Genomic DNA, 62,832 nt, shown 5'->3' with positions numbered 1-62,832 from the left:
TGCCGGGTACTTCCCATGGCCAGCTGTACGTGGGCTGCTCGAGGGTTGGAAAACCAAGCAATCTTTATGTCTTGGCACCAAGTAAGAAAACCAGAAATGTTGTATACCAAGAGGTTTTGAGAATTGAAAATTGACAAAACGTCATGTAGGAAATGTACTGTGATATTGCTCTAAAATATACATGTTATTTTCATCATATATTTGTATTATTCTTATTCAACCCGGGCGAAGCCGGGTACCTCAGCTAGTTATATATAAACGCGAGTTGGCTGTGTGTGTGTCCACGTTTTATTCAGAGATGGCTGAACGGATCTTCATAAAACTTTCAGAGGTTCATCAGTGAGTGCCTGGGAGTGTTTTAGGCAAAAAAAAAAAATTGAAAAACAAAAGTTCGTTTTTTTGGAGTTTAAAAAAAATTATCGCTCGATAGTGCCTAAGCCTTTTAAAATTAATGACAGTTATATACAAGTACACATTCGCATAAATAAATACAAAACAATCACCAGACATTTGAACACAGAATAAATCAAACAATTCTGGAAGTGTACGAATTTGGTAGTACGGCTTCTTCTTCTTCCTGGTCGGCATCACACTGAACTCAGAAACGTGAGCCACATTCACTCAGAAACATGAGCCACATTCACTCAGAAACGTGAGCCACATTCACTCAGAAACATGAGCCACATTCACTCAGAAACTTGAGCCACATTCACTCAGATACGTGAGCCACTCCCCTTCCTCTCCTGCCCCCCCCTCATCCATACCCTTCCCCCCTCCCCCCTCTCCCCGCCCTTCCACCTACCCCCTCCTCCCCATTCCCACCCCTCCGGACGGACCCAAAGACATGAGTTTAGGTCCTCGGTCATTTTGCGTCCACCCTCCAATTCCACCTCAATGGGCATAATTGATCCCGTGCCCCATTTGACTGACCCACTCATTTGTTACGCTTTGGCTGCCCGCAGCATTTATTACGCTTTTGCTGCCCTTTGTTCGCTCACTAGTCGAGTAACACGAGGTAGGCCTGAGAAGGAGGAGGAGCGCGAGGTCGGGGTGGGGGCGGCGTCAAGGCGGAGCGTCAGAGGCGATGACGGTAAGAGCCACCAGCCAACCAGGGCTCTAACGGCATGGCATGAAAAGGCGTGGAGGGGCGCGTCTGGTAGGTTCTAGAAGGTTCGCGGGGCGTGCCTATATAAGTCATTGCACAAAGCCCTTGAACAGGACTGCACAGGACTCGCAGAGAGAAGGACTGCACAGGACTCGCAGAGAGAAGGACTACACAGGACTCGCAGAGAGAAGGACTGCACAGGACTCGCAGAGAGAAGGACTGCACAGGACTCGCAGAGAGAAGGACTGCACAGGACTCGCAGAGCGAAGGACTGCACAGGACTCGCACGAAAGGACTTGTTGGGAGAGCACTTACATCGGAGGACTCGCAGAGAGATAAAGGACTTGAGGGGGCGAGCGCATTGTGAGCACTTGTTACAGCGAGGAGAGAACTTCGTGCGATAAGCATTTGGTGGCATTGAGCTGTAACTTGCACAGTATAACGTACGCGCCAGAGGAGAGGAAGAAGAGGCGTTGCGTACACGGCTGCAGCCAGACGCGCCGGTGGCGAATATCGGCCTACCTCAGCCACGCGAGTAAACGCGGTAATAACCTGCTAGTGAGTAACCGCCAACCGCCAGAGCCCACACCTACCGTTCGCCCCATATGAACCCTTGTGTGCCGAACGACACGCAGAGAGCTCCTGCCTTCTTTACTTACCATCTGCACGGGACGAGCCGGAGACCGGAGGGAGCTGCACGAGAGCCATCCCGGGACGTGGTAGTGAACATCATCCTGCAGCTGCAAACCCTGTGTGAGTGTGTGTGTGTGACGGGCCCGTTTGTCCTGGGTATTAAGTTAAGACTGTTTTAAGGCTGCACTGTGTCCACTTTTTCTCTGAACCATTGTGAATAGTGTAAATAAATCTTGTTATTCCTTTCTTCCCAATTCGACTGCTTTTGTGATTTATCCATTGACTAAGTGTGGTACGAATAAGATCGCTAGAACCGGGTTCACCATATAAACGGCACGGGATCGCGTGTACGCACCGCTCGGCGTCTCAACACACGTGGTTCATGCGGGGGCTTATTTCCTCGTTTCAGGGCAGCTGCGAGTAATTAGGTAATAGCGATTTCTAGTCCTGAATACCCTATTTCGCGCTGTCCGGGAAGGACGTCATAGGTCCCGGGTCCCGTCGGCCAGTCAAAGACAAGGGGACCAATCCCCCCTTGGTAAGGGGAGAAGGCAGGGCGGCGAGATCCACAAACAATATATATATAAGTATCATACTAATATATATATATATATATATATATATATATATATATATATATTTACATATATTGAATTTTAAAGCAAAAACACTTGAAGCAAAATTTTTAAAGCAAAAGCACGGCACGGATCGCGTGTACGCACTGCTCGGCATCTCAACACGCGTGGTTCGTGCGGGACTTATTTCCTCGTTTCAGGGCAGCGCGAGTAATTAGGTAATAGCGATTCTAGTCCTAATACCCTATTTCGCGCTGTCCGGGAAGGACGTCATAGGTCCCGGGTCCCGTCGGCCAGTCAAAGACAAGGGGACCAATCCCCCTTGGTAAGGGGAGAAGGCAGGCGGCGAGATCCACAACAATATATATATATATATTTACATATATTGAATTTTAAAGCAAAAACACTTGAAGCAAAATTTTTAAAGCAAAAGCACTTAGGTGGAATTTGTTTCGAAAGCTACTAACCTATTGTCCAATGTATATTCCAAGTTTCAGCTAGTTTCAATGTATAGCCCTTGAGATATGAGCGCCAACACATTTTGGGTGGATGGACTGATGGATGGACGGACACCAACGTGATTTCGAGGATTTTCTAAATAAAACTCAATAATGTGAAAACAGGCGTTGCTGAAATTTGGAACATATTACCTCAACGTACAAAGTGTTACATATTTAGGGGAATGTATGTGAATTACTATTCAGGTCTGTGCTTATCAATGTGTAGTCGATTAAGGGTTGTTGTGGTTGGAGGGTCAGGAGCCCTTCTGGAAAAAGAGACCGGAAACGGAAGAAGAAAGACACGAGGTCGGAAGAAGCGACGAAGATTCTTCTTCCTCGCCCCGCTCCGACGAGAGGTGGGATCGACATTGAGCCGTGTGGAAAAGCGGCGTTCCCAAGCCGTCTGGCGAGAGGAGTTACCGGGACGGGTACCTGCCCGGTGGAGACGTCAAGCTGCCGTGGGGGCCGTGCACCGACCCAGCGTCTGGCACCGTTCGCGGCACCGTCTACAAAGACGCGTACGGGTCGCACGTTGGGGCCTAACACGCGTTGCAAGCGGCGTGTGGAATTTGCCTGCTGTACAGTACCCGCTTCGCGTGGCCAAGAGGGGGCTGCAACCTTGGTTCCCGGTACGATACATGCCCGGTGGGAAAACGTCCACCCGGGGTTCGTTCAACCGCCCGAGTGCGGCGAAGCCGACCATCATCTTGGTCAGGAGGGGCCCAGAGACATTGTGAGGGACAGAGACCAAAGGGGGTCGTGAGTACAAAAGGGGACACACGTATGTAAGATGGCCATCTTAATCATCTAGGGGATTGATTGTTGAGTGTGAATTGTGGAGGGTGGATTGCTCGGGGAATATATCCTTGATTGTATCATTGACATTGTATGGTATCATTACCATTGAAATATATCATTGAAAATCAGTTTTCTCTTGGGTGGAATTCCTAGGGATTGCGTTGCGAAAGCGCATATATAATACCACTGTCTGGCGAAGTTCCTCTCACGGTCCGGGGGTCACCGAGACCAGGTAGTCACCGAGGGGACCACGTAACAGAATTGGGGGCTCGTCCGGGATCTAAAATTGTATAAAATAATATTTTTATTAATTAAAATTTATTAATTAAGTATTAATTGGTAAATTTTTGGGGAAAGTGGGGTAAAGTCTTGGGTGAAGGTTAACAGGTGTTAACGATAGGCACCATGGCGTTTGTGGCACAGAACTTTGCGGTAACCCCGAGTGAGGCACAGTTCCGAGCGTTACTAAAGTCGGACCTCTTGAAATTGGCCAAACATTTTAACTTGGAGGTCCGAACTAATTTGAGGAAGGCAGAGTTGCAGACCATGGTGATACAGTCTATGGTGGGATTAGGAACATGGGACGAGTTAGCCTGGCAGTGGCTACCCGAAGAACCAGAAGACGTTGAGCTCCGGAAACTGGAGTTACAATTACGGAGCCAGGAACGGATCAAAGAAGAAGAAAGGAAAGCAGAAAAGGAAAGAGCAGAAGAAGAAAGGAAAGCAGAAAAGGAAAGAGCAGAAGAAGAAAGGAAAGCAGAAAAGGAAAGAGCAGAAGAAGAAAGGAAAGCAGAAGAGAGGAGAGAAGAGAAACAAGCAGAGGAAAGGAGAGTGGAACGAGAACTCCAGGAAAGGTTAGCAGAAGAAGAAAGGAAAGCAGAAAAGGAAAGAGCAGAAGAAGAAAGGAGAGTGGAACGAGAACTCCAGGAAAGGTTAGAAAGGATGAAAACAGAGGAAAGGAAAGCAGAAGCAGAGGAGAGGAGTGCTGCAAGGGAACTCGAAGCAGAGGAGAGAAAAGCGGAAAGGGAATTGAAGGAACGTGACATGACGCATCAGCAAGAAATTAAATTCAAGGAGCTGGAGTTAATGAGAGAACGGGGAGAGGTACCACCCTTGCTGACGGGGTCGACACCTAACCAGAAAACCTGGGATGTGGGCAGACATGTGAGGCTGGTTCCACCGCTCAGTGAAAAGGAAGTCGCGAAATTTTTTCCACACTTTGAGAAAGTGGCTCGACAATTAAACTGGCCGGAGGAGGCCTGGACCATACTAGTGCAAAGTGTGCTGGTGGGAAAAGCTCAAGAGATTTATTCGGCGCTACCAATGGACCAATGTGCAGATTATGAGGTACTGAAGAAGCACATCCTCAAAGCCTATGAGTTGGTTCCGGAAGCTTACAGGCAAAAATTCAGGAATGCCAGGAAGAGGGAGAGTGAGACCCATGTGGAGTTTGCCAGAGTGAAAGAAAACATGTTTGATCGGTGGTGTGAGTCAAAAGGAGTCGGGAAAGACTTCGAAACATTGCGTGACTTGATCCTGGTGGAGGAATTTCAGCAGTGTGTCCACGAGGACATCAAAGTGTACCTGCAGGAAAAGAAAGTACCAAAGTTGTGGGACGCAGCCACCATGGCAGATGATTATGCCTTAACCCACCGAATAGGGGTCCACAAACCTAACTCCTCGCCTAGACTTCAGCAGGGGAGTTATGGAACACCCGGTGCGGAGAACGACCTTACATGGCGGCGGCCTCGAGATGATTATGGGGACAACTATGATACCCCAACTGTTAGAAATCAGAGGGCTACGGGCCCAAGACAAACTTATTTTTCGGGGGGCTCAAGGCCGACCCCGAGGTTCTCCCCCGGGCCTACTTGTGCTTTTTGCCATAAAACTGGACACTTGATGTCCCAATGTTACCTCCGGAAAAGGGAGAACCCGGAACGGAATCAGTCTAGTGCGACTCCGAATGCACTGGCAAGTGTGAGAAATCATTCTTGGAGAGCAGAGCTAGGGGAAGATTCCCCTGTCAAAGGTACGGCGTCCCGGGAGAACCTTGTTCAGGAGGGCTACAAACATTTCATTTCAGAGGGGTTCGTGTCGCTGGATGGCGACCCGAGTAACCAGAAGCCAGTTAGGGTATTGAGGGACACAGGAGCCCACCAATCGTTTATGCTGGAGGGCATTTTGCCATTGTCGGAGAAGACGGCAACTGGGGTTAGTGTGCTTTTACAGGGGGTCGGGGGCTATGTTAAAGCTCCGCTTCATGTCATCCAGTTGAGTTCTGAGTTGGTATCAGGGCCGGTCACCGTAGGCTTACAAGCCACCCTTCCTGTGGAGGGAATCTCTTTTATTATCGGGAATGATTTGGCCGGGGGGCGAGTTTCGGGTAATCCAATAATGGTGGACAAGCCCAGTAAGAAAAATAACACCACTCGGTTAGAGATGGAGATTCCGGGTATCTTTCCATCCTGTGCAGTGACTCGGGCTATGGGTAGAAAGCACGCGGAAGAGAAGGAGGAAGAAAGAGAGGGGGAGTTGGAACCCTTAGAGGTACGGGAAGACAACTCGGAAAAGGGAAATAACCAGGGGAGGGATTCCCAGGAATTTCGAGAAATGGTAGCGTCTGGAACGAAAGGGGACGTGGAGTGCCCGTCGGAGACCGCGGGGAACGAAGTGGAGCAAACCGCGCTGGTCCGAAGGAGACTAGTGGAAGAGCAACACGAAGACTCGGAGATCCAGAGGTTAATTGAGAAAGCCGTTACGGAAGAAGAGGCTACGAAGATACCTGTGGGGTATTTCATGAAGGGGGAAACCCTAATGAGGAAATGGAGGCCACCGGAGGTGCCCGCAGACGATGAGTGGAAAGTTCACTATCAGATTGTGGTGCCACCGCTGTACCGGAAGGAGATATTGAGTTTGGCACATGAGACCCCTTGGGCCGGGCACCTGGGAGTGAACAAGACCTGTGACAGGATATTGGTACATTTTTTCTGGCCGGGATTGCGACGGGATGTGGCGGAGTTCTGCAAGTCCTGTCATTCTTGTCAGCTGGTGGGAAAGCCGAATCAAAAAATCCCACCCGCCCCGTTAAAGCCAATTCCAGCTTTTGAAGAGCCATTCAGCCGAGTCATTGTGGACTGTGTGGGCCCTTTACCCAAAACCAAAGCTGGACATCAATACTTACTGACCATCATGTGCGCATCCACCAGGTTCCCCGAGGCAGTGCCTCTGAGGAAAATAACGGCGGCAGTTATTGCAAAGGCCTTGATTAAATTTTTCACTTTGGTTGGTCTACCTAAGGTCATCCAATCTGATCAGGGTTCCAATTTCATGTCCACGCTTTTCCAGCAAGTGGTACACCTGTTGGGGGTGGAACAAGTAAGATCCAGCGCATACCATCCCGAGAGCCAAGGGGCCCTGGAAAGGTTTCACCAGACTTTAAAGAATATGATTCGAACGTATTGTTTTGAATGTGCCAAGGATTGGGATGAAGGGATACCCCTATTGTTGTTTGCGGCGAGGGAGTCCGTGCAGGATTCCTTGGGATTCAGTCCGTTTGAACTGGTGTTTGGACACGCAGTGCGGGGACCGTTGAAATTGGTGAAAGAACAGTGGTTACTACAGGAGTCCCGGACACCGATGGTGGAGTATGTGTCCACAGTGAAACACCGATTGGCCAAGGCGTGTGATGTGGCACGACGGAACTTGAGAATGGCCCAGGGGAAAATGAAGGAGAGACATGACAAGACCTCGCAGATAAGGAATTTCAGTCCTCAGGACCGGGTGTTAGTATTGCTGCCCGTTCCAGGTCAGCCCCTCCAGGCTAGATATTTCGGTCCTTATGCAGTGGAGGAGAGGGTGAATGAGACAGACTACGTGGTGACCACTCCCGACCGACGGAAAAAGCGACAGTTGTGTCATGTCAACCGACTGAAGAAATATCATGAGAGGGAACCGGTGGAAGACGTAGTTCCTGTCTCACCTGTCGTACCGGTGAAAATGGACGGAAACGCCGGTGTGAAGTTTGATAACTTGGATGACCAGGCCTGCCCCAAATTGACGAACACCGAAGTGTTGAGTCATTTGGATGAGAAGTTAGGTCATTTAACAAGGGAACAGCAAGGACAACTGTCCAGCCTAATGTTCGAATTTAAACATTTGTTCACAGATGTACCTGGTCGTACGGACTTAGTATATCATGATATCGAGGTGGGGGAGGCCACTCCAGTGAAACAACACCCCTATCGGATGAACCCGGTGAAGATTGAGTATCTTCGGAAGGAGATGCAATATATGTTGGACAATGACATCATCGAACCAAGCAACAGTGAATGGAGCTCCCCATGTGTGTTGGTTCCGAAACCCGATGGCAGCTTCCGGTGTTGTACAGATTTAAAACGGGTGAATGCAGTGACCAAGACCGACTCCTATCCGCTCCCGAGGATTGACGACTGTATTGATCGAATAGGCCCAGCTAAATTTGTTACCAAATTTGACTTGCTGAAAGGGTATTGGCAGATCCCTCTTACCGATAGAGCCAAAGAAATCTCAGCTTTGGTCACTCCGAATGGGTTATATCAGTACAAGGTCCTCCCTTTTGGGTTGAAGAACGGGCCGGCTACATTTCAACGACTGATTAATAGGCTCATTGCAGACCTGGAGGGGGTGGAGGCATATCTGGATGATGTAATCATCCACACCATGACCATGGAAGACCACATTAAGCAAATCCATGCATTTTTTCAGACGATGTCCGAGGCAGGTCTGACCATCAACTTAGCCAAGAGTGAGTTTGTAAGAGCACAGGTAGTGTTCCTCGGCCATGTAGTAGGGCAGGGTCAGGTACAACCAGTGACCGCCAAGGTAGAAGCTATCGATCGCTTCCAAGTCCCAAAGGGGAAGAAAGAGCTGATGAGATTCTTAGGTATGGCGGGGTGGTACCGGCGGTTCTGTAAGAATTTTTCGGATGTGGTAGCCCCTTTAACGAGTTTGTTGAGAAAGGAGACCCCATTCGTTTGGGATGGCAAATGTCAGGCGGCCTTTGCCCATGTCAAAGCGATACTAATGAGCTCTCCGGTCCTAACCGCTCCGGACTTTCAAGCACCTTTCAAGTTGGCCGTAGATGCAAGCGATGTGGGGGCTGGAGCGGTCTTGTTACAGGAAGATGAGGATGGGGTGGACCACCCCGTGTGCTACTACTCCAAAAAGTTCAATAAACATCAGGCAAATTATGCCACCGTGGAGAAAGAGACCCTGGCTCTCCTGCTAGGGCTTCAACATTATGAGGTGTATTTAGGAATCACGTCCTTTCCCATAAAGGTCTTTACGGATCACAACCCCTTAACCTTCATTCAAAGAATGAAAAATAAAAATCAGAGGTTGATGAGATGGAGTTTGGCTTTGCAGGGGTTCAACTTGGAAATTGAACATGTATGGGGCCGGGACAATGTCGTGGCGGACGCTTTGTCCAGAGTGAGTTAATCTGGGGGGGTTGTGGTGAAATTTTGTTGCTTTATTTTTAAGTGATAACTGTGCCCGGGGGGAACTGATAATGTGGGGGGGGGGGGGGGGTTGAGTTATCTGGTTTGTTTATCCAAGTTGGCCGGCAAAGAAAGTTTTCGCTGGGTTCAAACTTTCTTTCTTGAAGGGGGGGAATGTATGTGAATTACTATTCAGGTCTGTGCTTATCAATGTGTAGTCGATTAAGGGTTGTTGTGGTTGGAGGGTCAGGAGCCCTTCTGGAAAAAGAGACCGGAAACGGAAGAAGAAAGACACGAGGTCGGAAGAAGCGACGAAGATTCTTCTTCCTCGCCCCGCTCCGACGAGAGGTGGGATCGACATTGAGCCGTGTGGAAAAGCGGCGTTCCCAAGCCGTCTGGCGAGAGGAGTTACCGGGACGGGTACCTGCCCGGTGGAGACGTCAAGCTGCCGTGGGGGCCGTGCACCGACCCAGCGTCTGGCACCGTTCGCGGCACCGTCTACAAAGACGCGTACGGGTCGCACGTTGGGGCCTAACACGCGTTGCAAGCGGCGTGTGGAATTTGCCTGCTGTACAGTACCCGCTTCACGTGGCCAAGAGGGGGCTGCAACCTTGGTTCCCGGTACGATACATGCCCGGTGGGAAAACGTCCACCCGGGGTTCGTTCAACCGCCCGAGTGCGGCGAAGCCGACCATCATCTTGGTCAGGAGGGGCCCAGAGACATTGTGAGGGACAGAGACCAAAGGGGGTCGTGAGTACAAAAGGGGACACACGTATGTAAGATGGCCATCTTAATCATCTAGGGGATTGATTGTTGAGTGTGAATTGTGGAGGGTGGATTGCTCGGGGAATATATCCTTGATTGTATCATTGACATTGTATGGTATCATTACCATTGAAATATATCATTGAAAATCAGTTTTCTCTTGGGTGGAATTCCTAGGGATTGCGTTGCGAAAGCGCATATATAATACCACTGTCTGGCGAAGTTCCTCTCACGGTCCGGGGGTCACCGAGACCAGGTAGTCACCGAGGGGACCACGTAACAAAAGCATTTACTTCTGAAATGTGCAGCCGATTTAGTCCAGTGGAAGCTGAGAAACGTATTTTCAGTCCCCTGCATTTTTTTTCAGTTATTTTCATTAAAGCTGCATAAAGAGAAACGATCCCTCATATAAAGGGAGGGGAACTTTGCTCTTTACTTGATTTATTGAACACAATAAACCCCGTGATCATAACAATGGCCCACAGAAGCTGTACCAGGGATCTTGCTCATATTATGCGACTGGTGGCTGGGACAGATTGCGATATTGAATAGCTCTCAGGGCTGGCATGATGACCTATGTCCTAAAGGTAGACACATTCACCTCCAAGCTGTCTACCCTTATTCAAATCCTGACCCAGCTATAAACTGTCATCCTGGTGTTTCACATCCAGTGGTTCATCAATGTGTGTGCCGTCCCTCGGATGGACGTTAAACTGGCGCCCCGTCTGCTAGCGTTGAAGACCTCAGGTGTTTTTTTTGAATAAACATCTTGGAAGGAAGATTTTAATGTTTTTGGGTGTTCCTTCAGCTCGATTGGCCCCCCTTCCCCCTCCACAAAAACAGCGATTTGATTACCCACGTGACCCTCGACGTCATCTCGAGGATTGTTTTGCCGCGGGTCGTTTTTATAATGAGTTTGACTCTCGGAAAAATCTTCTCAAATTCACTTTTTGACGAGTCCTTAACGAGTTGTGCTGTGGTGCTGCGCACACACGACTCGATTGCCATATAGGTAGGCCACAACGCATTGATACAACAAGAGTCTTTATTCAGAGCTCGCACTTCAGCATTGGACGGGCTCGAACTTGGAGCCCGAAATAAGTCCCGAGGCCACGCCTTGCCCCCGGGCGTGGCTGATCGGTCGAAAGGCGGGGCATGCATTTCAGTTCCCCGCCTGGACGCTCGCGCCACCCACTGGTGCGTGGAATTATTGTCACTTGTGACCGCCACACGCGCCCCCCCAGAATTCCCGCGCACCTGAAGGGTGAGCTTGTGGGGAAGCCGGATGACCCGGCCGAAATGGCCCCTGGCGATGCGTGCAGGGCTGGGGGGTAGCGGGGCTGGGGGGTGCCGGGGGTCTGACCGCCGGGGGGCGGCCTCGACGCGGAGGCAGAGCTGCTTGCGGGGGGTGGTCCAGATCGAGGTGGGCCGGCTTGAGGCGGTCCACTGAGATACGATCCGGGGCACCGCCGATGTCGACGGTGAAATATTTGTCCCCGGTCTCCAGCACGTGGAAGGGCCCGTCGTACGGGGGCTGTAGCGGTGCCCGGTGGGCGTCGTGCCGGACGAAGACGTACTCCGCCGTGCGAAGCTCCGGGGCGACGTGGAAGGACGGGCAACCGTGGTGTGCTGTCGGCACCAGGGAGAACCTCCGGGCGGTCTCCTGCAGGGTGGAGCGCTGTTGCGCCGCGGACCAAGGAGCCGTGGAGTCGGGGATAAATTCGCCCGGTACCCGCAGTGGTTGCCCGAAGACCAGCTCCGCCGAGGACGTGCGTAGGTCGTCCTTGGGCGCCGTCCTGAGGCCCAGCAGGACCCAGGGGAGCCCGTCGGCCCAGCTACCGTCGTGGAGGCTGGCCCGGAGCGCGGCCTTCATCGAGCGATGAAAGCGCTCGCACAGGCCATTGGCCTGGGGTGGTAGGCCGTGGTGCGGTGCAGTTTGACGCCGAGCCCTTGCGCCACCGCGCCCCAGAGCTCCGAGGTGAACTGGGGGCCGCGGTCGGACGAGATGTCCGAGGGGGCACCGAACCGGGCAACCCAAGTGGCGATGAAGGCTTGCGCCACATCAGCCGCAGACGTCGCCGCCAATGGCACGGCCTCCAGCCACCATGTGGTGTGGTCCACCATGGTGAGGAGGTGGGTGAACCCCCGCGAGGGGGGCAGAGGTCCCACCAAGTCGACGGGGACATGGTCGAACCGACGCTCGGGCACCGTAAACGGGGCCAACGGGGCCTGGGTGTGGCGGTGGACCTTTGCGCGCTGGCACGCGAGGCACGTTCTGGCCCAGTCGTGGACGTCCTTCCTGAGGCCATGCCAGACGAACTTCGCCGCGACGAGCTTCTGGGAGGCCTTCGTGCCCGGGTGGGACAGGCCGTGGATGGCGTCGAAAACCGGGCGGGGCCAGCCAGCGGGCACGATGGGGCGAGGCCGGCCGAGGGAGACGACGCAAAGGAGGGCCGCGCCCGCGACGTCGAACGGCACCTCGGTGACGCGGAGGCCCGTGACAGCGGTCCGCAAGGCCTCTGCTATCCGGGCAAGGGTCGGCGGTCTGGTCCTCCGCCATCCGGGCATAGTCGATCCCGAGGTGGACCGCGTGCGCGACGGACCGGGAAAGGCAATCCGCCACCGGGTTGTCTTTACCCGCGACGTGACGGATGTCCGTCGTGTACTCGGACACGGCAGAGAGGTGACACTGCTGCCGTGCCGACCATGGCTCGGCGACCTTGGCCATTGCGAACACAAGGGGCTTGTGGTCGACGAAAGCCGTGAACGGGCGGCCCTCGAGCAGATGGCGGAAGTGTCAGACCGCCAGGTGGAGCCCGAGCAGCTCGCGGTCGAAGGTGCTATAGCGGCGTTCGTGCGGGCGAAGCTGCCGGCTAAAAAACGCCAGCGGCTGCCAAGCACCACGCACCCACTGCTCGTGCACTGCACCCACCGCGTAGTCCGACGCGTCGGTGGTGAGGGCGATCGGTGCATCAGGCGCCGGGTGCGCCAGCATGGTGGTGTTGGCCAGGGCCAACTTTGCGCCCGCAAACACCGCGGCCATCGGCTCCAACCAGGCGATGTCACCCTTGCCCGGCTTGCGCCGGAGGGCCTCGTGCAGGGGGCGGAAGAGCTGGGCGACGTGGGGCACTAAGCGGTGGTAAAAATTTACCATGCCCAGGAACTCCTGGAGCTCCTTGATCGTGCGGGGGCGCGGGAAATCCCTGACCGCCTCCACCTTGGCCGGTAAAGGGACGGCCCCGTGCCTGGTGATGCAGTGCCCCAAGAAGTCGATGGCGGCGATGCCGAAACGGCACTTTGCGGGGTTGATGATCAGGCCATGCTGGCCCAGGCATTCGAAAAGCGTGCGGAGGTGGAGCAGGTGCTCCTCCCGGGACGCGCTCGCGACTAGGATGTCGTCCAGGTAGACATAGATGAAAGGTAAGTCATGCAAGACGCTGTCCATGAGCCGTTGGAACGCCTGGGCCGCATTCTTCAACCCAAAAGGCATTCACAGGAACTCAAAGAGGCCGAAAGGGGTGAAGATGGCCGTCTTTGGGACATCGTCCGGTTGGACGGGGACCTGGTGGTAGCCCCGGATGAGGTCCACCTTGGAGAACACGGTCGTGTTTGCCAACCGGGTGGAAAAGTCCTGGATATGCGGAACCGGGTAGCGGTCGGGGGTGGTGGCATCATTGAGCCGGCGGTAGTCACCGCACGGCCGCCATCCTCCGCCGGGCTTCGGCACAATGTGCAGAGGAGAAGCCCAAGCGCTGTTGGAGCGCCGTACGATCCCCAGCCGTTCCAGCGTGGCGAACTCCGCTTTCGCCACGGCGAGCTTTGTGGGGTCGAGTCGGCGTGCCCGGGCGTAGACCGGCGGCCCGACCATGGGGATATGGTGCTCCACCCCGTGTTTGACGGCCGCCGCTGAGAAGGTGGGCCGTGTGAGGGCTGGGAAACTGGCGAGGAGGCGGGTAAACTCGTCCGCTGCCCGAAGCGTGCAGACTAACCTCGCCGGGAGGGAACCTTTCAGCAAGCCACTTGGCAAGCCGCTCGGTGAGCCGTTCAGCGAGCTGCTCAACAAGCCGCTCAGCGAACAAGCGAGCGAGCTGAAGGTTTCGGCCTGGACGAGATGTCTGCGCTTAACGTCGACCAACAACCCATGCGCACATAGGAAGTCCGCGCCGAGCAGCGCCATTGGCACGCTGGCGGTAACGAACGACCATTGAAAGCGCTGCCCTCCAAACCGCAGTGAGAGGCAACGCTTCCCGAATGTGCGGATGGGTGTACTGTTGGCGGCAAGCAAAGCGGGGCCCCGGCCCGCGGCTTGCTTGTCGGACGTGGAGGCAGGGAGGACGCTTACCTGCGCTCCTGTGTCGCAAAGAAAACGGCGCCCGGACAAGATGTCCATGATGAACAGGAGGCTGCCGGAATGGCCGACGCTCAGGGCCGCCAGTGAGCGCCGGCCCGGTCGTTTCCCGACCCGTCAAAAGAACACGGCGGGCGGCACGTTTTCGCCTTGCGGCCGAAACTGGCATGGTAGTAGCACCAGGTTTGCGGTGGTGGTGGCGGCGGCGGTAGTGGGCGGGGCGCAGCAGCGGCCACGAGGGAAGCCGGGGGCGCTGTAGCCTCTGCACCGGGATCCACTACGGCAGCACCGTAAACCGACCGCGTGTCGCAGGCCGCGAAAAACTTGTCGGCCTCTCCGGCCAGGGTGCGGGGTTCCGTGATGTTGGAAGCGGCCAGCTTGAGGCGCACCTGTATCAGTAACTGGCGGAGGAAAAGTGCGCGGAACAAGAAATCCGGGCGCTGGTCTCCAAGCAGCGACAGCATGAAATCCATCCGGATGGATGGTCATGTGTCGCCGAGGGCGGGAAGGTCCAGGAGGCGGTCGGCACGTTCGATCTCTGTGAGCCCGAACGTGGCGAGGAGGACGTTTGAGCGCCTCGTACTTGTGGTCGCCCGACGGGTGCCGAAGGATGGACACGACTCGGGCGGCAGTGCCGGGCCCGAGAGCGGCGACCACGTGGTAGTACCGGGTCTCGTCCGCCGTGATGCCCCGGAGTTGAAATTGAGCTTCGGCCTGCACAAACCAAACGTCGGCTTGCGCTTCCCAAAACTCCGGGAGTTTGATTGCGACGGCGTTGGTAGCCATGGCGCGTTCGGGGGTCAGCAACGGCTGAACCAATCGGGGTCACCAGTGTGGTGTTGCGCACACATGACTCGATTGCCAGAGAGGTAGGCCACAACGCGTTGATACAACAAGAGTCTTTATTCAGAGCTCGCACTTCAGCACTGGGCGGGCTCGAGCTTAGAGCCCGCATATAAGTCCCGAGGCCACGCCTTGCCCCCGGGCGTGGCCGATCGGTCGAAAGGCGGGGCATGCATTTCAGTTCCCCTTCCCTGCCTGGACGCTCGCGCCACCCACTGGTGCGCGCGCGGAATTATTGTCCCTGTGCCCGCCACAGTGCAACCATTATCCATCGCGTCCTGAGACAACTTTGCCTTTAATTACGTCACACGAATGACGTCATGACCATCGTTGGTACACGACGGGTTTTGCTCTCTCAACTGCAACGCCTCAATAAATTATTCAACTGCAACACGCTCATTCAGTTCCATGTTTTTTTACTCAATTTTTGGTGTTTCATACTTTCATTTAACCGTGAATGTGACGGCCTTGCGGAAAAGTTGGTGTTTAACATGGTTCAACATGCCGCTCCGACTGCGGTTCGAATATCCTACGTTTAAAATTAAAGCGAGTTGTGTTAATGATGAAAACGCCCGGCGAAAACCGACTGTCTTTCCTCGGAAAACATGAGTGAACCTGCCGAGACACAAATCTGAAATTCAACTCGCTAAAAGTGCGCACTTCCCCCCCCTCATAAAAAGGTTTCTTTTGCACCTGAACACCGACACCGAGTACGTTAACGTTATCATTACTCACCTCGTTTTCTCGGTGGTGCAATTATTATCAATTAATTGAAACAAAGTTGTCTTTTCTGAGAGAAGCACGAACTTAATTTTAAAAACGTAATTTATGTTATAACTGCTACTGGGATTCTGCGGCTAACTACTCTATCAGGGTTCACAAAACGGACAGCATTTTGAAGGTAGTGAAATAACGGATACGGTTTGGACTTGAGACCAATTCTGGTGGAAAACGATTCAAAATAAAATAGAAAGAGCAAATGACACGGACTTATTAAAATCAAAGGATAAATCTGAGGTATTTTGGAGATAAATCTTCCATTAACGGTAGACGTCCAATAGAATCTCGACTCTCGTGCAACTACCGGGGATGCGTCTTCGCGGTAGTTGTACCCCCAATGCAAAGGGTCCAAATCATCCCCTTATCTTCCTGGGTTCGAATCCTGAACCTGCTATAAACTGTCATCCTGGTGTTTCACAGCCAGAGTGGTTCATCAACGTGTGTGCCGTCCGTCAGGTGGACGCTAAACTGGCGTCCCATATACTACCATTAGTAGGTGGACGTTAAAGACCCTAGGTGTTTTTTTGAATAAACATATTGGAAGGAAGATTTTAATGTTTTTGGGTGTTTAGTCAGGTTCACTATGTTTTTTCGTTCAAAATCATGGTAGATTAGCAAACCTATACATTTTTGGAAACGTTATTACATGGAAAATCTGAAAATCAATGTTTACATTTGCCAATTCCGACCAATTCGATTCGACCAATTCGATTTGCCAATCAATTTGACCGACCTTTGCTTGTGTGGAACGGACTGTGAAAACGATGCGGACTATATTGTCGGATACGACACACAGGACAGTGATGACGAACTCGAAATGGCATATTCTGTAATCGTGTATGTTTGATGCCATTGACTGCCCGTGTATATTTTGTCATTGACTGCCTGTGTAGATGTGAAGTTATACTGACTGCATGTGTATATATGATTTTGCTGACTGCCTGTGTATGTTTGGTGATATGAATTATTGTGACACATTTTGATGTTATTAACTGCCTGTACAAAATGATAACATGTATTTGATTATGCTGACGAGCAGGGCTCTTGCTTGAGACGGACGAAGTGACGGGCAAGACACAAACTCGTCCGAGAAGATGTTTATTGTAAAAACCAACTCGGGAACTCTGAAAAGCCCGTTTATCGGGCTGCATATATATCACAACCAGAAAGCACAACCGAAACCGAAAGCCTCGCCTCTCAGGCGAGGCGCGCTTTGGTGGTCACGTGACCGACAGGTGCAAAGGATTATAACCGCACGCGCGCGCGGCACGCTTTGGTGGTCACGTGACCGGCCACCCCGGCGCCGTGGTTTGCCTGCCGGTTACGTCACCGGCTGGAGCAAGGAGATTCTGTTGCTGGTCTCGCTTGGGGGACCCATGGGTCGCTACAATGCAACTTATCGCGAATATAAAGACAGTATTTTGCAATTCAAAACCTTTGATTCGTGTCTTACCATTCCCCATAGCACTAATTTGATACTTTCATTGGATTCCTTGTCCCTGAAAATATAGGTTTAGTATATTTTAAAAGTTTTTAGGGTAATTAGAGGCAGAAATAGAACAAAATATATATTTTACAGTGGCCATTTTGAAAATCCAAAATGGCCGCCATACAGGTATCTCTCCAAATGTAAACATTGATTTTTAGTTTCCTTATGCTATAACCTTTCCAAAAATGTATAGGTTTGCTAATCTACCATGATTTTGAACGAAATATAATTTATTGACAGTGAACCTGACTAGTTCCTTCAGCTCGATTGGCCCCCCTTCCCCACCCCCCTCCAAAAACAGCGATTTTATTACCCACGTGACGCCTACGTCATCTCGTGGATTGTTTTGCCGCGGGTCGTTTTTATAATGAGTTTGACCCCTCGGAAAAATCTTCGTCAACTTTACTTTCTGATGAGCCCTTAACGAGTTGTGCAACCATTTATCCATCGTGTGCTGAGACAACTTTGCCTTTAAATACGTCACGCGAATGACGTCATGACCATCGTGATTCGTGGCGGCGGTGTCCGACGGGTTTGCTGTCTCAACTGCAACGCCTCAAAAATTCTTCATCTGCAACTCTTATTCAGTCCTTGTTTTTTGTACTCATTTTTTGGTGCTTCGTTAAACCGTGAATGTGACGGCCTTGCGGTAAACCTGGGGTTTAACATGGATCACATGCCGCTCCGATTGCGGTTCGAATCCCATGTTTAAAGCGAGTTGTGTTAATGATGATGTAAATGCCATGCTAATACCGACTTTCTTCGGAAAGCATGAGTTAAATTAACTTCAAACACAAATCTGAAATTCAACTCGCTAAATGTGCGCACTTCCCCCCCCCCCCTCAAAACAAGGTTTATTTTTATTTTGAGCTCAAACACCGAGTACGTTGTCATTACTCACCCTCGTCATCTCGGTGGTGCAATTATTATTATCATTATTTAATTGCAAACAAAGTTGTCTTTTCTGAGAGAAGCACAAAGTTAATTTAAAAAACGTAATTTATCTTATAACCTGCTGGGATTCTGGGATTCTGCGGCTAACTACTCTATCGGGGTTCACAAACCGGATAGAATTTTGACTGTAGTGAAATTACGGATACGGTTTAGCTTTAGACTTTAGACCAATTCTGGTGGAAAAATGATTCAAAATGCAATAGAAAGAGCAAATGAGACGGACTCATTGAAATCAAAGGATAAATCTTATTTTGGAGATAAATCTTCGATAAACGGTAGACGTCCAACAGAATCTCGTGCAACTACCGGGGATGCGTCTTTGCGGTAGTTGTACCCCCAATGCAAAGGGACCAAATCATCCCCTTGTCTTTCCTGGGTTCGAATCCCGACCCAGCTATAAACTGTCATCCTTGTGTTCAGCATGTATGACGAGGTATCAAAGAGTGCGTCACACATGTATGACGAGGTATCAAAGAGTGCGTCGTCCCTCGGATGGATCGCCTTGCTCGAGGATATGTCATGTGTCTGCCAACGCTGGTGTTTGTTTATGTCCCCTGAACGTATTACAAATGCCTTCTAACATATTGTCGTATCGGCTCAACAGCACAGCCGCACTCCCACCAAATGATGCAGCTTGCACCACGTGATGCACACGAAATAAAGAATGAATTATTACTCGTAAACGTTCTTTCTCGACGAAGCTCATTTCACTCTTTCTGATCTTCCAGTGACCAATAACAAACTAATCATCAACAAACGTAATGCAAAGCTCAGGTCGTAGCTGGGCGGTGTATGTTTTATCATATTTGTTATACAAAGCCCAGAGAGTAGCTGGGCGGTGTATGTTTTACGAGCAACACAATGCAAAGCAGAGAGCGTTATTGGGCGGTGTATGGTTTAGCCGTTCTCCGCAACTCCTACATTACACCATTAATCTTTGAATGGCGATTGTTCAGAACATTCATTGTTTGAGCTGGCCCGTAAGCTAGTTAGTTCATTTTATTTTACATTTTGACGTCTCAGTCGTAGTGCGGTGCAGTAATCTTCATCTTGATGAAACAGAACACACAAGGAAGGAGGGAATGAAGGATGGAAGGAAGAAATGAAGGAAGTAGGGAAGGAAGGAAGGACAAAGGCACAGTTTGTGAGTAATATTAACACTTGAATAACAATAATAATAGAAATAATAATAATAACAATAACAATAACAATAACAATAACAACTTAGTTTTATTGATGTTTGAGATGACTGCGCGGTGTTTCGGATTAGGAACCGGAAGGAGCGAGATACGGATGGCGGTTGACATTTGAAGTGTTCGGTGTTCCACTGTTCGGTAAGAAGGGTGAAGATGGCGAGTTCAACTTCAAGCAGACGCAAGATGAGGTTGTCCAATAACCTCTTGAAAATGAAGGTGTGCCTTGGGTCCGGCAACTCTTAGGAATTGGTTTGTACCAGTGGGGAATAGCGGGTAAACTGAAGGATCACACAAGCCGGGCTGTGGGAAGGGGGGTTGGCTCATTCGAGGGGAGGGGAGGGGGTTTGGCACATTATGATTATAGGGGAGGGGAGTTGGCCCATTAGAGGGGAGGGGGTTTGCTTTGTCTCATTCAGGGGAGGGGAGGCGGTTTGGCATATTATGATTATAGGGGAGGGGAGTTGGCCCATTAGAGGGGAGGGGGTTTGCTTTGTCTCATTCAGGGGAGGGGAGGCGGTTTGGCATATTATACTATAGGGGAGGGGCATTGGCCCATTCGAAGGGAGTGGAAGGGGGTTGGCCCATCTGAGGGGTGGGGTGTCGCCTATCTGAGGGGTGGGGTGTCGCCTATCTGAGGGGCGGGGTGTCGCCTATCTGAGGGGCGGGGTGTCGCCTATCTGAGGGGTGGGGTGTCGCCTATCTGAGGGGTGGGGTGTCGCCTATCTGAGGGGTGGGGTGTCGCCTATCTGAGGGGTGGGGTGTCGCCTATCTGAGGGGTGGGGTGTCGCCTATCTGAGGGGTGGGGTGTCGCCTATCTGAGGGGTGGGGTGTCGCCTATCTGAGGGGTGGGGTGTCGCCTATCTGAGGGGTGGGGTGTCGCCTATCTGAGGGGTGGGGTGTCGCCTATCTGAGGGGTGGGGTGTCGCCTATCTGAGGGGCGGGGTGTCGCCTATCTGAGGGGCGGGGTGTCGCCTATCTGAGGGGCGGGGTGTCGCCTATCTGAGGGGCGGGGTGTCGCCTATCTGAGGGGCGGGGTGTCGCCTATCTGAGGGGCGGGGTGTCGCCTATCTGAGGGTTGGGGTGTCGCCTATCTGAGGGGTGGGGTGTCGCTTATCTGAGGGGTGGGGTGTCGCCTATCTGAGGGGTGGGGTGTCGCCTATCTGAGGGGTGGGGTGTCGCCTATCTGGACGTTAGTGGGTTCCCGGCTACCGGTATTAATTGGTGGACGTTAATGTTCCCACGATGTCCTTTATGAAGAGTGGGCGAGCTATTGCTGACACCCTGAACAAATGACGAACTTTTGCTCTGACCTACAGAGGGCACTGCATCAGCGGCATAGCCATCCCACAGCCTTGTGCTGCTTATGAAAGAAGAACATAGGCAGATGATCCCCCTTCACCCACCAATCAGAGGGGATGGGGATTGTCATCTGCCTAACAGGAGGAGGGGATTGGGTGATGGTGTTCATATGCCTATATTTGGGTGTGTGGGGGTAGGAGGGGGTATCATCTACCTACTTGAGTTGGAGAGGATGGGGTGGTCATCTGCCTATCGGTGGGCGTGCTTGGGGGGCGGGGGGATCAGATAACATCAACTTGACCAAGACGTGCAAGTATTTTAAATTACCCTCCCCTTTGGACATGTATGTTTTTTTCTTATTTTATTGGGCAGCTAAGGTCATACAATTGTGGTTTCATGGTTAAACTGAACACGGATCTAGTGTGTTCAAGCCCCACCTGAGAACGTCCCTTTTCTCCCTTCATCAGTTTATGCAACGATACTTGACGGAGGAAGCCAAACAGAACTTGGAGCAGCGTGAGCGACGCATCATCAGTGATGAACACTGGTACCTGGATCTTCCAGAACTTGCGAAAAACGAGTGAGAAATCGTTTCTCTTTGCGTGTCATGTGGAGCTTTAAGCTTTGATCGGAGGGAATTGGTCATCACCGACTTGTCCGCCATTTGTCGAATCAATGGACGAGTGCATACACCTTGGTTTGCAATATTAACTCGGTGTGGTGTCGTGTTCTACCCTCGGCACAGGAGAGTAAATCTGTTAGGGATTAACTCACTAAGTTCAGGAATGTTATCCTATTTTACACGAATAGGTTGTTTGTTTTGTATACATCGTGAAGGCTTGTGGAAGAGGTCTTGTACTGAATGGATCAGGACACACCAGAACACAAAGAACAGTAGAGAGAGAGGGGAAAACAACAGCGGGGTTGAACAACAATTGGAGGTAGACTTGGACAAACGATGGGTGTGGGGAGGAATGGTGGGCAGGAGAGGATGCATGGGGTGGAAAAGATGGATAGAGAAGGAAACTCTCAGGAGGGAAGACTGGAAATTTGAAAGGAGGGCATGGGGTGGTTTGGAAAGAGCAGAAGTTGCAAGACCAGAAAGGAGGCAGCGAGACCAACGACCTGTCTGTGATAACGAAGTGATGTGCCCACAGACTCGGCTTCATCGCTGGAGATTCCAATAATCTTGAAGGCCTTGGTTTCCACAACGCCAAGCTGAACAAGGTGTGAGGCAAGGGAGCCAGCCCAGGGAGGAGAGCAGTACTACATCAAGCTGCGGGTGAAAGGCTTGGAAGTGGATCGGAGTTCAGGTGTGACAACGCCAAGGAAGGACTTTGTATGACGGAGGATGCCTTGTCAGCTGCTGGCTTTGGAAGCCAACTTTTGAACTATGATTTGCCCAAGAAAGGTCATGGCTGATGGTGACACCCAGGAGATTGAATGACTGAACTTCCTCAAGAGGATTGTTAAGAAAGTAGATCGGAGGGTTTGCCAGGCAGTCCTTTCGGAGAGAGATTGTGTGTGGGACTTCTCAGAATTGAAACACAAATTACAACTGTTTGACCAGCTTGTGATTTTTTTTTAACTCTGAAGAGAAGAAAGAGGCTGCGGGCCTGTCTGAAGGATGAGGGATGTCACGGCAGAGGGTGGAGTCCTCAGCAAATGGATAAGGGGAATTTTCGAGATAGTTGAGGAGATCATTTATGAAGATCATGAATAGGACTGGGGCCAGAATGCTGACCTGCGGCACTCCGGCCTTGACAGGGAGAGGCGATGAAAGAATTCTGTTTAGAGCCACACGTTGGCCACGAGAGTAGAGGAAGTCAGTAAGCCACGTGTGGAGTTGGCCTTGGATGCCCTAGGGCCTAGGCGGAGAGTTTGGAGAGGAAGGCGGGATGCCAGACTGCATCAAAAGCTCAAGCTATGTCCATAGAGACGGTCCAGATCTCATGTCTGACATTGAGGGCCTCCATCCATTGTTGGGTGAGTAGAAGCAGCGTGTCCAAGGTCGTGTGACTAAGTCTGAATCCGAATTGATGATCTGAGATGAGGTTGTTGGAGAAATGGAAGGATGTCATATCGGCTGCGATGATGGATTCCATGGCCTTGCTGATTATTGGAAGTCAGCTGATTGGTCTGTAGATGAGAGGATCCGTTTTTGCTCCTTTTTTATGTAATAGTGATGTTGGTGGATTTCCAAGCAGATTTAAGATGACGTTGCACAAATGCCAACGTGAAAAGGACAGAGAGAGGATGTGCAAGAAATAGCAGCAAGACCAGGTTTTTCGGCCACGAGAGCTGATGCTGTCCAGTCCAGTCGAGGGTTGAAAGAACCTTCTCCATATTCTCAGGTGCAAAAGACACAGAATCCAGGAACAGTTGAGTACGACAGGGAAGTATTGGTGCAGAGAGTGCGGGTTTGGGACACAAGATTTGGAAGCAAACAGAATTGAGGCATTCGGCCTTTTCACGTGCGGAGTCTGCCCTGGTGCCATTTGAAGAGGGAGGGATGGGAAGAGGACATACTCCAGAGACAGACTTAACAAGGTGCCAACTGGTTTTAGAGGAGGAAGACAAGTTTGAAAGGTTCAGGAATGTTGTCCAATTCTTTTATTTTTTTTATTTTTTTTCTCTTCTCCATTTCTGGGCCATATTTGTACCGTGCTGCTGTAGATCCTTGATGTTTTCGGGTTGTCTGTCCATCCGTCCGTACGGGCTAAACCTCGTTTTTCTCAGCAACCACATGTCCGATTGAGACAAAACTTTCAGGGTAGGAATGACATCCATGCAGAATGTTTTTATGATACTTGTGACATCATAGGTCACGTGGTATGGCAGCCATATTGGATTAAAAGCAAATAATTAAAAAATTATTTCGCTGAAACCGCTCACCCTATTGATGCGACATTTTACAAATAAATTCGAACACCATTGTTGCATATAGTTTGAAAATGATGATGTCGTAGATTACGTGGTTTGGCAGCAATGTTGGATAGAAAACGAACCTTATCCGATCAACACGAATCTTCACAAACGTGATCCCCTACCCATACATATGCAGAGTGTACATTTTTAAGGTCATACGTCATGTGGTATGGCAGCCATATCTATCTATAATTCCAGTAATCTCTGTCTGTACGTTTGTACGTTTGTCTGTCTGTGACCGCTGTTTCTCGACAACCACGGGTCCGATATACTTTTAACTTGCCAGGTATATTGCTGGGGACCCGAGGATGTGCCTTTTCAAGGTTTCATATTAATCGGACAATTACTTACCGAGCTATGTCCAAAAAACGATTCAACCAATCAGAGAGCAGCGAACGATCGCGTGTGCCGAACGTGGCGGGCACACTCTGCCTCGGATGGCACATTTGAGAGCGTATTCATTTATTTCACGTTTGCAAACTATGTTGGCGTTAAACTATGTTTTACAACTAATAAAAACGAATTTGCGATTCATTCGCTTTCCTGCGCGTTTGTGCACGCGATGGCGATTTCTTTACCAAACTCCGGAAGCCGTTCGCTTTGGACCAAACCATTGCATGTAAATAGAGGGGGGGGGATTGTCACCACTCGCAAGCCGTTCGCTTTGGACCAAACCATTTCATGTAAATAGAGGGGGGGGGATATAATTTTAGATATAGATATAGTACGGGCATGCCCTAGTCTATCTATAATTCCAGTAATCTCTGTACGTTTGTACGTCTGTACGTCTGTACGTTTGTCTGTGACCGCTGTTTCTCGACAACTACCGGTCCGATATACTTGAAACTTGCCAGGTATATTGCTGGGGACCCGAGGATGTGCCTTTTCAAGGTTTGAAATTAATCGGACAAGTACTTACCGAGCTATGGCGATTTAGCCGTTCGCCGTTCGCTTTGCCGTTGCGAATGGACCAAACCATTCATGTAAATAGAGGGGGGGGGGGGGTTCTGTGGTCGTTCGCTTTGGCTTTGCGAATGGACCAAACCATTCATGTAAATAGAGGGGGGGGGTTCTGTGGTCGTTCGCTTTGGCTTTGCGAATGGACCAAACCATTCATGTAAATAGAGGGGGGGGGGGTTCTGTGGTCGTTGCGAATGGACCAAACCATTGTTTTTTTTTTGCAGTTTTTTTTTTTTTTGCAGTTTTTTTTTTTTTTGCAGTTTTTTTTTTTTTGCAAGGAACGGGCACCCACGTACGGGCACGTCCTAGCTTATATATAGTACGGGCATGCCCTAGTCTATCTATAATTCCAGTAATCTCTGTACGTTTGTACGTCTGTACGTCTGTACGTTTGTCTGTGACCGCTGTTTCTCGACAACTACCGGTCCGATATACTTGAAACTTGCCAGGTATATTGCTGGGGACCCGAGGATGTGCCTTTTCAAGGTTTGAAATTAATCGGACAAGTACTTACCGAGCTATGGCGATTTAGCCGTTCGCCGTTCGCTTTGCCGTTGCGAATGGACCAAACCATTCATGTAAATAGAGGGGGGGGGGGGTTCTGTGGTCGTTGCGAATGGACCAAACCATTTCATGTAAATAGAGGGGGGGGGGATATAATTTTAGATATATATATAGTACGGGCATTGGCAAGGAACGGGCACCCACGTACGGGCAATGCCCTAGTTAGCTTGAAAGCCGATATTTTTTAAAATCCCTTCTCTGAAACCGCTTCACCGATCGATGTGAAACCTGTCATGGATTGTGAAAATGTGATACTTGAAAACAGCTGAAAGGATTTAAATCAAACTTGTTTATTTTTAGGATAGTGAACGAGGGCATCAACCGTTGTGGGAATATGCAGAGGCATATTGGCGACACGGTCGCATTGCTCGAGTTACCTGTTGGGGTGAAGGTGAAGAAACGCTCATTAGCACAAGCTGTTTTGTATCCAAGATTGGTGTTTGATACCAGAATAAGTCTAGATGCAGAACCTACATGCATGTCCCGTATGGATGGTGCGTTGATGTGTAATCAACGCTGCTTGTTTCTTCAGGACCCTGTGTGTGGAGAATGTGAGTTTTGCCACCTGTGAGCAGTTGCTGTTTGGCCGAATGTCTTTCCACGGTTTCAACCCTGAAATAGAGGTATGGAGAATATTTTCAAACATTCCTCGTTTTACCACCATTAATGTCTCGCTGCATGGTGCGGTTGAAGTATAGATTTGCCGCTAACGGTGGTCAGAAGTGGCCGGTTGTATCAAACTAACATGGTGAAGTTGAATCGGCTCTCTTTGTCTATTTCTGTCTGAGGGCAGCAACTCTGCAAAAGGCTGAACACTACACAAGAAATTGTGTCTGAAGAAGAGGATGACGAGGACAATGAGAAGGACATCTCTGATGCAGAAATGGCGCGGAGGTGAGTTTGATGGGGATGGTGGAGGACAGGGCAGTGTGGGACACGTGTCTATTTGAGAATGTACTGTAATCGCTACGCCTGTCCCGTTCCGATGAGCTCGGCTTAACATTCGAGCGCAGCACAGACGGATTCTCGGAACCGCCGACCCAGCATTCCACAGGTTCAAAAGTGCATCGCGCAGGAGGTTCTGCACAGCTTACTCTCTCTCTATCGGGAATCGCGCCTCGACTGTCTCTGCCTTTGTTTGTATAAATGTGACAATCGTCTGGCATTGCTGGCATTCCCTGAAGTCTCTGCACATTCTCTTCCCTCTCCTGGGAAGGGGGGAGAGTGGAGTGGAGTGGAGTGGAGTGGGAAAGAAAATGGGGAAAAGATGATTTGACTTTAAAAGCGTTTGAGGATGTTTGTAATGGTTAGGGTTAGGTCTTCTGTTCTGGCACCACAATCGGGAATCTTCACGTTGTTGGTGATTAGGGGGGGGGGGGGGGGGGCTGGGGCTGTGACATTATGACTTGGGATGGGGGATGGCGGTTATCAACGGGGTGGTTGATTATGGGCTATGTGGTTATCAATGTGGCGGTGATTATGAGTCGGGAGGTTATCAACAGGGTGGATGAGGAAGGTGGGTAGTTATGGACAGGGCGAATGATTGAGTAGGACGGTCGTGAATTGGGTGGAGATTATTAGTGAAGGAGTTATCATTGGGGTGGTTGCTAAAAATGTTTTTTTTTTGGGATTTTTATTAGTCGAGAGGTTATCAACGGGGAGTATGATTGAGGTGGGCGGTTATCGACAGAGCGAGAATTATGAGTCGGGTGGTTATTGATGGGGAGGATGATTGAAACCTGGTGTTGGCTTAGCGGTTAGGGTGCCGGCTTGGGATCCTAGGATCCTGGGTTCGAATCCGGATCGATCGCTGAATTAACGCCAGGGGGGTTGACTCAGCCTGTCATCCTTCCGAGGTCGGCAAATTGAGTACCAGCTTGCTGGGATGAATGATCACGGTGTGTACCCCGATTTAGAAATAGGTACACCGTATCCCTGCGCATCATCAGTATTTTCCCATTCGTGTCTTTGTCAAATTTCCACTGGTTATTTTATTGTGTATGTGTTATTGTGTATTTCTACTTAGTTTTGGTTTTGTAATTATTGCAAATTTGTGTGTAATTAGTCGTTTTTTGTTCGCACAGCATGGGGAGAAGGACATCTCTCCCCCCCTCCCCCTCCCTGCCCCCCCTCCCCCCGTCAGTATTTTGTGAATGTAAGTTCCTTCCTTCATAGTATTTGCTTGTTTCTTTGATTTTCTTTTCTCCCTCCCACGAACACCTTACTCTTTGTCCAACGTTTTAAAAACGAAACAAACAAATAAACAACAAACAAAAAATTCTTTATTAATTCTTTCTCTCCTCCCAGACACGCGCTTGTTCGCTCTCCTCCTCGTCTCGACTTGTGCCCCACCCCCTATATCTCGTTTTTGTCCCCCGTCGCACAGCGTAGCGAAAGGGGGACTATGGCTTTCCCCTCCGTCCGTCCGTGCGTGCGTGTGTGCGGGCGTGCGTGCGTGCGTAAGCGAAGGACCGCATTCGAATTTGGTGTGTGGGTGCAACCCACGTCAAAATCCAAGATGGCCGCCGCCATGTATGTCTGATGCCATGTATGTCTTAACCTTGTGAGATGAATATCTTGAAAAATAAGCGAAGTACCAACTTCTAATCTGGTGTCTGGGTGTATCTAGGCATAAGGAAGAACGCTATTGAAAATTGGGTCGCCACGTCAAAATCCAAGATGGCCGCCGCCATGTATGTCTGAACCTTGTGAGATGAATATCTTGAAAACTAAGCGAAGTACCAACTTCTAATTTGGTGTGTGGGTGTATCTAGGCACAAGGAAGAACGCTGTTTAAAATTGGGTCGCCACGTCAAAATCCAAGATGGCCGCCGCCATGTATGTCTGAACCTTGTGAGATGAATATCTTGAAAAATAAGCGAAATCCCAACTTCTAATTTGGTGTGTGGGTGTATCTCGGCATAAGGAAGAACAACAACAACAACAACATGCATTTTAAAGGCCATTTTCCCTGCTAGAGTGGGGGTTAGCCTTGCGGTCCCCATGACAATCTTCTCCATTTTGCCCTATTTTCTGCATCTCTCCTTGTTAATCCCCTTGCCCGCATTTCTTCTTCCACCATCTTTGGCCAAGTCTTTCTCGGTCTTCCCCGTCTTCTACTTCCTTCTACATTCATTTCCATCACTCTTCTCAACCAGTCACTTTCATCCTTCCTCAACACATGACCAATCCATCTCAACCTGTTCCTCTTCACAGCATCAATCACAGGCTCTATTCCCATCATCTTTCGCAATTCATCATTTGTCTTCCTCTCTCTCAACGATACTCCGCACATCCGTCGAACCATTCGCATTTCCACCCTTTCCAACCTTCGTTGCTGCTCTACGTTCATTACCCATGTCTCGCTCCCATAAATCATAACACTTCTCACACATGCAGCATACACCTTTCCCTTCAGCTTCAACGACACTCCCCTCATCATCAGCACGCCACTCAATTCCCGAAACTTCTTCCATGCACATCTCACTCGAGCAACCGTTGCCGAGTCTGATCCACCTTCTCCATTCAGCATGTCTCCGAGGTAGCAAAATGTTTTCACACCTTCCAGCTTCATGCCGTCTCCAAGATCCAACTCAACATTTCCTCCATCTGCAGCTCCCTCTGTGCACACCTTACATTTGAATGTAGCTGCCACACTGGTTAATGACCCTCTCAGACCACGACATTTTTGATGAACCCACTCAGCGCACATTGTACACTGAATGGAGTTCACTCCGACACCCTTCCTACACACAGCACAGGGCCACTTCCCAGTTCTTTCCACCTCACCACATGCTTTACCACTTGCCATCACCTTCGTCTTTCCGATATTCACCTTCAGATCTTTTGTCTCCATACATTCCTTCCATGTGTTCATCTTTTCCTTCAGTCCATCCATACTTTCCGCAATCAACACCAGATCATCTGCATACAACAACTCCCACGGTAAACCCTCCTTTACATTCTGAGCCAGCACCTCCATCACAGCTACAAATAGTAGTGGACTTAGTACCGACCCCTGATGCACTCCCACCTTCACCTCAAACTCACCACTGTTCCCGTCCTTCGTCCTTACAGCTGTGCGCGCTCTTTTGTACATTGCCATCACTACTCTGATCAACCATTCCTCCACTCCGAACTTCCTCAATGCCCATGTCAATACTTTGCGTGGAACCCGATCAAATGCTTTCTCCAGATCAACAAACCCAAGAAACAACTTCTTCCTCTTCTCCATGTACTTCTCCTGCAACTGCCTCACAATGAAAAGCACATCTGTCGTTCCTCTTCCTGGCATAAATCCAAACTGCCTTTCGTCGATCTTCACTTTCTTCCTTATCCTCCTCTCCAACACCCTTTCCAATACCTTCATTCCATGCTCCAATAACTTTATCGCTCGGTACGAGCCACACTCCAGAGGGTCACCTTTCCCCTTGTATAGAGGGACGAGGGTACTAAGTTCCCAATCCACTGGAATGCGGCCTTCTTTCACCACCAGATTACAGATCTCTGTCATTCTCTTCACACCCCAACTTCCTGCTGCCTTCAACATATCTCCCACAACTCCCGTCGGCCCTCCCGCTTTTCTACCCTTCATTGCTTTTATCGCTTCCTCAACTTCCTTCTCAGTTATCTTCTCTGCTGGTCCTAAAACTGGGTCACTCTCTATGTTGTAAAACTGGGCATAAGGAAGAACGCTATTGTAAATTGGGTCGCCACGTCAAAATTCAAGATGGCCACCACCATATATATGTCTGAAACTTGAGCGTAATATCTTGAAAAATAAGCAAAGTACCAACTTCTAATCTGGTGTTTGGGTGTATCTTGGCACAAGGAAGAACGCTATTGAAAATTGGGTCGCCCCGTCAAAATCCAAGATGGCCGCCTCCATGTATGTCTGAACCTTGTGAGCGAAATATCATATCATAGCATGTTTTCTGCATCTTCCACTTTGTCAACTCACATCACTTCACCGACGGGGGACCTAGGCGTAACGCTTGTTCTGCCACCTTTGCTCCTTCTTTCTCAAATCCACGTCCTCACTTAGAGACTTTTCCCAGATTATTTTTCATGGTTTTATTTAAATATTATTTAAATCTATCTATAATTCCAGCAATCTCTGTGTGTCTGTCTGTGTGTCTGTGACCGCTGTTTCTCGACAACCACGGGTCCGATATACTTTTAACTTGCCAGGTATATTGCTGGGGACCCGAGGATGTGCCTTTTCAAGGTTTCATATTAATCGGACAATTACTTACCGAGCTATGTCCAAAAAACGATTCAACCAATCAGAGAGCAGCGAACTATCGCGTGTGCCGAACGTGGCGGACACACTCTGCCTCGGATGGCACATTTGAGAGCGTATTCATTTATTTCACGTTTGCAAACTATGTTGGCGTTAAACTATGTTTTAAAACTAATAAAAACGAATTTGCGATTCATTCGCTTTCCTGCGCGTTTGTGCACGCGATGGCGATTTCTTTACCAAACTCCGGAAGCCGTTCGCTTTGGACCAAACCATTTCATGTAAATAGAGGGGGGGGATATAATTTTAGATATAGATATAGTACGGGCAATGCCCTAGTATGTTTAAACCGCAGTCGTGATGCTGACGCCGCCCTCCCCCCCTCCCCCACGCCCCCCCAGAATTTCCATGTTTTAAACGTTTCCCAGTGTGTACTCTGGATTAGAATAGGTACACCGTATCCCTGCGTGTCGTAAGAGACGACTAAGAGGGTTGGCGTCAGGAAGGGCATCCGGCCATAAAAAAAACATTGCCTCAAAAAGAGAACCATGACAATTACAACTACATATGGGCAGGGTACAGCCCGAAGTGGAGATCGGTTTCTGAGGTTTGGGACATGGAATGTAGGGACAATGACAGGGAGATCAGGAGAAGTGGTGGAAGTATTGGTCAGAAGAAGAGTGGACATATGTTGTGTGCAAGAGACGAGATGGAAGGGAAGTGGTGTGAGAATGGTGAAGGGTAGGTAGGGACAGAAATACAAGTTTATGTGGCAAGGGTGTCTGGAGGGCGTGAATGGTGTTGGTGTCCTGTTTTCTGAGGAGTTTGTAAACAGTGTGGTGAGTGTGTCGGGAGTGAGTGATAGGTTGATGATGGTGAAAATGATGATTGGAAAGCTCTTGGTGAACGTCATCTCGGGATATGCTCCGCAGGTTGGTCGGAGCGATGAAGAGAAGGACAGGTTCTGGTGTGCGATAGAGAAGCTGATGGAAAACGTGAAAGATGAGGAAGTTGTTGTGGTAGGAGGAGACCTAAATGGACATGTGGGAAGGAGTATGGATGGTTTTGAGGGAGTTCATGGGGGTTACGGATTTAGTGTGAGAAATGGAGAAGGTGAAAGGATTTTGGAGTTTGCTGATGGAGCTGATTTGTTGATTTGTAATACTCAGTTCCAGAAAGAGGATAATAAGCTTGTTACATACACGTCAGGTGGGTCGACGACAACCGTTGACGACCTGATGGTGCGTAGGCGAGATGGGGGCACCTCCGGGACACAAAGGTGATCCCGGGGGAGGAGGCTGTTTCACAGCACCACTTGGTTGTCTGCGACATAAGGGTGAAAGGTGCGAGGAGAGCTCGGCGGGTGAAATACCAACCGAGAATGAAGGTGTGGAGGTTGAAAGAGGTGACAGTAAGGGAGGCATTAAAAGAGAGGCTGAGGAGGGCAGAGGATGATGTGGTTGAGCTTGAAAGTGGCTGGATGTCAATGAAAGCTAGTCTGTTTGGAGCCGTTGGTGAGGTATGTGGATGGACAAAAGGACCACCGAGGCACTCGGAAACATGGTGGTGGGTTGATGAAGTTGGAAAGAGGATTGACGAGAAGAGGAAGAAGTTCAAGGAGTGGCAGAAGGCGAAGGGTACGGGAGCAGAAACAGCAGAGCATGAAAGTTATAAGGCAGCCAAGAAGGCTGCAAAGAAAGAGGTAGCAAAGGCGCAGGAGGCATGTAGGAAAATGTTCGGAGAACGCTTGGATTCGGAAGAGGGTCAGAGAGCAGTATTCAGGATTGCAAAGCAGATAGCGAAAGAGAGGTGTGATGTGATGGGGGTGAGTTGCTTGAAGGATGAAGTGGGACAAATCGTTGTCGACCCAGATGGAATTAAAGGAAGATGGAAAAGATATATGGAAATGCTTTTGAATGCAGAGAATGAATGGGATGGCAACATAGAGAGTAACCCAGTTTTAGGACCGGCAGAGAAGATAACTGAGAAGGAAGTTGAGGAAGCGATAAAAGCAATGAAGAGTAGAAAAGCGGGAGGGCCGACGGGAGTTGTGGGAGATATGTTGAAGGCAGCAGGAAGTTGGAGTGTGAAGAGAATGGCAGAGATCTGTAATCTGGTGGTGAAAGGAAGGCCGCATTCCAGTGGATTGGGAACTGAGTACCCTCGTCCCTCTACACAAGGGGAAAGGTGACCCTCTGGAGTGTGGCTCATACCGAGCGATAAAGGTATTGGAGCATGGAATGAAGGTATTGGAAAGGGTGTTGGAGAGGAGGATAAGGAAGAAAGTGAAGATCGACGAAATGCAGTTTGGATTTATGCCAGTAAGAGGAACGACAGACGCGATTTTCATTGTGAGGCAGTTGCAGGAGAAGTACATGGAGAAGAGGAAGAAGTTGTTTCTTGGGTTTTTTGATCTGGAGAAAGCATTCAATAGGGTTCCACGCAAAGTATTGACATGGGCATTGAGGAAGTTAGGAGTGGAGGAATGGTTGATCAGAGTAGTGATGGCAATGTACAAAAGAGCACGCACAGTTGTAAGGACTAAGGACGGGAACAGTGGTGAGTTTGAGGTGAAGGTGGGAGTGCATCAGGGGTCGGTACTAAGTCAACTACTATTTGTAGCTGTGATGGAGGTGCTGGCTCAGAACGTAAAGGAGGGTTTACCGTGGGAGTTTTGTATGCAGATGATCTGGTGTTGATTGCGGAAAGTATGAATGGACTGAAGGAAAAGATGAACAAGTGGAAGGAATGTATGGAGACAAAAAGTCTGAAGGTGAATATCGGAAAGACGAAGGTGATGGCAAGTGGTAAAGCATGTGGTGAGGTGGAAAGAACTGGGAAGTGGCCATATGCTGTGTGCAGGAAGGGTCGGAGTGAACTCCATTCAATGTACAATGTGCGCTGAGTGGGTTCATCAAAAATGTAGTGGTCTGAGAGGGTCATTAACCAGTGTGGCAGCTACATTCAAATGTAAGGTGTGCACAGAGGGAGCTGCAGATGGAGGAAATGTTGAGTTGGATCTTGGATACAACAACACAACAACATGCATTTTAAGGCCAGTTTCGGGAATGGAGTGGCATGCTGATGAGGGGAGTGTCGTTGAAGCTGAAGGGAAAGGTGTATGCTGCATGTGTGAGAAGTGTTATGATTTATGGGAGCGAGACATGGGTAATGAACGTGGAGCAGCAACGAAGGTTGGAAAGGGTGGAAATGCGAATGGTTCGACGGATGTGCGGAGTATCGTTGAGAGAGAGAGAAAGACAAATGATGAATTGCGAAAGATGATTGGAATAGAGCCTGTGATTGATGCTGTGAAGAGGAACAGGTTGAGATGGTTTGGTCATGTGTTGAGGAAGGATGAAAGTGACTGGTTGAGAAGAGTGATGGAAATGAATGTAGAAGGAAGTAGAGGATGTGGAAGACCAAGAAAGACTTGGCTAAAGATGGTGGAAGAAGAGGTGCGGGCAAGGGGGTTAACAAGGAGAGATGCAGAAAATAGGGCAAAATGGAGAAGATTGTCATGGGGACCGCAAGGCTAACCCCCGCTCTAGCATGGAAAATGGCCTTTAAAATGCATGTTGTTGTTGTTGTTGTTGATGTATCCCTGCGCATCGTAAGAGGCGACTAAGGGTTGGCGTCAGGAAGGGCATCCGGCCATAAAAACATTGCCTCAAACAGGGAACCATGATAGTTATGGGGCCCGCAAGGCTAACCCCCGCTCTAGCGGGGAAAATGGCCTTAAAACGATCAATCATTCATTCATTCATTCATTCAGTTATCATTGGGGTGGTTACTAAAAATGTTTTTTTTTTGTCTGATTTTTTTTAGTCGAGAGGTTATCAACGGGGAGGATGATTGACGTGGGCGGTTATCGACAGAGCGAGAATTATGAGTCAGGTGGTTATTGATGGGGAGGATGATTGAAACGGGCAGTTATTGACAGGGTAGATGATTGGGACAACAACAACAACAACATGCATTTTAAAAGGCCATTTTCCCTGCTAGAGCGGGGGTTAGCCTTGCGGTCCCCATGACAATCTTCTCCATTTTGCCCTATTTTCTGCATCTCTCCTTGTTAACCCCCTTGCCCGCATTTCTTCTTCCACCATCTTTAGCCAAGTCTTTCTCGGTCTTCCCCATCCTCTGCTTCCTTCTACATTCATTTCCATCACTCTTCTCAACCAGTCACTTTCATCCTTCCTCAACACATGACCAAACCATCTCAACCTGTTCCTCTTCACAGCATCAATCACAGGCTCTATTCCCATCATCTTTCGCAATTCATCATTTGTCTTCCTGTCTCTCAACGATACTCCGCACATCCGTCGAACCATTCGCATTTCCACCCTTTCCAACCTTCGTTGCTGCTCTACGTTCATTACCCATGTCTCGCTCCCATAAATCATAACACTTCTCACACATGCAGCATACACCTTTCCCTTCAGCTTCAACGACACTCCCCTCATCATCAGCACGCCACTCAGTTCCCGAAACTTCTTCCATGCACATCTCACTCGAGCAACCGTTGCCGAGTCTGATCCACCTTCTCCATTCAGCATGTCTCCGAGGTAGCAAAATGTTTTCACACCTTCCAGCTTCACGCCGTCTCCAAGATCCAACTCAACATCTCCTCCATCTGCAGCTCCCTCTGTGCACACCTTACACTTGAATGTAGCTGCCGCACTGGTTAATGACCCTCTCAGACCACTACATTTTTGATGAACCCACTCAGCGCACATTGTACATTGAATGGAGTTCACTCCGACACCCTTCCTACACACAGCACAGGGCCACTTCCCAGTTCTTTCCACCTCACCACATGCTTTACCACTTGCCATCACCTTCGTCTTTCCGATATTCACCTTCAGACCTTTTGTCTCCATACATTCCTTCCACGTTGATTGGGAGTTGGGAGGTTATTGATTGGGTGGATGATTTATGAGTTTGGAGGTTATTGACAGGGCGGATGTTTGTGAGTCAGGTGGTTATCAACGGGGTGGATGATTGTGAGTCAGGTGGTTATCAACGGGGTGGATGATTGTGAGTCAGGTGGTTGTCGATGGGGCGGATGATTGGGATTTGGGCCGTTATTGACGGGGCTGATGATTTTGAGTCGGGAGGTTATTGATTGGGTGGATGATTTATGAGTTGGGAGGTTATTGACAGGGCGGATGATTGTGAGTCAGGTGGATGATTGTGAGTCAAGTGGTTATCAATGGGGCGGATGATTGTGAGTCAGGTGGTTATCAACGGGGTGGATGATTGTGAGTCGGGTGGTTATCAATGGGGCAGATGATTGTGAGTCAGGTGGTTATCAATGGGGCGGATGATTGCGAGTCGGGTGTTTATCGACAGGGCGGATGATTGTGAGTCAGGTGGTTATCGACGGGGCAGATGATTGTGAGTCAGGTGCTTATCAATGGGGCGGATGATTGCAAGTCATGTGGTTATCAACGGGGCGGATGATTGTGAGTCAGGTGGTTATCAACGGGGCGGATGATTGTGAGTCAGGTGGTTATCAACGGGGCAGATGATTGGGAGTTGGGCAGTTATTGACGAGGCGGATGATTGTGGGTCAGGCGTTTATTGATATGGCAGATGATTTATGAGTTGGGAGGTTATTGACATGGTGGATGATTGTGAGTCGGGTGGTTATCAATGGGGCGGATGATTGCAAGTCATGTGGTTATCAATGGGGCGGATGATTGTGAGTCAGGTGGTTATCAATGGGGCGGATGATTGTGAGTCAGTTGGTTATCAACGGGGCGGATGATTGTGAGTCGGGTGGTTATCAATGGGGCAGATGATTGTGAGTCAGGTGGTTATCAATGGGGCGGATGATTGCGAGTCAGGTGGTTATCAACGGGGTGGATGATTGTGAGTCGGGTGGTTATCAATGGGGCAGATGATTGTGAGTCAGGTGGTTATCAATGGGGCGGATGATTGCGAGTCGGGTGTTTATCGACAGGGCGGATGATTGTGAGTCAGGTGGTTATCGACGGGGTGGATGATTTTAAGTCAGGTGGTTATTAAGTGGGCAGATGATTTGAGTTGGGAGGTTATCGTTGTGGCGGGTGATTTTGAGCCGGTCGATTATTGATAGGGCAGATTATTTCCGAGTCGAGAGGTTATTGGCGGTGCAGGGGATTACCAGTAGGGAGGGGAGTTGGAGGGTTATTTACGGGGCTGAGGATTCCGAGTTGGGGAGGGAAAGTTATCGACGGGAGAGTATTATGAGTCGGGCGGATGAGGAGCACACATTCCTCAATAAGCCACCAGCATCCATAGCTCCTAATTTACTCCATCCCCCACCCAGTCCTGCTCTGTTCTCATTTTTATTTTTATTTTCCTCTTGCTAAATGATGGAAACTGCAGGTGATGACACGTAATTGTGGGCGAGTGATGAATGTGAATGTGGTTACAAAACGAGTCCCTGCAGGTTGTGCTTTACGAACATGGCTGATGCATACGGAGCATACGGTGACCATAGCGAGGTCGCGGCTCATTTCATTGTGAAGCGATTTGCCTGAAACCCAATGAACATTTTTACTAACAAACCAAAGCACCCACATCGGTGCGGCCTGTGCTGTGTTGGGAGGTGCATCGATTGAGTTATCCCTGGTTCACCCCCCAGCACCGTGTAACATCACATCGGTGCTCGTGCAGGTACGGGCTGTTTAAAATGAACTAGGTCGGAAATAATTCACATTTAAAATTCCCGATTATACATCGAAATGACGGGGTGTTTCCATGAGGATGATCACATCATTTACGGCTTTCTTTCTTTTGATCTTCCCAGTCCCTTGGCTGACCTCGTGCCAAGCCCTTGCTGCGGTATAACCGCCGTTGGCTCATGGCCTCTGTTGCCTGGAGCGAGTCGAGAGGCCGGGGATGGGCAAGCTTTGACTTCAGGAATGATAGCTACATTTACTTTGTTTCATTCCTGGTTACCATTTGGCTCTTTGGCAGAAACTTTCCGGAGAAGCCCACCGTGAAGGAAAGAACAACTCCAAACTTTTTCCTTTACATGTTTTGGCACGAGACGAAAACTTCATGGGGGTTTCAAACACACGTATGCTCATATGGGGGGGGGGGGGGGGGGGGGGTAGTGACGTCACTTCTTGTTCTGTGTGTGCCGATGATGCCACCTTGTGACGTCACCCTTTTTCGCTTCAGTCAGTGGAACAATTGGGAAAAATCTCAAGAATGTTCACCTTCTCGGTAACATGGCCGTACATAGGCCAGAGTCGAGCCTGCAAGGTAAGGGGTTGGAGTCCCGGAATGATGGGGTCGTGTTTACTCGTGTGCGCATGTGTTGCTCGCACCTCAAGCCGAGCTCTTCTCATCCATGACCTGGCACGGCTCCATGATCTGGCTCTTCGGCATCGCAGGAAGGTCGTTTGGACCACGCAGAGTAAAATCAATAATTTCATCCATTGGCTGAACTTTTTATTTTGGTCTTGACCCTTGAGATGCAGCGTCGTCGAATTTTCAACCTTTCATTCTGTGCACTTGTTACCTGTGTGCACGTTCTGTGCAACCTACTTCCGTTAGCTTTCTGTTATCTTTCTCCTTCTCCCTGCCAACACCATCGCCCCTTCACCTCATTTCTCAACCGATGTTTTTCCAGCCCGCTGCCGTTTCTTTTCAAACTGAAAAATTATCCTCTCCATTACCTCTCCTCTTCATTACCTCTCCTCTTCATTACCTCTCCTCTTCATTACCTCTCCTCTTCATTACCTCTCCTCTTCATTACCTCTCCTCTTCATTACCTCTCCTCTTCATTACCTCTCCTTCATTACCTCTCCTTCATTACCTCTCCTTCATTACCTCTCCTCTTCATTACCTCTCCTCTTCATTACCTCTCCTCTTCATTACCTCTCCTCTTCATTACCTCTCCTTCATTACCTCTCCTCTTCATTACCTCTCCTCTCCATTACCTCTCCTCTTCATTACCTCTCCTCTTCATTACCTCTCCTCTTCATTACCTCTCCTCTTCATTACCTCTCCTCTTCATTACCTCTCCTCTTCATTACCTCTCCTTCATTACCTCTCCTTCATTACCTCTCCTTCATTACCTCTCCTCTTCATTACCTCTCCTTCATTACCTCTCTCTTCATTACCTCTCCTCTTCATTACCTCTCCTCTTCATTACCTCTCCTCTTCATTACCTCTCCTTCATTACCTCTCCTCTTCATTACCTCTCCTTCATTACCTCTCCTTCATTACCTCTCCTCTTCATTACCTCTCCTCTCATTACCTCTCCTCTTCATTACCTCTCCTCTTCATTACCTCTCCTCTTCATTACCTCTCCTTTTCATTACCTCTCCTCATTCCCTCTCCTCTTCATTCCTCTCCTCTCCATTACCTCTCCTTCATTACCTCTCCTTCATTACCTCTCCTTCATTACCTCTCCTTCATTACCTCTCCTTCATTACCTCTCTTCATTACCTCTCCTCTCCATTACCTCTCCTTCATTACCTCTCCTTCATTACCTCTCCTTCATTACCTCTCCTCTTCATTACTTCTCCTCTTCATTACCTCTCCTTCATTACCTCTCCTCTTCATTACCTCTCCTCTTCATTCCCTCTCTTCATTACCTCTCCTTCATTACCTCTCCTCTTCATTACTTCTCCTCTTCATTACCTCTCCTTCATTACCTCTCCTCTTCATTACCTCTCCTCTTCATTCCTCTCTTCATTACCTCTCCTTCATTACCTCTCCTTCATTGCCTCTCCTTCATTACCTCTCCTCTTCATTACCTCTCCTCTTCATTACCTTCATTACCTCTCCTCATTACCTCTCCTCTTCATTACCTCTCCTCTTCATTACCTCTCCTCTTCATTACCTCTCCTCTTCATTACCTCTCCTCTTCATTACCTCTCCCCTTCATTACCTCTCCTCTTCATTACCTCTCATCTTCATTCCCTCTCCTCTTCATTACCTCTACTTCATTACCTCTACTTCATTACCTCTACTTCATTACCTCTCCTTCATTACCTCTCCTATTCATTACCTCTCCTCATTACCTCTCCTCTTCATTACCTCTCCTCTTCATTACCTCTCCTTCATTACCTCTCCTTCATTACCTCTCCTTCATTACCTCTCCTTCATTACCTCTCCTCTTCATTACCTCTCCTCTTCATTACCTCTCTTCATTACTCTCCTCTTCTTTACCTCTCCTCTTCATTACCTCTCCTCTTCATTACCTCTCCTCTTCATTACCTCTCCTTCATTACCTCTCCTCTTCATTACCTCCTCTCCTTCATTACCTCTCCTCTTCATTACCTCTCCTCTTCATTCCCTCTCCTCTTCATTACCTCTCCTCTTCATTACCTCTCCTCTTCATTACCTCTCCTCTTCATTACCTCTCCTTCATTACCTCTCCTCTCCATTACCTCTCCTTCATTACCTCTCCTCTCCATTACCTCTCCTTCATTACCTCTCCTCTTCATTACCTCTCCTCTTCATTACCTCTCCTCTCCATTACCTCTTCTCTCCATTACCTCTCCTCTCCATTACCTCTCCTCTCCATTACCTCTCCTTCCATTACCTCTCCTCTCCATTAGCTCTCCTCTCCATTAGCTCTCCTCTCCATTACCTCTCCTCTCCATTACCTCTCCTCTCCATTACCTCTCCTCTCCATTACCTCTCCTCTCCATTACCTCTCCTCTCCATTACCTCTCCTCTCCATTACCTCTCCTCTTCATTACCTCTCCTTCTTTACCTGTCCTCTCCATTACCTCTCCTTCATTACCTCTCCTTCATTACCTCTCCTCTTCATTACCTCTCCTTCATTACCTGTCCTCTCCATTACCTCTCCTTCATTACCTCTCCTTCATTACCTCACCTCTTCATTAACTCTCCTTCATTACCTGTCCTCATCCATTACCTCTCCTTCATTACCTCTCCTTCATTACCTCTCCTTCTTTACCTCTCCTTCATTACCTCTCCTTCATTACCTCTCCTTCATTACCTCTCCTCTTCATTACCTCTGCTCTTCATTACCTCTCCTTCATTACCTCTCCTCTTCATTACCTCTCCTCTTCATTACCTCTCCTCTTCATTCCCTCTCCTCTTCATTACCTCTCCTCTCCATTACCTCTCCTCTTCATTCCCTCTCCTCTTCATTACCTCTCCTCTTCATTACCTCTCCTTCATTACCTCTCCTCTTCATTACCTCTTCTTCATTACCTCTCCTCTTCATTACCTCTCCTCTTCATTTCGTCTCCTCTTCATTACCTCTCCTTCATTACCTCTCCTCTTCATTACCTCTTCTTCATTACCTCTCCTCTTCATTACCTCTCCTCTTCATTACCTCTCCTCTTCATTACCTCTCCTCTTCATTACCTCTCCTCATTACCTGTCCTCTTCATTACCTCTCCTTCATTACCTCTCCTTCATTACCTCTCCTTCATTACCTCTCCTTCATTACCTCTCCTTCATTACCTCTCTCCTTCATTACCTCTCCTTCATTACCTCTCCTTCATTACCTCTCCTTCATTACCTCTCCTTCATTACCTCTCCTCTTCATTACCTCTCCTCTTCATTACCTCTCCTCTTCATTACCTCTCCTTCATTACCTCTCCTCTTCATTACCTCTCCTTCATTACCTCTCCTCTTCATTGCCTCTCCTTCATTTCCTCTCCTCTTCATTACCTCTCCTCTTCATTACCTCTCCTTCGTTACCTCTCCTTCATTACCTCTCCTCTTCATTACCTCTCCTCTTCATTACCTCTCCTCTTCATTACCTCTCCTCTTCATTACCTCTCCTCTTCATTACCTCTCCTCTTCATTACCTCTCCTCTTCATTACCTCTCCTTCATTACCTCTCCTCTTCATTACCTCTCCTCTTCATTCCCTCTGCTTCATTACCTCTCCTCTTCATTACCTCTCCTCTTCATTACCTCTCCTCTTCATTACCTCTCCTCTTCATTACCTCTCCTCTTCATTACCTCTCCTTCATTACCTCTCCTATTCATTACCTCTCCTTCATTACCTCTCCTTCATTACCTCTCCTCTTCATTACCTCTCCCCTTCATTCCCTCTCCTCTTCATTACCTCTCCTCTTCATTACCTCTCCTCTTCATTACCTCTCCTCTTCATTACCTCTCCTCTTCATTACCTCTCCTCTTCATTACCTCTCCTCTTCATTACCTCTCCTCTTCATTACCTCTCCTTCATTACCTCTCATTCATTACCTCTCCTCTTCATTACCTCTCCTCTTCATTACCTCTCCTCTTCATTCCCTCTCCTCTTCATTACCTCTCCTCTTCATTACCTCTCCTTCATTACCTCTCCTTCATTACCTCTCCTTCATTACCTCTCCTATTCATTACCTCTCCTCTTCATTACGTCTCCTTCATTACCTCTCCTCTTCATTACCTCTCCTCTTCATTACCTCTCCTCTTCATTTCGTCTCCTCTTCATTACCTCTCCTTCATTACCTCTCCTCTTCATTACCTCTCCTCTTCATTCCCTCTCCTCTTCATTCCCTCTCCTCTTCATTACCTCTCCTCTTCATTACCTCTCCTCTTCATTACCTCTCCTCTTCATTACCTCTCCTCTTCATTCCCTCTCCTCTTCATTACCTCTCCTCTTCATTACCTCTCCTCTTCATTACCTCTCCTCTTCATTACCTCTCCTCTCCATTACCTCTCCTCTCCATTACCTCTCCTCTTCATTACCTCTCCTCTTCATTACTTCTCCTCTCCATTACCTCTCCTCTTCATTACCTCTCCTCTTCATTACCTCTCCTCTTCATTACCTCTCCTTCATTACTTCTCCTCTCCATTACCTCTCCTCTTCATTACCTCTCCTCTTCATTACCTCTCCTCTTCATTACCTCTCCTCTTCATTACTTCTCCTCTCCATTACCTCGCCTCTTCATTACCTCTCCTCTTCATTACCTCTCCTCTTCATTATCTCTCCTCTTCATTACTTCTCCTCTCCATTACCTCTCCTCTTCATTACCTCTCCTTCATTACCTCTCCTCTTCATTACCTCTCCTCTTCATTACCTCTCCTTCATTACCTCTCCTCTTCATTACCTCTCCTCTTCATTACCTCTCCTCTTCATTACCTCTCCTCTTCATTACCTCTCCTCTTCATTACCTCTCCTTCATTACCTCTCGTCTTCTCTTTGGTGAACCCACTTTTGTGTATTGACGTGCAGAGGATGTAATGCACATTCGCTGACCTTTGTTACTTCCGCCAGGGAGTAATGCATTCGAGAGTGTGTGTGTGTGTGTGTGTGTGTGTGTGTGTGTGTGTGTGTGTGTGTGTGTGTGTGTGTGTGTGTGTGTGTGTGTGTGTACGTGTGTACGTGTGTGTGTGTACGTGTGTGTGTGTACGTGTGTGTGTGTACGTGTGTGTGTGTGTACGTGTACACAAGATATCTGGAAAAGTTCTGAACGGATTTGGATGAAAGTTGGTGGGATGGTTGCCCTTGGGATAAGGAAGAATTGATTAGTTTTTCGTGATGCTCAGGATATTATTCCGGATCCGGGAATTTTTTGAAGGATTTTTTACTATTGGAAGATCGGGATCAGCAGCGGCCACCCACGGCGGGAGTATGCGCACTACTGAGGGGCGTTCTAGTTAACCTTTGTTGGCCTTTTCTTCAATTCTGCTTTTTAATGTTTCTGCTTTTGCTTGTTTTCAACTTCCTCTTTCTATTCCCGCTTTTATTTCTCCCTTTCCATCTTCCTGTTTGTGCCACCGAAGGTTTGTGTGTTTTCAGCACCCGGGCGTTGCTGTGACTCTTGCATGGGATGGGTGGTGCCGATTTGATTTACTTGTTTTTAACTTTTTTCCGTTAAATATAAGAAAGTGTTTCTCAATCTGCCATGTGCCCATCACAAAGTCTCCCCGTGCCATGATTTGCTCCCCAGGTACCAGTCTGTGGTGGAAACGATTGGGAGGAAATTTAAGAAGAAGCGACAGCGATCCTGTAAACCGGATGAAGACGACAACGACGATGATGATGAAGAAGAAGAGGACGACGGTGTTGGCAGTGAATCGAGGAGCAAGTCGCATCTTGGGCCAACCCAAAAAAAGTTTCTTCGACCAACTGACGATTAGAATTCGAATTTTCCAATCTAGTTCCATCCGTTTGTACAGATCGGATACAATTGTAAACAACCACTCGTTTTGCACGTCGGAGACCATTCTCGTTATTTTATTTATTGTTTTAATTTAAATAATCACAACTTGAATGAATTAAGAGATTTTGTTTTGTTTTTATCCACCCTTTAAGGCAATTTGTCCTTTGACCTCGTAACGTCCTCGTGTAGCAACGCGATGGCTCTCCAATTCCAAAGCCTCCCTCATTTGGCCTTCCTCGATCCAGGGCGGTAACTCCCCGGTCTCTCCGCAACCCCGATTGTGGTGTTTCGGCGTTTTTGTGAATTTGTTGCTCCTTCCGTGCTGTTCGAACCACGGACGCCGATTTTAGTTCACTGAACTCTCTGCCCAAATGGAGGTTTTCTCAGGTAGTCTTCACCTGCACCAACGTCAATTTGCGGATTTCCCTTTTCTTTCTTTTGGTGCCTCAAACTTCGTCGATCAAAAGTCGAAAAATAATGATTTGCTTGTTTTATGTTTGGGCCCTCACATTATTATTACTAGCAACGGTACCCGCCCTAAGGGCGGGGCTTCAATTGGGAAGCCCAAATGAAAAGGCAAAATATCAGAAATTGAAGGGTTTTTTTATTTTAAACGATTCATATAAATATCCGTTAAATCATATCACACGCAAATCATCAAAATCTAAACAGTATCTTACTATAATTCACCAAATGTCCCACAGTGATTGATACACTATGATCGTGAATTGTGATCGTGAATCGTGTTCACAATCGCTATGTCGTATGTACTCCCGATATGTGTTTCCTTCAGTTGAAATGGTTTAGAATTCTCTCAAGCAGGGATTCAACCCGTGTCGTTATAAAAGGTCTTTGTCCGAGGTCACCGAGTTCGATCGGTGCAGCCGTTTGTGCGGCACCCGGGAAAACAACATCGTCACAATGAGAACAATGAACGTCATGCGAACGCGAATGTTATGCGGGAGTCCAAACCTGAGAATGCTGGAGACTAAAGCTGAAATTTGGAAAACTAAATTGCCTATTTTACTCCTGGAGATCCCAGGATTATCCACCCAAAATATCTTTGCGATCGGTTCAGCAGTTTTTACGGTACCTTCTAACAGACAGACAGACAGACAGACAGACAGCCAGACGGACATTTGGTGAATTATAGTAAGACTAGCAACGGTACCCGCCCTATGGGCGGGGCTTCAATTGGGAGGCCCAAATGAAAAGGCAAAATATCAGAAATTGAAGCTTTAAAAATTTTTTTTAAACAATTCATGTAAACATCCATTAAATCATATCACACGCAAATCATCAAAATCTAAACAGTATTTGTAGAATTTCAATAAAAGCCACATCACTGTTCATATCGGTAAATATTATTCCATCGTGTTTGAATAACTGGAAAATTTGGAAAAAATTGGAAAAACAATATAGCCTATTTTACTCCAGGGGGTTTGGAAAAATTGGAAATTGGGAAAAATGGAAAAACAATATAGCCTATTTTACTCCAGGAGGTTTGGAAAAATTGGAAATTGGAAAATTTGAAAAAAAAAGGAAAAACAATATAGCCCATTTTACTCCAGGGGGTTTGGAAAAATTGGAAATTGGAAAAAATGGAAAATTTGAAAAAAATGGAAAAACAATATAGCCCATTTTACTCCAGGGGGTTTGGAAAAATTGGGAAAAAATGGAAAAACAATATAGCCTATTTTACTCCAGGGGGTTTGGAAAAATTGGGGAAAAAATGGAAAAACAATATAGCCTATTTTACTCCAGGGGGTTTGGAAAAATTGGGGGAAAAATGGAAAAACAATATAGCCTATTTTACTCCAGGGGGTCTCAGGATTACCCACCCAAAATTTTGTTGCGATCGGTTCAGCCGTTTTTGCGGTACCTGGGAACAGACAGACAGACATTTGGTGAATTCTAGGAAGATTTTTAGTACAGAGTCGAGGCTCATGGAAGAGCTAGAACAAAGAAGGGATCAGGATGTAAAATAGCAGTAGAAAGAGAAGGTGGTGGGGAACAGCAAGAGATGAGTGAAAAATTGAGGGGGCTTTTAAGGGATAAATGGATGTGGGGGGAAATGAGGAGAACAAGATGGATATAGCCGCAAAATGTCAACCACAGGAGTGGAGGGGAAACCTGGAAAAACGAGTACTTTGGTGGTGGTGGCAGGTTAACGTGGGTAGAAAAGATCATGGTTTTGTATTGGGGATGATCTGTGATAGTGGTGAACAGCCGTCTTGTAAACCTGGAGGGAAGAATACGATGGAAGAGGATGTGGTTCCACATGTGATTTGGTTCCACAGGTGGAAAGAAAGAGGAATAAATGAGTGGAGGTGAGCAGAGATCCTGGGAGTTTAACCAAAGGGGGCAGATGGTGTACCACGTGATGTACCACATGCACCCTGAATAAACCTTTGGGGGAGGGGGAGGGAGAGAGCAGAGGGTGCAACACCAGAAAAGAGGCAGTTGAACACGGAAAAGGTAATCTTGAAGGCCTTCGGTTCCACGGTATCAATCTGAGCAAGGTGTGTGGCTGAGGAGACAGGTGTGTGGCTGGGGAGCCAGGTGTGTGGCTGGGGAGCCAGGTGTGTGGTTGGGGAGCCAGGTGTGTGGTTAGGGAGCCAGGTGTGTGGCTGGGGAGCCAGGTGTGTGGCTGGGGAGCCAGGTGTGTTGCTGGGGAGCCAGGTGTGTGGCTGTGGAGCCAGGTGTGTGGCTGGGGCGCCAGGTGTGTGGCTGGGGTGCCAGGTGTGTGGCTGGGGTGCCAGGTGTGTGGCTGGGGAGCTAGTCCATAGTAGAGAGCAGTACTCCATCAAGTCAACCTCGTAGATGCTTTCAACACAACTTCCCTTGTCGTGGTTTAAAAATGACGTCACATCTTTGCAATCTCCAACCTCGTGATTACGCAGAATGTAAATCACGTGACACCTCGTCATACTGATGGACATTCTTCAGGGTTTCGCTCAATCTGCCAAACATTTATAACCGGTTGTTTTGCGTTCCCAGCAAGCTTTGCGGGTTATCTGAACGACAAATCTTTATTCTATTGCTACCTATTGTTTCCTCGTGACGATGACGTCACAGAAGACCATATCTGTACAAAGAATTGGATGAAGAAGATTCTAAGAAGGTTCATGAAAGAGATGTAAATGATTGGAAAGGTTCAACGGAAGGTGTGTAATTATAGGTTAGGTGTTTGGTTACCTTTTCATCTTTGTGCCACACCTTGGATGTGTAGTTCGTCATCCTTTATAAACGGAACTGTCGTCTCAATTTGTACACAAAGTTCGTTAAAATTACAATAAACGTGTTTCGGCACAAACCATTTACCTGTGATCGTGTTTGTTATTTGTGTTTGTTATTTCAGGTTCGCTTTTCTTTTTCCTTCCTAAACTCGAGGACTCTTTTGTGGAGGGCCTTGTACTCGAGCATGGCTCACTGGCTCACCTTTGTGACAGGCTACCTGCAGTGTCCCCACCTGTCTGATAATACGTGATGACTAGGATGGTGGGAATTTACCTTTTTAGGGTGTGCTTGCCTCACTGGTTCACCTTTGTGCCAGGCTATCTGCAGTGTGCCCACCTGTCCAGAATACCAGATGACAAGGATGGAAGAAGTGGAGTCATCAACCCTCCTCCCCCTCCCAAACCCAAATCATCAACCCCCCTCCAAAACCCAAATAATCACCCCCCCTTCCCAAACCCAAATCATCACCTCCTCCTCCCAAACCCAAATCATCAACCCCCCCTCCTAAACCCAAATCATCACCCCCCCTCCCAAACCCAAATCATCAACCCCCCCCCTCCCAAACCCAAATCATCAACCCACCCTCCTCCCAAACCCAAGTCATCACCCCCCTCCCAAACCCAAATCATCAATACCCCCCTCCCAAACCCAAATCATCAATCCCCCCCCCTCCCAAACCCAAATAATCACCCCCCCTCCCAAACCCAAATCAACCCCCCCCTCCCAAACCCAAATAATCACCTCCCAAACCCAAATCATCAACCCTCCTCTTAAACCCAAATCATCACCTCCTCCTCCCAAACCCAAATCATCACCCCCCCCCTTCCAAACCCAAATAATCAACCCCCCCCCTCCCAAACCCAAATCATCACCTCCTCCTCCCAAACCCAAATCATCACCCCCCCCCTCCTCCTAAACCCAAATCATCACCCCCCCTCCCAAACCCAAATCATCAACTCCTCCTCCCAAACCCAAATAATCACCCCCCCTCCCAAACCCAAATAATCACCCCCCCCTCCCAAACCCAAATCATCACCCCCCCCTCCCAAACCCAAATAGTCACCCCCCCTCCCAAGCCCAAATCATCACCCCCCCCTCCCAAACCCAAATCAACCCCCCCCCCTCCGAAACCCAAATCATCACCCCCCCCCTTCCAAACCCAAATCATCAACCCCCCTCCCAAAGCAAAGTCATCAGCCCCCCCTGCTCCCCACCTGCAGAAATAAGGCCTCAACCTTCCCCTCCCAACTCTGTCCCTACTCTGTCCCATCACCCTCCCCCCTCCCCTCCTCCTCAACTGCCTCCTGCTTATAAAATCAAACTTGCATTCTGGTGGGATATGTAACGCGTTCCCTTCCCCACTCCTGTCATGCTCAGAACGACTTCACAGAAACTGCAATCAAAACAGCTCATACATGTCGGGACACATCACGGTCACCTGTTCAAATCACAATCCCGCGGGATATGCAGAAACCTCATGGAATTGCAAGTGTTAAGTGACCATGAGTCCTGAAACCAATTGTCCTCTTCCTGATGCGTATACAGTCTGCACATCGTTAAAAGATGTTTTCGAAAACGGATGTTTTCTTTCACAATGTCGTGAGATTCCCAGAAATCGTCAACAAAGACCCTTATAATGACGTGGCTTTTAAAGTCCCTGGTTGAGTGATTGAAGAAAAAAAAAACCCCACGCTAAACTATACGGTATTCATAGAATACTTACCTTGCGCAGTCAACTTGGTGCGAGCCAACTCTTCTGTTTTTGAATACTTTTCTTTGATCCAAAATGGCTGCCAGACCACGTGACATCATATGACATCATAAATTTATATTCTCTAATATAATTATTGTTGCATAGATAATGCTCAATACATTTCAAACTGATCAGACTAAGCGTTGTCGCTGTCGAATTATGACGTCATAATTATGGCACCAATGACGTCATCGTTAACAACACCTATTCCCCATATGAAGTTCTTTACAATGAGCCATGTTTCAATTTTTTCCAAGCAGCGGTTTCGGAGATATACAGGTGCAACATTTTTCGGTTTTTCCAAGATGGCGCCTATACCACATGACCTATGACGTCATGAGTATCATTAAAATATTCCACATGAGGACGCGTTCCTAAGGTGAAAATTTCGTGCCCATCAGACCAACAGTTGCTGAGAAAAAAAATTCACAATGATCGTATGTGTTGTACTTGTCGAATTATGACGTCATAACGAAGGAACATATGCCATCATCATTAACATATCTTATTCCCCAAGGGGAGTACTTGACAATGAGCCAGGTCTCAATTTTTTCCACGAAGCGGTTTCAGAGATACAGAGGTGCAACTTTTTTCGGTTTTTGCCAAGATGACGTCTGTACCACGTGACCTATGACGTTATAATTATCATAAAAAATTATACAGGAGGAGCCGCTCATATTCTGAAAAATTTTGTGTCCATCGGACTAACAGTTGCAGAGGAATTTTTGTTTTATTCACACTGATCAGATCAAGTGTTGTACTTGTCGAATCATGACGTCATAATCAAGGCACCAATGATACCATCAACATATCTTATTCCCCATGGTGAGTACTTGACAATGAGCCATGTATCAATTTTTTCCATTGAGCGGTTTGGGAGATATAGAGGTGTAACGTTTTTCCAAGATGGCGTCCGTACCACGTGACCTATGATGTCATAATTATGAATAAAAAAATTCCACAGGTGGAGAGGCTTCCATGGTAAAATTTCGTGCCAATCGGACCAACGGTTGCCGAGAAAATGATTTTTTTTCAATGCACACACGGCACACGAACGTAGCTCAATGCTTAACCCCGCTTTTCGCTTCGCGAGCGCAGGGTAATAAATATCCTCCAGCGTAGCATTGCCGGGGTGCCTGGCGATACCACCATGCAGCTCATATGGACTGTATTGGGATGGAGAGGTGTACAATAATTGATTGATTAATTGCATAATTAAAATAAATAAATAACGATCATAAAATATTTTCTTAATCAATTGGCTAATAGCACACGCACACCTAAACCACTGGTGCTTCAACCGAAGCTGTAACTTTTTGAAAATTAATTAAAGAATCCATTAATTGAAAAAATTAAATAATTAAATGATTAATCAATAAATCCAAAACATGCTTTATAGCCACATCACTTAGTCACTGCCATGTCCAAATATTAGCTTCCTAGCGCAAAAGGGGCCTGAGATATTGCCCAGATGAGAAAGAAAATAAATAAAGAATTAATAATGAAAATAAATAAATAATAATGGTAAGATAATTAAATTGCGAATCAATTGGCTAATAGAATACCGAAACCACCACCGCTTCATCCGAATCTGTAACTTTAAAAAGATTAATGAATAAAGTCATTAATTGGATAAATTAAATAATTAATGGATTAATTGATGAATCAATAAATCAAAAAATACCGTTTACAGTCAAATCACTTGGTCATTGTTGTGTCCAAATATCAGCTTCCAAGCTCAAAAGGTGCCCCAGATGAGAAAGAAAATAAATAAACAAGAAGACGTCATGCGGAGCACGATACTTGCAAAATCCGCCCCCCCCCCCCCCCCAAGAAAAAAATTCCATTGACACAGCAAATTGTCCATTTCATGAAGATTAAAATTTACGATCTTGATCAAAGCTCAGGTCAACAAGATGCAAAGTGACGTTTTCTCAGAAGAAAAATGATGATTTTAGAAGTTTGACCTTGAGTTGACCTTTGACCGTTTGACCTCAAAAATAGTATGTTTCCCAATTTAGTGACAATATGCAAATGTTGTTCAATTTTCAAGTCAATCGGTTGAAAATTGATGGCTTTTCAGATGAAACTTGATGATTTTGGAAGTTTGACCTTGAGTTGACCTTTGACCTTTTGACCTCAAAAATAGTACGTTTCCCAATTTCGTGACAATATACAAATGCTATTCAATTGTCAAGTCAATCGGATTTAAAATGGCGATGTTAGAAAGTTGACCTCCAGATGACCTTTGACCTCAAAATCAATAGGCTTCTCAATTGGGACGACCTATACAACTTGATGAAGTTTCGTGACGATCGGTTTGGAATTGTGACCTGTAGGCCGGTGACAAACAGACAGACAGACAAACAGACTTTATTGATTGACCTTGAGCGAACCACAAACGCAACCGACCAATATACTTGAAAAATCTTCGATTTTGCAAGTAATAACATTCATAAAATAATTAATCATTTGGCTAATAGAATACCTAAACCACCACCGTTTCAGCGAAATCTGTAACCTAAAAAAATTAATTAATCAGGTCATTACTCGAATAATTAAATAATTAATTGATTAATTGATTAATCAATAAATCAAAAATATCCTTTTCGCCAAACCCTTTTTTTTTTTTTTTGTATACAACATCGAGGCTCCTGTAAGAGCTAACAACAATCACAAAAAAAAACGGACACACAAAACATAAGATAAAGGGAGCGGGAGACAAGATGGGGAGAGAGAGAGAAGCACGAAGATCCGTGGGAGGAAGAGGGCTTAGGGGGGAGGAGGGATGGAAAGGCGAAGGGGGGGGGGGGATGGGAAAGGTATAAAACACAAGGACACTGCAAGGACTTCCAGGAAAGAAGTCGGGATTTCAAAAAAAAGTGGATCTGGGGTGAAATTAGCGGGGGTAGAAAAGATCAAGGTATTGGATGGGGGAAGATAAGAGATGGTGGTGAACAGCTGTTTTAAAGACCTGGAGGGAGAAGTGGGATTGAAGGGAGTGGGGGAGTTTGTTCCAGAGGTTGGAGAAAAGAGGAATGAACTTGGTCATTGTCGTGTCCAAATATTAGCTTCCTAGCGCAAAAGGTGCCTGAGATATTGCCCAGACGAGAAAGGAAATAAATAACTCCTTAATTAATCGATAATAATAATTAATCAATTAATTGATTAATCAAAAAACAAGAAATACCGTTTTTGACAAAGGACTTGCTCACTATTGTGTTCAAATTTCAGCTTCCTAGCTCAAAGGATGGCTGAGATATCGCCCGGACAAACAAATAAGAAAGAAAAGTCGATCACTTCGCCCTCGCAGACAGATCGGTTGTCTCTCTGTGCTTTATCATCTCATTTCTTGTCTTGCACCCTCTGCTCTTTCTGCACTTTCCCCCCCCCCCCCCCCCCGCTTCCCCCCCCCCCCAGGTTTCTGCAGGGCTCACACGATCCACCATAAACCCCCTACTGGTGAAACTTCATAAATCCAGGATTCGAAACTGAAACTGCTCACCTCCACTCATTTGTTCCTCTTTTTCCCCGCCTGTGGAACCAACTTCCACATTCTCTTCAATCTCATTCTTCCCTCCAGCTCTTCAAGACAAGTGTTCACCACCATCTCAGATCATCCCCCATCCAAAACCATGATCTTTTCTACACTCGTTAGTCCCCCCCCCCCCCCCCTACCCCCACTCCCCTCTCCCCACCCGTAATGTCTCTCCTTCCAAATTTACTGCGTTATAAGAATCATATTGTACTGTGAGTGCGAGTGTGTTGTAGGAATCATATTGAAATGTAAGTGTATGTTTAAGTGTGTTGCAGGAATCATATTTGAATGTGAGTGTGTTGTATGAATCATATTGGAATGTGAGTGTGTTGTAGGAATCATATTGGAATGTGAGTGTGTTGTCGGAATCATATTGGAATGTGAGTGTGTTGTAGGAATCATATTGGAATGTGAGTGTGTTGTAGGAATCATATTGGAATGTGAGTGTGTTCTAGGAATCATATTGCCATGTGAGTGTGTTGTAGGAATCATACTGGAATGTGAGTGTGTTGTAGTAATCATATTTGAATGTGAGTGTGTTGTAGGAATTATACTGGAATGTGAGTGTGTTGTAGGAATCATATTTGAATGTGAGTGTGTTGTAGGAATCATATTGGAATGAGAGTGTGTTGTAGGAATCATATTTGAATGTGAGTGTGTTGTAGGAATCATATTGGAATGAGAGTGTGTTGTAGGAATCATATTTGAATGTGAGTGTGTTGTAGGAAGCATATTGGAATGTGAGTGTGTTGTAGGAATCATACTGGAATGTGAGTGTGTTGTAGTAATCATATTTGAATGTGAGTGTGTTGTAGGAATTATACTGGAATGTGAGTGTGTTGTAGGAATCATATTGGAATGTGAGTGTGTTGTAGGAAGCATATTGGAATGTGAGTGTGTTGTCAGAATCGTATTGGAATGTGAGTGTGTTGTAGGAATCATATTGGCATGTGAGTGTGTTGTAGGAATCATATTTGAATGTGAGTGTGTTGTCGGAATCATATTGGAATGTGAGTGTGTTGTAGGAATCATATTGGCATGTGAGTGTGTTGTAGGAATCATATTGGCATGTGAGTGTGTTGTAGGAATCATATTGGAATGTGAGTGGGTTGTAGGAATCATATTGGAATGAGAGTGTGTTGGTGGAATCATATTGGAATGAGAGTGTGTTGTAGGAATTCAATTTGAATGTGTGTGTTGTCGGAATCATATTGGCATGTGAGTGTGTTGTAGGAATCATATTTGAATGTGAGTGTGTTGTCGGAATCATATTTGAATGTGAGTGTGTTGTCGGAATCATATTTGAATGTGAGTGTGTTGTAGGAATCATATTTGAATGTGAGTGTGTTATAGGAATCATATTTGAATGTGAGTGTGTTGTAGGAATCATATTTGAATGTGTGTGTTGTAGGAATCATATTTGAATGTGAGTGTGTTATAGGAATCATATTTGAATGTGAGTGTGTTGTAGGAATCATATTTGAATGTGAGTGTGTTGTAGGAATCATATTGGAATGTGAGTGTGTTGTCGGAATCATATTTGAATGTAAGTGTGTTGTAGGAATCATATTTGAATGTGAGTGTGTTGTAGGAATCATATTTGAATGTGAGTGTGTTGTAGGAATCATATTTGAATGTGAGTGTGTTGTAGGAATCGTATTTGAATGTGAGTGTGTTGTCGGAATCATATTTGAATGTGAGTGTGTTGTCAGAATCATATTTGAATGTGAGTGTGTTGTAGGAATCATATTGGAATGTGAGTGTGTTGTAGGAATCATATTTGAATGTGAGTGTGTTGTAGGAATCATATTTGAATGTGAGTGTGTTGTCGGAATCATATTTGAATGTGAGGGTGTTGTCGGAATCATATTGGAATGTGAGTGTGTTGTCGGAATCATATTTCAATGTGAGTGTGTTGTAGGAATCATATTGGAATGTGAGTGTGTTGTAGGAATCATATTGGAATGTGAGTGTGTTGTCGGAATCATATTTGAATGTGAGTGTGTTGTCGGACTCATATTTGAATGTGAGTGTGTTGTCGGAATCATATTGGAATGTGAGTGTGTTGTCGGAATCATATTGGAATGTGAGTGTGTTGCAGGAATCATATTTGAATGTGAGTGTGTTGTAGGAATCATATTGGAATGTGAGTGTGTTGTAGGAATCATATTGGAATGTGAGTGTGTTGTCTGAATCATATTGGAATGTGAGTGTGTTGTCGGAATCATATTGGAATGTGAGTGTGTTGTAGGAATCATATTGGAATGTGAGTGTGTTGTCGGAATCATATTGGAATGTGAGTGTGTTGTCGGAATCATATTGGAATGTGAGTGTGTTGCAGGAATCATATTTGAATGTGAGTGTGTTGTCGGAATCATATTGGAATGTGAGTGTGTTGTCGGAATCATATTGGAATGTGAGTGTGTTGCAGGAATCATATTTGAATGTGAGTGTGTTGTCGGAATCATATTGGAATGTGAGTGTGTTGTCGGAATCATATTGGAATGTGAGTGTGTTGCAGGAATCATATTTGAATGTGAGTGTGTTGTAGGAATCATATTGGAATGTGAGTGTGTTGTAGGAATCATATTGGAATGTGAGTGTGTTGTCGGAATCATATTGGAATGTGAGTGTGTTGTCAGAATCATATTGGAATGTGAGTGTGTTGTAGGAATCATATTGGAATGTGAGTGTGTTGTCGGAATCATATTGGAATGTGAGTGTGTTGTCGGAATCATATTGGAATGTGAGTGTGTTGCAGGAATCATATTTGAATGTGAGTGTGTTGCAGGAATCATATTTGAATGTGAGTGTGTTGTAGGAATCATATTGGAATGTGAGTGTGTTGCAGGAATCATATTTGAATGTGAGTGTGTTGCAGGAATCATATTTGAATGTGAGTGTGTTGTAGGAATCATATTGGAATGTGACTTTATGCGTGAGTTCGTTGTAAGTAAAACTCGTTTTAGTTTAAAAACTTCGCCACACGAGTTTGTGGAATTCGCGAAACAGCTGTGAATGTGAATTCCGCGGATTTGTGGAGAATCGTGGGGCCGAAAGGGGATGCGAAAGGGTTTGTGGGCTCAAGGGGGGATATGTGGGATGAGAGGAAGGTGGGGGGATCTGGAGGGGAGGAAAGAGATAGTGGGGTGAATGGGGATCGGGGAGGATGGAGTGTGAAGTCGGAGGGAGTGTGGAGTCGGAGGGAGTGTGGAGTCGGATGGAGTGTGAAGTATAAGGGAGTGTGGAGTCGGACGGAGGGAGTTTGGAGTAGAAGGGAGGGAGGGTTTGTGAGGGTGAAGTAATTTTGGAGTGGGAGTGACTGGTGAGTAATGTTCGGGAAAGATAACGACACCCATTGACACACACGCACACAGTCACAGAGGATTATGAGCTATGAGCGTGTGGATCGAGGGTGTGCGCAAACCCCGCCTCGTTGCCTTTTTATATCGCACGCGAGTCTTCAGAGAGTCTTTCACTTTCAGCATGAGGTACGTGTGGGGAGGGAGAGGGTCGTTTGGTGTTGAAGTTGGTGTTGGTTCTGGGGTGGGATCTCTTGGTCTGGTGTGGGGGTCTGGTTCTGGGGTGTGATCTCTTGGTTCTGGGGTGGGATCTATTTATTCTGGTGTGGGGGTCTGGTTCTGGTGTGGGATCTCTTGGTTCTCGTGTGGGAACGATTTGTTCTGGTGTGGGGGTCTGGTTCTGGTGTGGTCTGGTTCTGGTGTGGTCTGGTTCTGGTGTGGGGTCTCTTGGTTCTGGTGTGGGGTCTCTTGGTTCTGGTGTGGGATCTCTTGGTTCTCGTGTGGGAACGATTTGTTCTGGTGTGGGGGTCTGGTTCTGGTGTGGTCTGGTTCTGGTGTGGTCTGGTTCTGGTGTGGTCTGGTTCTGGTGTGGGGTCTCTTGGTTCTGGTGTGGGGTCTCTTGGTTCTGGTGTGGGATCTCTTGGTTCTCGTGTGGGAACGATTTGTTCTGGTGTGGTCTGGTTCTGGTGTGGGGTCTCTTGGTTCTGGTGTGGGGTCTCTTGGTTCTGGTGTGGTATCTCTTGGTTCTCGTGTGGGAACGATTTGTTCTGGTGTGGGGGTCTGGTTCTGGTGTGGTCTGGTTCTGTTGTGGTCTGGTTCTGGTGTGGTCTGGTTCTGGTGTGGGGTCTCTTGGTTCTGGTGTGGGGTTTCTTGGTTCTGGTGTGGGGATCTCTTGGTTCTGGTGTGGGGGGGGGGGGGGGAAGGGGTGGTCTCTTGTTTCTGGCGGGAGCGACTTTTGGCTCTGGGGAGAGGGTGGCTTGGTTGGGTTTGGGCGTTTCTTGGTTTGGTTGTGGGGGGCTTGGTTGTGTTTTGAGTGTGTGGGTGTTTTGTTTCAGGTGTAGGGGTGGCTTGTTCCGGGTGGTGGGGTAACTTGTTTTTTGGTTTGGGTGTGGTCGTGTCTTGGTTCGGATGTGGGGGTGGCTTCGTCCTGGTCCGGGTGGTAGGGGGTGTCTTGGTTCGGTTTTGGGGTGTATTCGTCTGGGTGTAGGGTGGTTTGGTTATGGTTCGGGTGTGGGGTTGGCTTTTGTGTATGGTCAGCAATACCCCTCTGCCTGACCCTACATCCCAATGTACACTTTCTAGCAGCATCTGGTGCCCTCAAATCGACCCTCACGACCAACATGTGTTAAAACCTTCAACATCTGTTAAAAACTTCAACATGTGTTAAAACCTTCAACATGTGTTAAAACCTTCAACATGTGTTAAAACCTTCAACATGTGTTAAAACCTTCAACATATGTTAAAACCTTCAACATGTGTTAAAACCTTCAACGTGTTAAAACCTTGAACGTGTGTTAAAAACTTCAACGTGTGTTAAAACCTTCAACGTGTGTTAAAACCTTCAAGGTGTGTTAAAACCTTCAACATGTGTTAAAACCTTCAACATGTGTTAAAACCGTCAACATGTGTTAAAACCTTCAACATGTGTTAAAACCTTCAACGTGTGTTAAAACCGTCAACGTGTGTCAAAACCTTCAACGTGTGTTAAAACCTTCAACGTGTGTTAAAACCTTCAACGTGTGTTAAAACCTTCAACGTGTGTTAAAACCTTCAACATGTATTAAAACCTTCAACGTGTGTTAAAACCGTCAACATGTGTTAAAACCTTCAACATGTGTTAAACCGTTAACATGTGTTAAAACCTTCAACATGTGTTAAAACCTTCAACATGTGTTAAAACCTTCAACATGTGTTAAAACCTTCAACATGTGTTAAAACCTTCAACATGTGTTAAAACCTTCAACATGTGTTAAAACCTTCAACATGTGTTAAAACCTTCAACGTGTGTTAAAACCTTCAACGTGTGTTAAAACCTTCAACATGTGTTAAAACCTTTAACGTGTGTTAAAACCTTCAACATGTGTTAAAACCTTCAACATGTGTTAAAACCTTCAACATGTGTTAAAACCTTCAACGTGTGTTAAAACCTTCAACGTGTGTTAAAACCTTCAACATGTGTTAAAACCTTTAACATGTGTTAAAACCTTCAACGTGTGTTAAAACCTTCAACGTGTGTTAAAACCTTCAACATGTGTTAAAACCTTCAACATGTGTTAAAACCTTTAACATGCGTTAAAACCTTCAACGTGTGTTAAAATCTTCAACATGTGTTAAAACCTTCAACATGTGTTAAAACCTTTAACATGTGTTAAAACCTTCAACGTGTGTTAAAACCTTCAACATGTGTTAAAACCTTCAACATGTGTTAAAACCTTCAACACGTGTTAAAACCTTTAACATGTGTTAAAACCTTCAACGTGTGTTAAAATCTTCAACATGTGTTAAAACCTTCAACATGTGTTAAAACCTTCAACGTGTGTTAAAACCTTCAACATGTGTTAAAACCTTCAACGTGTGTTAAAACCTTCAACATGTGTTAAAACCGTCAACATGTGTTAAAACCTTCAACGTGTGTTAAAACCTTCAACATGTGTTAAAACCTTCAACATGTGTTAAAACCTTCAACATGTGTTAAAACCTTCAACGTGTGTTAAAACCTTCAACGTGTGTTAAAACCTTCAACATGTGTTAAAACCTTCAACGTGTGTTAAAACCTTCAACATGTGTTAAAACCGTCAACATGTGTTAAAACCTTCAACGTGTGTTAAAACCTTCAACATGTGTTAAAACCTTCAACATGTGTTAAAACCTTCAACATGTGTTAAAACCTTCAACGTGTGTGTTAAAACCTTCAACGTGTGTTAAAACCTTCAACGTGTGTTAAAACCTTCAACGTGTGTTAAAACCTTCAACATGTGTTAAAACCTTCAACATGTGTTAAAACCTTCAACATGTGTTAAAACCTTGCCCAGATTCTGAAGTACCTGCACCCAAAATGTTTCAGCCGTGAAAGCGCAACAAACAAACACACAAACTAACACTTGAAATGTAGTGTGTGTGTGTTTGTTTATGTTTGTTTGTCACCATTTTACTAAGAGATGGCCAAACTGATCTTCGTCAAACTTTCAGGCAGTTTGTGTGTTCATTAGTGAGTTACAGGAATGTTCTTTTTGCCTGAAACGCTTCCTCACAAAGTTTGATTTATTTTTTGATTTCTGTGCACTGCCTGAAGCTTTGTATTGATGTGAAAACTAATATTAAATGATCCTCGAGCACATTCCTCAGTGGGTCGACGGAAATCCTTCAGACCCCACAAAAAATGGGGGGAAACAACATTTTATTTCTTCCAAATGCCAACAGGATTAGAACTGCACCTGGCAACGTCGGATACCTGTTGGCTATTTACAATATTTCGGAACAGGACTAGAACTGCACCTGGCAACCTGGGACACCTATTTGCTATTTACAAGATTTGGGAGTGAGTGACGAATGGTTATAAAGTTTATTTTGTACTCTGAGCTGGAACTGCTCTACATCTTGTCGTTCGAAATACTCAGACATGTTTAACAATCCTCTACATTTTCAGGTTCCATTCCCCGCACAAGAACGAATCAGGTGTTCCATATTCTTGAAAATGCTCGAGGTCTTTTGGTGAATTATCAGTGACTATGAACCACCCTGGGCACCCAAATGCCACCTCGGGACTTGGCCGGCACCCCACTGCCTCGTTGTCCCCATCTACTGAGCCGCAAAGCACACCTGGAGCAGGACAGACCGGGCAAGCTCAAGACCCCGCCACAAAGACTGGTGGCCTGGCTGCCCACTGTCGCTGGTTCTTTTGCTGCCATTGTTGTGCGCGAGCCTCATACAGTCCTGAAGAGACCGAGTTGGACGACAAGAAAGGACCACAAAACGAACCAGTCACTGTGCCACACGCTACCACCCCCAACGAGCCAGCAATTGGTGACTCTGGGGGTAAGATTGCTAAGTGGGTTTGTCAATATTTCAGAGTTGCTTTGATTATCTTCACGGACTTTTACAGGTTTGCTTTATGTTATCTGAGTTATCTGAGCTAAACGTGATCTGATTGGACTGTGTTATGGAGGATTTTCCGAGACCATGTTATCGATTTATTATCCAAACAGACCATGTTATCCCACTTTATTGGAGCGGACCGATTTATCGGGGATTATCAGAATGGACCGTTTTGTCTAAAATTGTCCATAGAGACCAAGCACTATACGAGAGACACGGTGTTGAGGATTATCCGTGTAAACCAGACAATGTTATTGAGGATTGTCCGTGTAAACAACACCATGTTATGGAGGATTGTCTGTGTAAACAACACCATGTTATGGAGGATTGTCTGTGTAAACCAGACCATGTTATGGAGGATTGTCTGTGTAAACCAGACCATGTTATGGAGGATTGTCTGTGTAAACCAGACCATGTTATTGAGGATTGTCTGTGTAAACCAGACAATGTTATTGAGGATTGTCTGTGTAAACAACACCATGTTATTGAGGATTGTCTGTGTAAACCAGACCATGTTTTTGACAATTGACCATGTAAACCAGACAATGTTATTGAGGATTGTCTGTGTAAACAACACCATGTTATTGAGGATTGTCTGTGTAAACCAGACCATGTTATGGAGGATTGTCCGTGTAAACCACACCATGTTATTTGGGATTGTCCGTGTAAACCAGACCATGTTATTGAGGATTGTCCGTGTAAACTACACCATGTTATTGAGGATTGTCTGTGTAAACTAGACCATGTTATTGAGGATTGTCTGTGTAAACTAGACCATGTTATGGAGGATTATCTGTGTAAACCAGACCATGTTATTGAGGATTATCTGTGTAAACCAGACCATGTTATTGAGGATTGTCCGTGTAAACCAGACCATGTTATGGAGGATTATCTGTGTCAACCAGACCATGTAATGGAGGATTATCTGTGTAAACCAGACCATGTTATTGAGGATTATCTGTGTAAACCAGACCATGTTATTGAGGATTTTCTGTGTAAACCAGATCATGTTATGGAGGATTGTCCGTGAAAACCAAACCATGTTATTGAGGATTATCCGTGTAAACCAGACCATATTATTGAGGATTATCCGTGTAAACCAGACCATGTTATTGAGGATTATCCGTGTAAACCAGACCATATTATTGAGGATTATCCGTGTAAACCAGACCATGTTATTGAGGATTATCCGTGTAAACCAGACCATATTATTGAGGATTATCCGTGTAAACCAGACCATGTTATTGAGGATTATCCGTGTAAACCAGACCATATTATTGAGGATTATCCGTGTAAACCAGACCATGTTATTGAGGATTATCCGTGTAAACCAGACCATATTATTGAGGATTATCCGTGTAAACCAGACCATATTATTGAGGATTATCCGTGTAAACCAGACCATGTTATTGAGGATTATCTGTGTAAACCAGACCATATTATTGAGGATTATCTGTGTAAACCAAACCATGTTATGGAGGATTATCTGTGTAACCCAGACCATGTTATTGAGGATTATCTGTGTAAACCAAACCATGTTATGGAGGATTATCTGTGTAAACCAGACCATGTTATTGAGGATTATCTGTGTAAACCAAACCATGTTATGGAGGATTATCTGTGTAAACCAGATCATGTTATGGAGGATTATCTGTGTAAACCAAACCATGTTATGGAGGATTATCTGTGTAAACCAAAGCATGTTATGGAGGATTATCTGTGTAAACCAAAGCATGTTATGGAGGATTATCTGTGTAAACCAGACCATGTTATGGAGGATTATCTGTGTAAACCAAAGCATGTTATGGAGGATTATCTGTGTAAACCAGACCATGTTATTGAGGATTATCTGTGTAAACCAGATCATGTTATGGAGGATTGTCCGTGTAAACCAAACCATGTTAATGAGGATTGTCTGTGTAAACCAGACCATATTATTGAGGATTGTCTGGGTAAACCAGACCATGTTATTGAGGATTATCTGTGTAAACCAGACCATATTATTGAGGATTGTCTGTGTAAACCAGACCATGTTATTGAGGATTATCTGTGTAAACCAGACCATATTATTGAGGATTATCTGTGTAAACCAGACTATGTTATTGAGGATTATCTGCGTAAACCAGATCATGTTATGGAGGATTATCTGTGTAAACCAGACCATGTTATTGAGGATTATGTGTAAACCAGACCATGTTATGGAGGATTATCTGTGTCAACCAGACCATGTTATTGAGGATTATCTGTGCAAACCAGATCATGTTATGGAGGATTATCTGTGTCAACCAGACCATGTTATTGAGGATTATCTGTGTAAACCAGACCGTTATTGAGGATTATCTGTGTAAACCAGACCATGTTATTGAGGATTATCTGTGTAAACCAGACCATGTTATTGAGGATTATCTGTGTAAACCAGACCGTTATTGAGGATTATCTGTGTAAACCAGATCATGTTATGGAGGATTATCTGTGTCAACCAGACCATGTTATTGAGGATTATCTGTGTAAACCAGACCGTTATTGAGGATTATCTGTGTAAACCAGACCATGTTATTGAGGATTATCTGTGTAAACCAGACCGTTATTGAGGATTATCTGTGTAAACCAGACCATGTTATTGAGGATTATCTGTGTAAACCAGACCGTTATTGAGGATTATCTGTGTAAACCAGACCATGTTATTGAGGATTATCTGTGTAAACCAAACCATTATTGAGGATTATCTGTGTAAACCAGACCATGTTATTGAGGATTATCTGTGTAAACCAAACCATGTTATTGAGGATTATCTGTTTCAACCAGACCATGTTATTGAGGATTATCTGTGCAAACCAGATCATGTTATGGAGGATTATCTGTGTCAACCAGACCATGTTATTGAGGATTATCTGTGCAAACCAGATCATGTTATGGAGGATTATCTGTGTCAACCAGACCATGTTATTGAGGATTATCTGTGTAAACCAGACCGTTATTGAGGATTATCTGTGTAAACCAGACCATGTTATTGAGGATTATCTGTGTAAACCAGACCATGTTATTGAGGATTATCTGTGTAAACCAGACCGTTATTGAGGATTATCTGTGTAAACCAGACCATGTTATTGAGGATTATCTGTGTAAACCAGACTGTTATTGAGGATTATCTGTGTAAACCAGACCATGTTATTGAGGATTATCTGTGTAAACCAGACCATTATTGAGGATTATCTGTGTAAACCAGACCATGTTATTGAGGATTATCTGTGTAAACCAAACCGTTATTGAGGATTATCTGTGTAAACCAGACCATGTTATTGAGGATTATCTGTGTAAACCAGACCGTTATTGAGGATT

General features: G+C 46.7%; 2 protein-coding genes across 5 annotated transcripts in view; both read left to right on the top strand.

Annotated features, from left to right (window-relative positions):
• The first annotated feature begins 19,497 nt into the window (after positions 1–19,497).
• MPHOSPH6 (M-phase phosphoprotein 6) lies at positions 19,498–46,886 on the top strand. 4 transcript variants are annotated; one of them, XR_013623630.1, is made up of 6 exons: positions 19,540–19,683; positions 21,234–21,346; positions 25,751–25,841; positions 26,012–26,112; positions 43,353–44,093; positions 44,728–46,886. XR_013623630.1 is itself a non-coding variant. In XM_078779118.1 (5 exons), the coding sequence occupies exons 1-5, from the start codon at positions 19,621–19,623 to the stop codon at positions 43,540–43,542; spliced, it is 558 nt and encodes a 185-aa protein (XP_078635244.1). In that variant the 5' UTR covers positions 19,498–19,620; the 3' UTR covers positions 43,543–46,886. The 4 variants fall into 4 exon arrangements, 1 of the variants encoding a protein (XP_078635244.1); XR_013623629.1 differs by having other exon boundaries at positions 43,353–44,141; positions 44,781–46,886; XR_013623628.1 differs by having other exon boundaries at positions 43,353–44,236; positions 44,880–46,886.
• An 8,252-nt stretch (positions 46,887–55,138) lies between these two features.
• TGM1 (transglutaminase 1) overlaps positions 55,139–62,832 on the top strand; it is a 71,226-nt gene continuing 63,532 nt past the window's right edge. Inside the window, exons 1-2 of the mRNA XM_068115469.2 lie at positions 55,139–55,587; positions 59,045–59,433. Of these exons, the coding sequence (XP_067971570.1) occupies positions 59,127–59,433 (307 nt within the window). The 5' untranslated portion in view covers positions 55,139–55,587; positions 59,045–59,126. The remainder of the gene's footprint in view (positions 55,588–59,044; positions 59,434–62,832) is intronic.

This window comes from Myxine glutinosa, chromosome 5, assembly GCF_964187855.1.
Source record: "Myxine glutinosa chromosome 5, kmMyxGlut1.1, whole genome shotgun sequence".
Classification (NCBI taxonomy): Eukaryota; Metazoa; Chordata; class Myxini; order Myxiniformes; family Myxinidae; genus Myxine; species Myxine glutinosa.
The sequence above is the reverse complement of the archived record's forward strand: the minus strand, read 5'-3'. Positions and strand labels throughout refer to the sequence as shown.

Excerpts from the sequence above, each read along its gene's own strand:
- MPHOSPH6 (XM_078779118.1), top strand. The coding sequence starts at position 19,621 with ATGGCGAGTTCAACTTCAAGCAGACGCAAGATGAGGTTGTCCAATAAC. Across the intron at positions 19,684-21,233 it reads ATAACCTCTTGAAAATGAAG|TTTATGCAACGATACTTGAC; the intron begins GTGTGCCTTGGG and ends TCCCTTCATCAG. Across the intron at positions 26,113-43,352 it reads GATGCAGAAATGGCGCGGAG|GTACCAGTCTGTGGTGGAAA; the intron begins GTGAGTTTGATG and ends TTTGCTCCCCAG.